General features: G+C 37.8%; 1 long non-coding RNA gene across 2 annotated transcripts; it reads right to left on the bottom strand.

Moving 5' to 3' along the window:
- Positions 1-10,318: 10,318 nt before the first annotated feature.
- On the bottom strand, positions 10,319-57,238 carry LOC126808581 (uncharacterized). Of its 2 annotated transcripts, none has more exons than XR_007674682.2 (4): positions 57,083-57,238; positions 28,179-28,303; positions 13,310-13,359; positions 10,319-11,429 (listed from the first exon to the last, which is right to left on the bottom strand). It is a non-coding gene; the product is annotated as an uncharacterized LOC126808581 (long non-coding RNA). The 2 variants fall into 2 exon arrangements; XR_007674681.2 differs by lacking the exon at positions 57,083-57,238 and adding an exon at positions 46,674-46,865.
- Positions 57,239-59,008: the final 1,770 nt, after the last annotated feature.

Raw genomic sequence — 59,008 nt, 5'->3', positions numbered from 1 at the left:
ATAATTCTTGCATTATTATAAACAACCATGAATCGGGACGACGAATTAGGATTAATTAAAAAAACATAGATTTGGCCCACGAAGAGAGAAATTTTACGATAAAAAAAATTAAAGAGTGTTGGATATTGAACTGGCAATGCAATTAATTGGATTTTCTGAAATGGTATTCTTAAATTAATTTCATGGGCGTCAACATCTTGTTTTAGGACTAGTTACCTCCCTTAGACTTTGTTTATGATAATGTAAAAGACCGGATAATCTAGCCAATGACCTATTATTCTCAAATGTTGACAATGCATCCAGGCTAATATTCGTAGAATGTTTTTCTAGATGATAGAGACTAATTGGTCATATACATTCAAATTTGGGTATAACTTTATTTTTCATACGTTTAAAACTAAAGAAGCTATATATCTTTCAAATCAATATATATATTTATTTTTCTGTATTTCAATATCAATTGACTTCATTAAATCAATATTGTAGCACAAATCAGAAATTTCCTGGGTTCTGTTGGTCGAAAAGTGTGGTCGAATGGACAGTAAACCCCCTCTAAATTATCAAGGCAAATTACTGCGTATAAATATAGCTATCATGTCTCATGTTCTAATGATTCAAGCATGGTTAAATGGACAATAAACCCCTCTAAATTCAAAACAGAACATGTTTATACCTACCGGTAGTAGACCCAAATCAGTTCATGTAGCTGTGAAAAACTATTTGCATAATTTTGTGAACGCTACACAAAGGGAGTTAAAATTAATTCTGTTTCAGATTTGGAGATAACCGGGTAAGTAGAATGAGATTAATACAGAAAATAAATTTGAGAATTTAACGTATTCTATTTTTTTATTTTAAGATTTCGGAATAGGTAGTAATATTTTCCCGAAAGGTAAAATTCAGAACCCGGAAGTGAAATCGAACTTGAGGCATCCTGGCCGTTCTTTCTGTGACGAGATACAATATACAGGCCATACACAAGCCTATACCAGACGACAGTTAGACTGGGAGAGATGTCTATGTTAGTATATACCTTCTAAACAATATGATTAAAACACAGATCCTATTTCCTTTCATTTTTTATAGTTCAAAATTTCGTTTTACTTGTCTTTACTACACTAGGATCTGAAAGAGTTGTTATATAGACCGCAATCTGGATGATGTGAGGGATTAGCTATTGTTATGGCAAGTTTTTGGTGTGCTATGCACAAAACTGTGGATATCCTACTAGAAACATCCACACTGATTGGTCAATTAAATGTCTGATGTCATAGGGTCATACGTCCCTGTGACATGACCTTCCACTACAACCAGTCAGATCTTAATGTAGTGTAGCCATCGAAAGTATAAAAAACGAAACGAAACGAAATATAGATGTGTTTTATTCAGATTGGAGATATGTCAATGGTAACTTTTTTAACATAGCCAAAATTATGTTATTACACTGACTGGGCAACCATAGTAACATATGAGTAGTGTATGAGCTAGGATAGCAATATCAGATTCACTGGTTGGCATTCTCTAACAGTTATAACAGTTATTTGTTGCTTAGTCAATGATATCAAGGGAGCCACGGTGGCTAGGTGGTTAAGAAGCTGGCTCGCTAGCCTGGAGGTTGGGTGTTCGATCCCTGCATTGGCCGAGAAAGTTCATCCAGATTTTCCGACATGGTTTCCCCTTGTCAGTAGTGCAGAACGGAGGGCCTGACAAGGACAGCTGTCTAGTCCTTCGGATGAGACGAAAAACCAAGGTCCCGTGTATACATTGGAATGCATGTAAAAGATCCCTTGGCAGTTGGAATTCGATATAAGAGTAGACGATAGTGCCGCTGCCCGGGCAAAATTTCCCTCATAGCACACTGTATGGCGTATGCCCGTCTTCATTAGCCCAGTATTGGAGCCGAACAGTAGGACGTTAAACTCCATTTCATTTAATTTCATTTCATTTCAATGATATCAACATTACAGTGAATTGACAAAACAAAACAATGTATTAGAAAGTTGGTTCTTTTGATGGTAGTTTTTATCTTGTGAATTATATGATTCCAGTGAAACCAGATGATACAGAATTCTTCGCAAATCCACAACAACTTAGAATTCTTCTACAGCTTAATTATCATACAGAATTTTCCAATGTTTTAACAGTTTTTATAACGGTGAAGGATCCCGGGATTACTCAGAACTGTATAGCTTATATTGGTAAACATCCAAACGTAAGTTATTATACTGTGTCTGCTATTTATACATCACTCGCAAGCGCCTACCACACACCTGAGTGTCGACCAAGGAGAGGTTTGTCTTCCTCACCTTAAAATTGAAAATCGCTCTCCTTATTTGTAAATCAGTCCCGGAATGACCTAGTTTGTTTCAAGTGGATGTTAAACCCTCTCCCTCTCCCTCTCTCTCTCCCTGCTTTAGATCACTAGGTCTGTAAAGTGTCCTGGTTTCAAGCAAAGGAGTAGGGCTTTACATGTACCTTGTGGACTTTCTTAGAGTCCTCCAGTACCCTTCCACTATTAAAGAATGAAGAAAATTACTGAGCTAAAGGTATGTCGAATGGATATTAAATTCTCTCTTTTTTTGTACCTGTACCTGAATTGTCATTTCAGACTATCTCTTTGATGGGAGATCCGACTGAAGTAACCTGTGATGGAACTTATAGAAAAACAAAAAATACACTTCAGGATATTCAAAAAATAAAGGTAATTGTTTTGTTATTTCATTTCTTTTTGTAACTAGTTGTAGTTCCCTACCATTATTCTATAACTTGTAGGAATAATTCATATTTCTTTAATTAAACCTACATTATGCAAGAGCTAAATCTGCCTATTGCAGGTCTTCCTTTAGGTCTGAAATGTTATCTAAATTATTAATTAGACATTTGTTAACTTATCAAGACCATAATCAACTCTAAATGTCATCGCTAACCTGCGATATTTACTGGATTTGAATCCGATCTGCTCAACGCTCATTGATGATTAAATCCAAAAATGGATAATCGAGACTTATGTTTTTTTTAATTGTACCGACTTTAGTAATGATGATCGAGGCTAGGCCGGAAATACAATCGCTAATATCTCAGTTCAGAGTGGATCAATTTGACAGATATTTTCAGCATATTCCCTTTACATTATCTAGTTTTTAACTATTATAGTGAGAACTGTCAGCAGGGCTCTATAAAAGTTGAGTGTGCCTGCGCACACTTGAAAATGAGCCTGCAGGGTCATACTCAAAAGGAGAGTATGCAATTGCCAGGTATATAGTATGATTGTGGGGGGGGGGGCTTACGAAAGCTTCTTGGGTTGTTGTTTGGGGTTGATATAAACATAGAATAGATGCCAACCGGCTTCAAACAAGTTCATTAAATCCCTTTGCACAGCCAGGTTGTCATTCGTTAAACTTAACTTCCGGTATAATTAGGATACTAACAAGAGTTGTTTCCCTTGACGATGACAAGATATTCATGCACCGTAACTAAAATAACTGTTGTTCTGATGAGGCCTAAATTATTTTCCAATATTCCACTTACAGTGTATTTAAATTAAAAACAAATATCTAATTTCCATTGATTTTAAACACGGTACTGGTGTTTAGGGTTCGCCGAGGTCACAGGTGATAGTTCATACGTCGCGTGCTATTCTTTTAATCATCGACTGGCATTCTACTAGAATTGTCACTAAAAAAAGCAGAGGTCACAGGTGATAGGTCATAAGTCACAGGTGGAATCGCTATCGTCGTGTGCTGATGTTTTTATCATCGACTAGCTTATTCTAGTAAATTATTATACGTAATCAAAGTAAACAAAAAAACAAACAAAAAAACAACAATAAAAAAAAATAGTATTCTTTATTTAACATGATTTACGTGACAGTTATAATTTTTAAAAATGTGCCTGCAAAAAAGTTTTTTAAAGCAAATGTGCCTGCGCACACCATGCGCATGTGCGCGGAAATATCGATGCCTGACTGTCAGCTCTTATATCTAATCGCCAATAATGTATCTTTAATGAAATATATAGGTACATTTAGTAAACAATGAATTACTGTACAGTTTTGTTAATTGGTGTAAAGATCATTATGTAGACAAACATGTTTGTTAATTTTAAAAATTTCTTTAATTAGATATGTTAAAATATTACAATCTCACAACCTAGCCAAAATTCCTTTTGAAACATTCTAGGAATTTATCAATCAAATTGTAACGATTACTGATAATCATCCTATAAAACAATCGACGCTGTGGCAATATAAATTGTTGCCTAGCAACCTCAATTTTCGGATGCACCGTCTAAGAAACCCAGAATTCATATAAAAATCCATATCTGTCCCATTTTTTTGGTTTTTTTCTTGATTTTGTTTTTTTTTACAAATGTGGATGTTTTGTTTTTTCAGGATAAGCTTGTTATTACAATATATATCAAATATTCCCTGGATGGTAAAAACTACCAATCAGAGGACACATTGGTAAACTTGGATTATCCTCTCGTTGCTGTGTTACAACTGTGGAGAGATGTGAAAATACCATGTAGACGTGAACCAACAGAGCAGGAAGATAAATAATTATACATAAATATTAGGCTACATTATAAAAAATAATACCTTTCTCCTCGGTCATTTTGCTAATAATATACACCCACATTGTCATCATCTTCGGTGAGAGTTGGATGGCTGACTGGTTAACGCGTGCGCGTTGGACCATAAGGTCTGTCATTGAGTCAACTGGTGTGGTTTCAATTCCCCAGTTGTAGGTGACACAAGGAGTTGGGTCGCCTGTCCAACCTTGTGGGTTTTCTCCAGGTCCTCTGGTTTCCTCCCACTGCTAAAGACCCCTACACGCAAGCGAATTATTGTGGAATGGAGTTTAAACTCTCTCTCTCTCTCTCACTCTCTCTCTCTCTCTCTCTCACTCTCACTCACTCTCTTCTCTCTCATCTCTTTTGTCTGAGAACAGGCCAGAGGTCAGAGATTAAATTTACAGGGATAGTTCATTTGGGGGATACTCAATTCAACCTTCCGGGATAGAATTCTCTTAATCCCAACAATAAAGATATGTGTTTTTGTTACATCTAACAGAGATTCCAAAATTTGCAACTTTTTCGCTGAATAGACCAAAAAATTGATTTTGGTGAGGACACTGATGAAACCATAACATAGATCTAGAGAGAAATGGGGTTTAGCGTCCACTCAACACAAACTAAGTCATTTCCGGACTAACACATGGTTTAATTTTATTTCAATAATTCGCTTGCGTGTAGGGGCCTTTAGCAGTGGGAGGAAACCGGAGGACCCGGAGAAAACCCATGAGGTTGGACAAGCAACCCTACTCAATGACAGACCTTATGATACAGTGCGCACATGCTAACCATTCGGCCATCCAACCCCCCACATGAATAATGAAATATCTGCTTCCCAAACTTTGAATGTGAATACATTTTTAAGAGATCGACAACACTGATGAGAATGATATTATTTTTTTGTATGTAGTCTAACATTAAACAAATTATTGTTCAGCTGCTAAAACGTATGTTTTTATATTGTCTCCCACCGAGACTCAGTGCCGCTGACTATATCTGTATATAAGTCCGAACATAGCGTGGTTCAATTAAGCTTTAAATCTCAACAAAATAGTCAAATACCAGTGCAAATTTTTATGATGTATTTAAATAACATTTAGAAGTAAAAAGGACAATGAATGACATATTTAAATAAAAGTAATCGAGAAAATGAACAATAGTTTAGAGGTTAATTTATTATTTTGTTAATTAGTAAAGTTTACTATGTAAATAAAAGATATGTTTTATTCAAAAACAAACTGTGTAAACTTGTCATCACATTAAGACAGAGAATGTGTGTCTTTTGTATTTTAGAAAAACAGACATCTTCGGAAATTATTTATTAATAAAACTGAGGGGAGATTTGGTTTAAAGTTTGACACACCTTAACTTCTTGGGGTTTTTTCTAAACAATATTTATCACAGAAGCTGGATTTGAGAACAGGTAGAAGCCTATAGACCCCCTCTCCATAAAAGTGCAAACTTAAATATATATTCTTTTGGTTTGTGGTATGATTTTATTTATATGAGTAGTATATACAAAGGTTGAATGATTGAATGTATATAAAAGGTCAAAGAGAAGTATTTTTAACCAACATCAGTGATAATTATCCGAGGTCCTGTCTGTTTTTCATAAAGAAATTAGTCTATATTTATATAATATTATCAGTCGGTTACCAACTCCTAATTTTGTGAATTTTTACTGATTTTGTGTACCATTGCTGATATTTTTTCCTGATTTTCTGTACATTTTCTGAATTTTTTCCTGATTTTGTACATTTGCTGATTTTTTTTTCTCGATTTCAACAGAAAAGACTGTCTATATATGTTCCAGAATTTCAACTTTTGTTATGATAAATAGTGCATGATACATGTATATATTTAATTGTTTAGTCGTATATATCAGTACATTTCTTTTTATTAGAATTATTTATGCTAAGTAAATATATGAAGAAATAAATAAAAGAAGATAAGGTAGTTTACCAACAGGTTAAGATAAATAATGTTAAATTTTATTATAATTGTATGTTAAAATTATTTTATTTTTTAATCAAATAACAATAAAAATACATCTTATTTCACAATTTTTGGGGTAATTATAAGCGCTCGTATGGAGCGAAACCAGTAATACTTCATGTCGTTACAGCAAAATCCAATCTGATTAAAACACAGATCCTATTTCGCTTTGTTTTTTATAGTTCAAAATTTTGTTTTATTTGTCTGTACTACACTAGGATCCGGAAGAGTTGTTATATAACCTGCGTTCTGGATGGCGTGAGGGATTAGCCAATGAAACGGGGACTTCTTGGCGTGTGATGCAAGGAACTGTGGGTAAAACACTAGAAACATCAACGCTGATTGGTTAATTAATCTCTGACATCATAGGGTCAAAAGCCGCTCGTACGACCCCTGATGTTACCTTCCAGTACAACTTGTCAGATCTTCATGTAGTGTAGGCCATCGAAAGTATAAAAAAAAAAACGAAACGAAATATAGATTTGTATGTGAATCAGATTGAGCATAATCCGAATCGGTCCCACCCATGTGACTTACCTATGAAATCTACCGTGGATCAGAAGCTGAACTTGAAGAAGGCCAAGGGAAAGTGAAATGAAATGAAATGGGGTTTAACATCCTACTATTCTGCTCCAACTGGGCTAATGTCTACAAGGTAAAGTGACCCCCCCTCTTGTTGCAAACTAGTCTCCACACCAACAAGGCTGCATATATTATTTTCCAATTTCCAACACAGAATCCAACCTCGTGGCTTTTCTCTGGGTCCTCCCGTTTCCTCGCACTGCTAAAGACCCCTACGTGTAAGCGAATTATTGAAATAAAATTGAACCATATGTAAGTCCCAAAATGACCTAGTTTGTGTCAAGTGAACAGAGAGAGAGAGAAATGGGGTTTAACGTCCACTTGACACAAACTAGGTCATTTTGGGACTAACATGGTTCAATTTTAATGTATGATTAAAAAAAGACATGAACATTAAAGAACTTTTTTATTTGAACTCCTGTTACATCTAACAATAACACAATTAAAAAATAAAAATGTTACCATATAAACTGGATTTAACAATTAAAATGACACATAAATTCTTTCTGTGCTAAGGCATTATGTCAAAAAAGCAAACAAATGGTAAACATCTATTTGTGTTGGTGAAATTTTTCAAATTCTAATTTCAACTAAATTCTTCCATTTGGTTTGATTTCATTTCCTCTTACAGACCAAACTCATCTCTAAGACTAGTTCAGCTCTAAACGTAGGTATCATCACAATCACAATATAGTGAGACCTTAGTTTCACAGCTGAACTAATCTTAGACGTGCTCTTTGTAATCTTAAATACAGAAAGAATTTATTGTACAGGATTTAAAACCATTAAAATATATAAACATAAATAAATTTATATCGATAAATAAATAAACAAATAAATTAACTATATATAATCATATCACAGTTTGGTGGTTTTACTAAAAAAAAAAAAAAAAAATAATTGCAGGGTATTTTAAGAGGTTGAGATAAAGTGACGCATTTATTTAAAGATTGCACTCATGGCGTCTCTAGCGGAATCATAACTAGCGAGAGAGACGACAGAAATGCCATGGGGTTTAACGTCCACTCTACACAAATTAGGTCATTTTGGGACTAACATATGGTTCTATTTTATTTCAATAATTCGCTTGCGCGTAGGGGTCTTTAGCAGTGGAGAAAACCAGAGGACCTAGAGAAAACCCACGAGGTTGGACAGGCGACCCAACTCCTTGTCACGTACAACCGGGGAATGGAAACCACGGAAGTTGACTCAATGACAGACCGCATGATACAGCGCACACACGCTAACCATTCGGCCATCCGCCCCCCCCCCCCCCAACATAACTAGCAATTGTCATTTGGGTTCTTTAGTGAAGGGTACCGTGGTGGGGGTTTTTTTTCAAAAATTAAACTCAGCTGTATTCATCTTTAGTTGGAATATAAAAACAAATGGGGAACCTTCGTTAAAGATACATTATGGGAGATTTGGTAACGAGTTGGCAGTTCTCGCTATAACAGTTAAAAACTAGATAAGGTAGAAGGCAATTTAGTGGAAATTTCATTCAAATTGATCCACTATGAACCGAGAACTAAGCGACTGAAATTCCCATAAGCCTCGGTCATCATTACTAAAGTCAGTACGATAAACAGCATAGTCTCGATTATCCATTTAATCGTTTAATGAGAGTTGATTATGGCCTGGATAGGTTAATTAATGTCTAATTAATAATTTAGATAACATTTCAGGCCTAAAGAAAGACCTGAAATAGGCAGATTTAGCTCTTGCATAATGTATGTTTAAATAAGGTTTTCTGATTTATTTCCTCGTTATTTCATAGTTTATGGTGGCTTTAATCCGAATTATTGTTTGATTTGGTTTCGCTCTAGCCCCTTTATCGAACATCATCCATTATTTCCATATTCGCGAAAAAACATTGCGCGACATAAGTTATTAAAAATCCTGATTGCGATTTGTTTTCGACACAGGCTGGATTCTCAGTTTTAAATGAACTGATGCAGTATCATTTATTTTGCAATTTATTTTCTATTAATTTTGTAGGGTAGGATATACAACCTTTATACATGTATAAACCCTTTAAAATTTTGAAAGGTATATTTTTTAAAGATGGTAACGTTATCTCAACCTACCTCAATAATAATTTGACCAGTCACGCCCTTTTTATAGGGAGCTTGTCATTGTCACAGCACATTTACATAGAATTCTTCAATAACAGAAATCTTCTACTAACATTTAGTGGTTTTCAGAAAAGGTGGCACGGAACATTCTGGCGCCTCATACAAGATATTTTCAGACATTCGCTATCTAGCCAAAATGATGAATAAATATAGGTAAATAAATGCATAAAGGACGTAGATTTAAAAAAAATACGATCTGACACAGTACTACTAACAATTAAAAATAATAGTTTAAGACACGTTGACCTTTTTATATATTAAAACAATGTGTGGGTGGGGTTATTTTTTTACAATTTGTGTACCCACCAACACCAACCCTTGACGTTAACAATCAACAATAATATATTTGTCATATTGGCTGGTTTTGAAATTTTTCGGGTGAATACCGATAAATCAAGGACGGTAATTCCACATGAAAAGAATATTTAAAAAAATTATGGACAAAATTTCTATCAAAAAAATTTTTTATGAAAAATTATGGACGGTATTTCTATCAAAAAGAACTTTAAGCAACATACATAAATATCATAATGTATATCCACAATCCAAACATTATAATAATATTAATATTTTTCGATATAGATCATTCAGCAGTAGATGATCAAAGGGGCACAAACACTCCAGTCAAACGTATAAATTTATAATAATTTGTCCAAGAAAATTCAGCAGTCCTCGAGTTCTGTAGACGACACCGCAACGTAACGTTAGCTACTGCATGCCGTCACAAATCAAAGTTTAGTAACGTAATCTATCAATACAAGCGTCAGAATGTCCTATCTCGGCTGGCGAATACAAACATGAACGCAAGCCTGGTATTGCCCCCCCCCCCCCCCCAATATTTTAAGGCTCCTAGTCCCAATCGACAAATAGTTTTAATTTAATATTTAAATCATATCACTTCTAAACGTAAATATTTGTATTTTTTTTATAAATTTTCACCACCAGAATATGGGTTGGTGTTTATATATATACTGCCATCGCATAGTCCCCCCCCCCCCTCTCCCTCACCCCCACCCCCCACCCCCTTCCAAAACAAAAGAAGTGTTTAACTCTCTTCATGTTTGAGCCCCTTTCAAAACATTTGTGAAAATCGACCAGTTATCGTTCCTACACTTCACCAATGATATGCCTACATCAAAGTTTCATGATTTTCAATCGTCGTAATAATTTCAACGATAAATGGTCGATTTCAATTATCTATAAATTAAGCCTAACTAACAATAAATTCACAATTAAAAACAAAATTCATTCTCTCATTCCTCGCTTTCTATTGAGAACGCGGTCGACAAGTGAACAGTTATTTATTCATCCCGTCATAATATCATGTCCGTGTGCTTCTTCGCGTTCACATTAGACGACTCTCTAACATTTAAACTCTAGGCGGTCAAATTTACGAAAAACACGCGTCCATTAAAATGTATGGTAACTTTCAAAAGATGGTAAGCCATGGTAACCATGGTGGAGTTCAGAATCTCAGAAAATGAAATTGGATATTCAAATTCGACCTTAAATTCGTCTAGGTTTAGATAATTACAAATGGTTTGGAATTTTAAAAATAATCATTCCGATTGTTATTTTTCTTGAACATGTAAACTAGGTACCGATGTTTGCTTGGTATCTAAATGTAAACCAATGGTAACCAATGGTATCCAGTGGTAATCAATGGTATCCAATGGTAATCATTGGTAACCAATGGTAATCAGTGGTATCGTAATCATTGGTATCCAATGGTAATCAGTGGTATCCAGTGGTAAAAAGGTAATCAGTTTTAACCAATGGTACCAAATGGTAACCAATCACAACGATCTCAAGTGCTTGAAGTTTTTAATAAATATGGCCGCCGTATCCTACAAGTGTAATACTGTGAATTAGAATATTTAAATATTGGTTTCTTTAAAAACAAAAACAATTTACATCTTCTCTTCATAAATTTTAAATTAAGATATTATGATATATTCGTATCGAGGCAACAGTTGGTGTAAGTCTGTAGATTTTCTGTTATCATTTACCAGGAACAATTCCACCGTCAATCGTCAAGGCAAACGTCATCCCTTCATCCCGGCTACTTCCGGCAGTCGTCTTTATCCTGGCTTTGTGTCCATTTAGAGCGAAATCAATGATGGCGCCATCATCACAAAATTCGTTCTGAAACAAAAAACACGCGCATTTAAACACCCACTTCCGCTATTCCCAAACGTTGACATCCTCCCTACACAATACAGATCAGACTATTACAGGACTAACATATAATATATCTTAATTCACGTAGGGTCTTATTCTTAAGCAGTGGGAGGAAAACGACGGATCCGGAGAAATACTACGAGGTTAAACTCGCGACCTTACTCGAAACCACACCACATGACTTTGTGAGAGGCCACTCGTGCACCCGCCCCACCCCCTTGACTAGGACCATGCAGTGTTCCTGTAGGTGGTGTGGTGTGGTGTGGTGGGAGGGCGAGCTTTCGAGAACTTTTGGTCTTCATTGCACAGTTAAATTGTTAAGTTCCTTCTTGTCTCGTGATTCCGATTAATCATCTATTGAAGGGTGGGGTGGGGGTGGCCGAATGGTGTGCATGTGCCCGCTGTATCATAAGGTCTGTCATTGAGTCAACTGGTGTGGTTTTGATTCCCTGGTTGTACGTGTAAAGGATTAGGGTCGCCTGTCCAATCTCGTGAGTTTTCTCCGGGTCCTCCGGTTTCCTCCCACTACTGAAGACCCCTACGCGCAAGCGAATTATTAAAATAACATTGAACAATGCGTAAGTCCCAAAATGACCTAGTTTGTGTCGAGTGGACATTAAGCCCCATTTCTCCCCCTCCCCTCTCTCTCTCTCTCTCTCTCTCTCACTCGTCTATTGAATTTGATAAACCAATGAAAACAATCCACCATAATTACGTCAGATGTAGTAATATTTAATGCTCATTACCGTTGCTTTAGGAAAATGACACCCGGGAAGACTTAAGACAGTCTGTCAGAGTAATATTTATAACCAGTAACAGAATTTGAGTATTCAGTCTATATCACCTGATTGACCACCACCTCACCAGCTTTTCGGAATGGCATCTAGTTTTCAAATAAACCCTCACAGTTCATTGGAACGAACGATTTTTTAGATGAAGACCAGGCCCTGGTTTCTCAAAACATTCTCAGACTTAAGTTAAGAATTTACACAACTTTCAATCACTGTTTATGAGAAATATCTTTGATCCAAAAACACAAAACTTTGCACATATGTTTCTTATTGGTGTATTTGATACATTAAAACAAAACAAAAAATTTAACGGGCTATTTTAGATAAAATAAGGTGAACAATTTTGAGTAAATTCTTAAAATACATCTGAAAAAGAGATCAATTGTGTGTCGTTCAGAGAGAGAGAGAGAGAGAGAGGGGAGAGGAGGGAGAGAGAGAGAGGGGGAGAGAGAGAGAGAGGAGAGAGAGAGGGGGAGAGAGAGAGAGAGAGAGAGAGGAGGGAGAGAGAGAGAGAGGGGAGAGAGAGAGAGGGGAGAGAGAAGAGAGAGAGAGAGAGGGGAGAGAGATAGATAAGAGAGAGAGAGGGGAGGGAGAGAGGGGTGGAAGGAGAGAGAGAGAGGGGAGAGAGATAGATAAGAGAGAGAGAGGGGAGGGAGAGAGGGGTGGAAGGAGAGAGAGAGAGGGGAGAGAGATAGATAAGAGAGAGAGAGGGGAGGGAGAGAGGGGTGGAAGGAGAGAGAGAGAGGGGAGAGAGAAGAGAGAGAGAGAGAGAGAGGTCCACTTGAGACAAACCAGGTTATTTCGGGACTAACATATGGTTTAATTTTATTACAATAATTCGCTTGCGCGTTGGGGTCCTTAGCAGTGGGAGGAAACCGGAGGACCAGGAGAAAACCTACGAGGTTGGACAGGAGACTCTACTCCTTGTCACGTACAACCGTGGAATCGAAACCATGCCAGTTGACTCAATGACAAAACTTTCGGCCATCCAACACCCACTTCACCTTGTTCCTAGAGCACATTCAGAGCATTGGTTAATACTTTAATACTTACTAAGGTTTCGATCTCTTCGCCATTACAATACACATTAAGTGAATCTCGGTCTGAAAAATACAATTATTAAAATAAGATTGACTACCTAAAGAATAACTGACGACTACAAGTCGTAAACATATTTCACACAACCTTTCTAGGCCTGGATACTAACTGAAATCAAATAAAATAGGGTTTAACGTCCAACTGGGCCAGTGGTTCTCAACCTTTTTTTGCCAACGATACACCTTGGAACACATGAAAAAATAGCGGCACACCTGGCTAAATATATATGAAAAATATTTGAATTTTGCAAAATAAAAACATTGTAAGTCAGACGGAATACAACCGTAAACAGAGACTAGTCATAGACACATAGAATGACTCAAACTAAATCAGTCAGTGAATTCTCAATTGGGATCACGTGGTTTTTTACATTTTCTTAGTGTTCCTTTCAAAATTTCGTGGCACACATAGAAAGATCTCGCGGGACACTGGTTCAGAATCACTGGACTGGGCTACTCTTATATCGAATTCCAACTGCCAAGGGATATTTTACGTACATGCAAATGTATACACGGGACCTTGATTTTTCGTCCCATCCTAACGACTAGACAGCAGCTGTCCTTGTCGCCAGGCCCTCCGCCCTGCTGAATACTAACTAAACTCTGCTCTAAATGACGATTCTTCACCTCAATACCTCCGTTTTTTGTTTATGTCTTTTTTTATGGATTAATGTGTTGTGAATGTTGTAATTTTATATTAGTTGTATTTATGTAAAGCGCCCGAGATCAGCTCGCTGAGTTGAATAGTTGGCGCTATATAAATCAATTATTATTATCTATCTCTCTCTCTCTCTCTCTCTCTCTCTCTCTCCCTCTCTCTGGATGTATCAGTGCTATTGCAAGATAAAGATAAGAGAATACATAATTGTAATAATTATTTATTTAATAATTAATAATATGAAGTTAGAGTTGATGAGCCGATGTGGTAGATAACACCGTCGTTACTGAGTCAATATTTCAATTGATTTTTTTATACAATAGTAAACGTTATGAATGATGACTGGTACAAGAAAATGTCATAATGCGTCTAGATCGTATATGTGCTAAACATTCGGTGTTGAGTTGTTTTGTTAGACGATAAATTGAGAGAAGGGGAGAGAGAGAGGGAAAGAGAGAGGGGGTGGGGGGGGGGGCGGGGTAACGTCCACTCAACACAAACTAGGTATTTCGGGACTAACTAATGGTTCAATTTTATTCCAATAATTCGCTTGCGCGTAGGGGTCTTTAGTAGTGGGAGGAAACCGGACGACTCGGAGAAAACCCACGAGGTCGGACAGGCGACCTTACTCCGTGTCACGTACAACCGGGGAACCACACCAGTTGACTCAGTGACAGACCTTATGATACAACGCGCACCCCCCACCCCCCCACGATAAATTATTTTAAGTCTTTAGATCAATCTAATCTAATCTATATTTGTTCAACTGTTGACAAAGTCAGCTAGGTCAAAAAAACGGAAATTAAAATAAGTAAACCAACAGTATCAACAGAACAGGCAGCGGCAATATGGCTTACTCTTATATCGAATTCTAACTGCCGGGGGATCTTTAACGTGCATGCTAATACACGGGACCTTAGTTTTTCGTCCCACCCGAACGACTAGACAGCTGTCCTTATCAGACACTCCGTCCTGCACCACTGACAAGGGAAAACCACGCCAGAAATCAGCATGAACTTTCTCGGCCAATGCAAGGATCGAACACGCGACCTCCGGGCTAGCGAGCCAGCGTCTTACCCACTTAGCCAGCTTGGCTCCCTCTGATATAGAGAGTGCCGTAACTAACTCAGAGCAACGAGGGGGCTGGAAGTGTTCTCGGGAGTGCTTTAAAATTGACGGACAATGTACAACGTGTCAGAAAGGCCCATACATATCGGACCTAGATTGTTCCCCTTTCGAAATAAAGATATTATTATTATTATTATTTACGGTCGACAATTTTTTCACTGGGGAAGGGGGGGGGGGCGAAGCTAAGCCCCACCCCACCCCTTGTTAAGGCCTGGGTATTGATATAGATATTGTTATTATAACAATCGGTTACGTTGTAAATGTTCATATTTAAACCTACAATTATGTTATTAAAACTTCAAACACAAGTGTGTCATTGGTTATTTTTAGCAGGGCGTATCTTATTACACATTAATATGAATCGATCTTGATGACCTAGTAGTTCTCGACTTATTTAGATTTTAATAGATGGAGGAGATCAATTATTTGACGTCATCAAAGGTATCTCATTTCAGCCTCGTGTAACCAGGTCGTATCGGCCTAGAAATAAAGACATTCTGACGTTGGTCTCAGTGACGTCATTGTCTTCAGACTGGTTCAATAATCCTGTTCGTCTAATGGATATATTGGATGATTTCATCGACTTAAAGTATATTATAGAAAACTCTACGGCTATATATCCCAAGTTATTAATTATCCTTCAAAGAAGCGTTATTAAGCAGGGCCAGTAAGCTAATGGCTATTTTTATTTTCACTATAGTTTGTATGTGTTAGCTGTGGTTGCGTTTTACCAAATGTATCATTAAAGTGACCAAACCAAATCTGATTTAACACTACGGCACGGAGTTCTTTAAAGGACCAATCCCGATAATACTTTGGATAATAAAGCTGGTTAATTCTGTGTTAAAATCCCTTAAAATCCTCTACCTTAGGGCCGAGCAACTAACTCAGTATATTTGATACGTTTTCAAACAACTTAAATCTGTCAGTCTTAATCTGGAAGTGGGGACCGGTGCCCCAAGCTGTATTATGCGGTGTCTCGATAAAACCAGACTTTTATTTTATAAAAATAATGTGTAGGTGATATTTACCTTTCGTTATCAAATTCAGCACATGGGTCATTCACTGTATAAACCTCTGAAGGAAGGGGAGTCGATTATCAGGTCACCCAACGAAAGAATTGACCCAAAATCTTAAAAGGGTTACGTGTCCGGATAAGCAGTTTTGACGTTTACGTCCAAGTGACTCAATATTTTGAGCTGAAATTTTGAGGCAGGGTAAATACACCATTCCTCTATATTTTGGCGCTTAAATTTCGTACGTACCCGGACATTTATTTTTGAGACTCTGTTCAAATCGGGATAGTCCCTTTAAACCCCTTAACAGTGGATTAATGTAATACTATTGGGGTTATTTTAGTTCTAGGAAAGGTGCTCTGTTTAATATACAATGTATTGAAGTGATTAAACAAAATGGGTGACAAACGATAAATAGGCTTAGTAGTTATTTTGCAAGATTCAAGTTCCTTAGACTAACTCACAGACATTTTCTGCTACTATCAATTGCTGAAAGTAAGGTACTATCATCCAGTCATCTCATGCGCACATTACTCCAATTAAATAGAATAATGTTGACGTAAAACGGTGCCCATAAGAAACACTGTCCGTCCTAATAGCTGACATGTCTATACTTTCTATATATAAGAAATAGCGAGGTTAAATTTCCCCTCAAACATCATTCGGAGTTTTAAGGGGAACATCATACCCACAGCCTCCTCGACTTAAAGCCTAGGGTAAAGACATCATTTAGAGATCCTAGGGGAACATCATACCCACAGCCTCCCCCTCGACTTACATACAGGTCGAGGGAGTCATCTTGTAGACTTGGAAAAAAGAGCATAACGCCGCAAACCTAGCCCCAATGCTTACCCTAACCTACAATCTCGCCAACAATCACGTGCCCTAACCTTATTTACATCTCAACGACCTTGACAAAAGGGATCACGTGGCTAAGTTGGTAAGACGCTGGCTCGCTAGCCTGGAGGTGTTCGATCCCTGCATTGGCAGAGAAAGTTCATCCAGATTTTCCGGCCTGGTTTCCCCTTGTCAATGATGCAGGACGGAGGGCCTGACAAGGACAGCTGTCTAGTCGTTCGGATGGGACGAAAAACCGCGGTCCCGTTTACACATTGGCGTGCACGTAAAATATCCCTTGGCAGTTGGAATTCGATATAAGAGTAGGCCGTAGCGCCGCTGCCCATGCAAGATTCCCCTCATAGGACACTGTATGGCGTATGCCCGTCTTCATTAGTCCAGTCGGAGCAGAACAGTAGGACGTTAAACCCCATTTCATTTCTTTACCTTGACAAAAATTGAGCTGACCTTAACAAATAGATTTATCCAGAAATAATAACACACGTATTAACGTAGACATGTTCGGTATTTTTTTTAAAATTATACAATAGCGGAAATAAATTCCAAAGCGGATATTATAGGAAAGTTGAATTGAAAGATAAATCCCTGGGATTAAATAAGTCTATTCATTATACGATATCAATATAAATAATCTACAGAAATAAATAAGAGAAAATTATTTGACGTTCGATCTGAATTTAGTCGGGGGGGGGGGGGGGGGTAAAGACGCCCTCCACAGTTTGAATTGTATATGGGGCTGTTTTCACTCATGAATTTACGTCGTTGTTATGCACAAGCTAGAAATATCAGGATATACTCTAGAAAGCTCTATTTTCTCGAGACCGGAGAGACCCCACACCTCCACCCTTAGTCCGTCCCCGGTGTTGCCTTGACCAATCGTAGAGTGTCTAACGTATAGACAGTCATAAGTTAGACACACGCCCGTAATTGATATTTGAATATAATTTCGGCTTGTTTGTATCAAATTACTGCAATTAATATTTTATGGAAATAAATCATAGTACGCTATCACGTGACGTTGGTCATTTCCAAACGGTTCATTATTTTTGGTTAAATAGGCCACTTCTTTACAGTTTATTGCAGTGGTCCTCAACGGCACACCTAGGAACACCTGACAAAATAGCGGCGCACCTGGCTAAATATATATGAAAAATATTTGTTTAGCAAAATAAAAACATGGCAAGTCATAGACGAAATACAACCGTAGACCGAGACTAGTCATAGACACATAGAATGACTCAAACTAAATATAGAAAAACACAGCTATGAACTTACTTTATTTCAGTGTTTCGAATTTTATCAGTCAAATAGCTGGCTTCTTTATTTGAGGGGTCACGTGAAAACTGGGACCTCTCCTTTAATGTTTTTTTTTTTTTTTTTGGCATTATTAGATTTCTCCTTATTTTACAATATTCGATATAAAATATAAAATATATTGATAAATATCATTATTTTTGCTTGACAAACAGTCAATATATATTTGATTTTTTTTACTCTTGTTTTAGGGTTACATTTGGGATCTATTCATTTCACATGTTTATCGCTTTCTTTCTTACATGCCGTGTATAACGGCAGATCTGGCAAGCCACAGCGTATAGTCGTTCGGATGGGACAAAAAAAACCGAGGTCTCGTATACACAATGGCGTGCCCATAAAGGATCGATGGTTGTACGTGACCAAGAGTATGGTCGCCTGTCCAACCTCGTGGGTCTTCTCCGGGTCCACCGGTTTCCTCCCACTACTAAAGACCCCTACGCGCAAGCGAATTATTGAAATAAAATTGAACCATATGTTAGTGCCGAAATGACCTAGTTTGTGACCACTGGACGTTAAACCCCAGTTCTCTCTATAATTGGAATTCGCATAGTGCTGTCCGGGGAAAATTGCTTTCATAGCACAATGATGTATGGCGCATGTACGACTTTAATAGTCCAGTCAGCGCGGAACAGTATAACGTTGTTCTTATAAGTCAATCCAGTCTACATGAAAGTCTTTCTTATACAAAGATTTTCTTTTTTAAAAAAAAAATCATAATAACAGCAATCTTTAAATTAGAACAGTACACATTTTGGACTTTAGAAATAAGTGTTCTGTGTTTGTTTCTGGTGGGTTTGCTTGGCCAAAGATGTGGGCCTTTTCTCTTTATTAAATACAATCAAGTAATATTTCTGTGCACGACAAAAATCGCTTAAGACTTCATTAATTACCTGTAGAGAGTCGTATTTTTACCTGGCTTGTCACGAACAGCCATATTAATTGACGTAATTAGTATGAACATCTGACTGTCAAAATGATGTTAACAAACACTGATAACTTGAATAATGTAATTTCGCGTTCCTTTGCAAAAATAATATGGAATATACATTGTCTTAATTTAGAAATTACATGAATAGAAGTTTAAAATTACATGAGTAGAAGTTTAAAATTACATGAATAGAAGTTTAAAATTACATGAATAGAAGTTAGAAAGTAGACGATAGCACGACATTAACAAATTTATAACTTTGAATCTAATATACCGCCATATCAAAAAGCCAGCAGACCTAGAGCGTTTTTGTTTAAACACTGTGATGACGAAGCATAAAATTTTACCAATTTTTCAACCCATTAGATGTAAATAATTCAATTAAATTAACCTGTCATATTTATTGTATTAGATCGTAAATCTATATTAAACAACAACAACGAAGCATGACATACAAATATCGTGCTATGTCCTATCAGTAAAAAAACAACAGACAAAAGAACACACTGTTTTGATATTTTTGATGAAAGGATTCAGACCATTGAAGTGTACATTTAACAAGTTCCATAGAAAGGTTAGAGTTAAGTTAGGTTTATTAAAGGATTAAACAAGCTTTCGTTTCGCTGTTCCTCGACCTCATTATCTCTTGAAACACTATCAGACTTACTTCCCGAAACGGGATGGTGCAGCTTTATGATGGAGAGAGAGAGAGAGATGGGTTTTAACGCCCACTCGACACAAACTAGATCATTTCGGGACTAACATATGGTTCAATTATATTTCAATAATTCGCTTGCGCGTAGGGGTCTTTAGCAGTGGGCGGAAACCGGAGGGCACAGACAAAATCCACGAGGTTGGACAGGCGACCCTACTCCTTGTCACGTACAACCGGGGAATCACGTCAGTTGACTCAATGACAGACCTTATGATACAACGCACACGCACTAACCATTCGGTCATCCAACCCCCCGCTTTATGATGGAATACCCATAGCCTAAATAACAGGACCATATAATATCATAGAAGCTATAATGTCAAGAATTGCAGGCCTCTAGCTTTTTAGTTGACAGCATCGTGTACACTATAACAGTGTACTGTGTGCGAGCCTATGTATCGCGTGTGTACTACAATAGCGTTTTAATGTACATGTAATGTAAATAAGCCTAGGGGCGATTGAATCGACAAAATAACTTTCCAAAACATTGTTTACTTTGATTTTGACTTCAAACTTTAAGCCAAACAGAGGCTGAACAGAAGTGCAATGGTTATGGGCAGGTTGGGTGGCCGAATGGTTAACACGTGCGCGTTTCATCAATATTTTTGAACAGAACCATGGAGCCTTTGAACATTACTTTCATGCAGAGCAAGAGTACAATAAAATGGAAGAACAAGGAAGAGGGTGAGGAACTGTCTGAAACGTGATAGGAGAATAGCCGTGGGAGATTATTATCAGTAGATGGAGGAGCTCCGTCTGGATGATCGAGAGTCCTACATCAACGTCTTGAGAATCACCCCACCCCACTTCTTGAATCCATCACCCCTTCATAAAAAAAACAAGACACCAACTACAGGGAGGCTCTGGAACCACAAATGAAATGAAATGGCGTTTTTACTCTCTGGAACCAGAGATGAAGCTTGCCATCACACTGCGTTATCTCACAACAGGAGATTCCCATGCCTCCACGCAATATGATTTCCGGGTAGCAAGGAACACGATATGCTTGTTGGTGAAAGAAGTCTGCGATGCCTTGGTGATGGAGCTCAAATATGATGTCATCGTCTGCTCCGTCCCGTTGACAGAGACACATGGAAAGAAGCTGCGGAAGAATTGATGATGCCCCACATGCCTGTGGTTCCCTGGATGGGAAAAATATAAACATCAGAAAGTCTCCCAAGACTGGCTGGAAACATGTACAACAACTACAAAGGCTTGTCCTCAATAGTGTTAATGAACTTGATAGATGCAGATTACAAATTCATGTGGATAGATGGTGGTGGTTGTGGAAGTCAGTCTGATGCCCAGATCTACAACTAGTTAGAACTAAAAGTCTGCTTAACAGAAGATAGCTTCCTACACACCAATAATAAATTCAAATATGAAAGGTTTTATAGCATTAAAAATTAATTCATTATAAATTATGGATTTTTAAATTGTGCATAAGGGGGCTCGTCATATTCTTCATCAAATGAATTAATACCACAACCCTACAATTCCATTACTAATGATGTACAAGAAAAACTAAAAAAATAATCACACACATCCACGAAATAAAATAAAGTACTGCTTATTGATGCTCGGCCACATCACGTTGAAACACGTCCCTAGTAGGATCGACGTACGGTGTAATTCCGTTCATAGTACGGCAATTTTGTTCCTAGTACGTCAATCTCGTTTTAAGAACGTTGTCCCTTCGTCTAATGGCAGGACGGAGAACATTGTGAACAGGCTCAAAGTTTTAGAGAACCCCGCCAGTCTGAGCCCGTCCATAGAGTTCTTAAACAGATCGTAAACAGTTGCTACTACGTCTACTCCGCTCTCACACAGTTTCAGCCCGTTTGGCAATGTTTTCCAAAACGTAGTCAGAACTAGTTTGGCGGGATGGGAACCCAATAAGAACGTGACGAAGGCGAGTTGAACTGTCTCTAAACTGGGTTGCTACTATCTACTCCGCTCTCACACAGTTCAGCCCGTTTGGCAATGTTTTCCAAAACGTAGTCAGAACTAGTTTGGCGGGATGGGAACCCAATAAGAACGTGACGAAGGCGAGTTGAACTGTCTCTAAACTGGGTGGTCCGGTTACAAACTTGTTAGACTTATTTAGAACCAATTGCTGACGTATTGGGAACGGGGTAGAACTAGTTACCAATGAGTTAAACTTACTACGAACGGACTTATTGGACTGCAGCTAGAAATGGCAAATTTACTCGATCTGAACTTGATATGAACTAACTGTGGACGGGGTACAGACGAGATAGACGTATTGAGGAGAGAGTATGATAGACATTATTTACAGATTGTACCCCTATCACAAATCCTTTTCCAGAACATAGTGAAAATTAGTTTTGTGTGACAGGGGAATTAAGAGGGTTTTCCGCATTTCACCACGAACTCAGCACGCTCTATTTACTGCGTAGGATATCTCAAATTTGAAGGCCATTATTCCCTATAATATCACACAGTTTTGTTCTGGCTTTGATGGTGACGATAATATCATAATAGACATGAATGTTGTTAATGGAATCCTAGACTTTGTATAAGATTTTAATGATGAACAATTAGTTTAATCTGTTTTATCATTTTGAGGTGAAATTACGCAAATTAAGTTGTTGTTTTTTGGCTAGAAGTTACGCAAAAGATGGCCTAATCAATAACATTTCATGCGTTACCATGATTACTTTTCCATATTTCAACTATTATTTTAGTAAATTTTATTCCTATATTATCGTATTTCATGATGTTAAAGTAATAAAGGTTTTCTGGAACTTTGAAGTTTTTTTTCTTTTTTTGAATGGCTTCTATTTTCTATTGTCGGTGTTTTCTCAAAACTTCAAATTTGGGATTAAATCACATTTGCTTAACATCGTGTACAAGGGCCGGTTTTTCAAAGCGCCGTTAACTTTTAACGACTCGTTACCATAGAGTTAATGTATCGTTATCTTTAACGGAGAGAAGGTCTGTTGCTGGAAAACTTGTTAACTTTAACATGTCGCTAACTTGCCGTTATATTTAACGGAGGTGTTAGGCTCCGTTATCTATTTTGTGAACAGATTCCACAGTTGTTCCACTGTCTCCAGTTTCTTGTTAATACCAACTTCTATGAAGTTGCTATACATGTACTTGTATATTGAATTTAAAAAAAATAAAATTCAGCCAATGAATAAACAGTCTTCTATCGGATTAGTTTTAATCAGCCCGTTAGCTAACGGATAATGAAATTGACGACACGTTAGCAAGATAACGATCAGTTAAAGGGACTATCCCGAATTGAACAGAGTCTCAAAAATAAAAGTCTAAGTACATATGATATTTCAGCGCTAAAATATAGAGGAATGGTGTAATTACCTTGCCTCAAAGTTTCAGCTCAAAATATTAAGTCGTTTGGGCGTGAACGTCAAAACTGCTTATCCGGACACGTAACCCTTTTAAGATTTCGGGTCAATTTTTTTGTTGGATGACCTGATAATTGATTCCCGTTCCTTTAGAGGTCTATACAATGAATGACCCATGTGCTGTACTTCATAACGAAAGGTAAATTTTACCTACACATAATTTTTTTTATAAAATTAAAGCCTGGTTTTATCCAGACACCGCATAATACAGCTTGGGACACCAGTCTCCATTTCCAGATGAAGATTGACAGGTTTAAGTTGTTTGAAAATATATCACAGATATTGAGTTAGTTGCCCGGCCCTAAGGTAGGGGATTTTAAGGGATTTTAACACAAAATTAAGAAGTTTTATTCTCTAAAATATTATCGGGATTGGCCCTTTAAGAGTTTAACGGATCGTTAAAATAACTTAGTTTTGAGCAATCGGCCCAGGACGTTAAACCCAAACTTATGTCGAAATACTGACTTTATCTATAGGCTTAAAATAGAAAATCAAACCAAATAGACGTTGACCAATATTTAGAGTGTCATGGCGGCGAAAAGGCAACTTGATATGAGGGGACGTATTTTTATACGTGTTTTGTCGCTCATACTGACTCTAGCGAGGTAAGCAAGGTCTTATTTTCTCACTAAGATGTTCTTTTATATTGTACAAGCGTTCACACGGATTGACACTCCAACGTTCGCAGTAAAAAAAAGTTGCCCAGTAAAATTGACTGGGGGACGATTCTTTTTCGACAAGAATTCAACAGGAGGGTTCCTGAACGTACAGAGCTGAACTACGGTAGCAGTACACTTTATTTCTATGAGAAGAGATCGTTCGGTATTAAATTAATCGATTCGTAAACGGTTCCAAATCGTACTGCATTCCAACTGTCCATGTTAAACACAACGAAAATAAGCAGCAATTAAAAATTGAAAGTTTTTCTATTGTTTTATGAAGATGTAAACGACTGTTTAATTGTTTTGAACTACAGTAAGCGGTGCCTTATCATCGATTATTTTATACCTGATAATTAAATGGCTCGTTTGTCTCATCAACAACTGTCTTTTTGTCTATAATTTCTTTCTATTGCAACAAAAATCGATATTTATATGGTAAAATATTTTACAGAGTTTTTTCACTTTTTTTTGTTTATTAAAGGCATATGTTGCTGTATTGTTCACGTTCATTTTAAATGTGGAAAATTTGTATTAATCTACTGTTGTTGTTATTTGATTAAGCACATTTTAGTTTTTATAAAAGTCCAAAAGACCAAAAGAATGGGCTAGCCTATGCCAAATAGATGGTACAATTATTAATATACTTGTTTAAGAGAAGTATATGTGGTCGTGTGGAGATGAGGTGGGGGGGGGGGGGCTTGACCCTCGGCTGTCTTGCTAACTACACAGACAAGACCAACAGAATGGGCTAGCCTATGCGAAATAGATGGCACACTTATTATTGTCTAAGAGTAGTAAAAGGTGGTCGTATGGAGATGGGATGGGGGGGGGAGGAGGGGGCTTGGCCCTCAGCTGTCTTGCTGACTACACAGCCAATAACCAATTCTGAAATATGTGCACCCCCACATCTATACTTTAGCTGTCTACGGCACGAATCAAAAGTAATGTAGACATCAGATGGATCAAATTTAATAATTTTCACGGATTCATAGGTAGAGAAAGTATAATTCCATCACTGATGGAAAATTCCACATCGTAAATAATTCGTGTCAGAATGCTAATAGACATTTATTCAAATACATTAATGTCGATTTTCAAAGCAGAATAACGTTAATTAGACAAGAAAATCAATTAATATATTGTTTATTACGTGGAACAGGATACCCCAAACTCGATAAAAAATATATAGACATGAATTTTATACGATCAGTTATGATCGATTTTGGGGATAAAAAGCAAAAAATACCGCATTAAACCTACTTGAAGGTAGATGGTTGACGGTGATTGAATTTATATTCCGTACAGAACATTCATTCTTTGTTATCGTCATGTTCTAGTTATATATAGGTCAATATTACGTATTGAGTTGGGGTGATGCGACTTATTCCAAGCTGAATAAAACACAGATCCTATTTCGTTTCGTATTTCTTTTTTTTTTTTTTATAGTTCAAAATTTCGTTTTACTTGTCTTTACTACACTAGGATCTGGAATATTTGTTATATAACCCGCGTTCTGGTTGATGTGAGGGATTAGCCAATGAAACGGTGTGTTACGACGAGTTCTTGGCGGGCGGTGCACAGAACTGTCGGTAAAGCACTAGAAACGTCAACGCTGATTGATTAATCAATGTCTGACGTCATAGATCTGTATTTTAATGAGATTGAGAGAGAGGGAGAATGGGGTTTAACGTCCACTCGACACAAACTAGGTCATTTCGGGACTAACATATGGTTTAATTTTATTTACATAATTCGCTTGCGCGTAGGGGTCTTTAGCAGTGGGAGGAAACCGGAGGACCCGGAGAAAACCCACGAGGTTGGACAGGCGACCCTACTCCTTGTCACGTACAATCGGGGATTCGAAACCAATTTGTCAAAATGACCCATAATTTTGACATGGGAAGTGATTATTACAATATGTAATTTAAAACTTACTAATTATATAGTAGACCTGCTGATTTTATAAAATTCAAAGGTAATCCACCGAACCACGCGGCAAACTTGACATTGTCTTCAGCCCGGACACTCCCCAGCTTAAATTCTCGAACACACCACTGAATAGGTCTTTTTCAATGACACTTATTTTCTGATTAATAGGATTTACTATTTAATCGATTTTTATTTCTTTTCTTAATGATGATAGTTATTTTGTCACTAGAGGGTTGGGGTGGGGGGTCTTGTGTTAAACTTACTGTGACTGATGTCATACATTTAAATCAACATTCTATTTTAACCTGATAGATGTCTATACGCCTATAATACAGGAAGTTCATTAGTTAGTTCAATACGTGCGATGTTATGAAAAAATAATTAGTTAATTATCAATAATGGATGGAGTTCTAATAATTGGTGATAACAAAGTTAATTGATCAGTTATTTTACACTGTAAAAAATAAACTCGCGCGGTATCATTAACAGTATTTGTGAGGTCGAGAACAAACTTGTGGATTTTCAAGTCCGGTCAAGGCTTGTCGAGGATGGAGCCCGCAGAACAGACAAGGAGAGTGGGAGTCTAAAGACAAGACCAGCCACAATCCATAAATTAAGATCTAGACATGAACAAAAAGCCATTTATATGAAGGGATGGGAACCGAGTCCCGCGACTCTCACTCGAGTCCCACTTACGTCGCATCAAACACCCTAATCGACAATCTACTCGACTAGGCCTTGACAGTCGTAAAACTCGCGACTTGAAAAACATAAGGACGTAAGTCGAGGTGAGGGGACATATCTCTAATTTGCCTTACTGACTCATTTGATCAATTGGCGACCTGAATGGTACTTGGGCTTTGTTAAGACTTCGGACTCGACTAAACTCCCTACTAAAGTCGCAACTTGGGTGTCGATTTGGGACTCGAGGTGCAGCGATTTGTTCCCACCTTTGTTTGCTTGTAGCAGAAGATAAATGGTTATTGTAACAATGAAAGTCTAATACCAATGACAACTGGGCTAGACTTGCCGGCCAAACACAAAAAACACACGGAATGTGTTGAAATAATTCTTTAATTTTTATAGCGTATGTATGTACCGAATTGAACTCCAAGACTGATACTGTGGCATGGTGACAAAATAATTATAGATACTTCCTGTTCTGTGACCGTATCCATTAATTACAGTTCTCCCAAACCTTAATTGCTATAAATTGTTAGAGATATTAAAAAATCCATTAATCTACCTGAGATATCTTGGCCTAGTGACCGCGTCCATTAAACTACTAGCTGTGTATTTTGATTTTTATAAATTGTACCCCGTAACCACCAAAACCTCATAAAAAAGGAAGAAGACATTGACCCCTTCCAGAAGCGTAATGACAGGCTTTTTTGATTCAGTTGGCTGTCATTTCAAGTATGCCTTTTAGAGGAATTATTAGATTAATAAGCGGATTATTAAAGGACAACATTGGTGTCAGTCGTTATCACATATGTGATAGAACTGGTTAAGGACGTTCCAAATATAATTTTAACACAGAGATCATTGCTACGATAGTTACGTAATACAGGTTTCCTGGATCGGAAGTGACGAACGCAAAAGGAAAACACAAGTTATCCTTCTATATAACTGACTGAAGTGACGAGTGATAAAAGATACACGGGCGAATTTCTGCTCACTAACAATTCCTTCGAAGATCAACAGTTGTTATGTGAGACTGTGAGAGGATATCTGACATTTCAAAAAAGTAATTGAATATCACTAGAGAGGGGGGGGGGGGGTAACATCCACTCGACACAAACTAGGTCATTTTAGGATTAACACATGGTTCAATTTTATTTCAATGATTCGCTTGCGTCTAGGAGTCTTTAGCAGTGGGAGGAAACCGAAGGACCCGGAGAAAACCAACGAGGTTGGACATGCGACCCTACTCCTTGTCACGTACAAACGGGGAGTCGGAACCACGCCAGTTGCCTCAATGACAGACCTTATGATGCAGTTCGCACGCCCCCTATTAGATTATTACTATCCCGAGAAATAGAATATCAAAGTAATTCTAACAATATTTCGATCAGGCTTTTCTCATACTGGTACGAAATGGACTTATTAACTGTATTAATAAATCTTAAACACCGGTACAAATATGCTGACAGGAAAATGGACGAAACTTTTATTATTGATTTCAACGTTTTCCAATATACAGAAATATACAAACTTACATAAAACGATACTGAATGGTTCACCTTCCATTAAAAACGTCCAGACTTTGGATGCATCACTTTCTGGTGGTATGTGACCTAGTTTATCAACCAGAGCATCCCATCTGGCTTGACGTTTCTCCGCCCTGTAAAACAAATATAACTCTTCAATGTAATGTATGTTACAATTGTATGGTATACAATTACTGGCTTATTACCGAGTGATGTTTCCACTAGGCTTCTCTCACAGAACACAGTTTTTATGGGATACAATCACTGGTTTATTCTAAAAGCACGACGTTTCGACAAGTATCCTCTTATCGTTATCGTCATTTTGTGCTTGATAACGATAAGAGGATACTTGTCGAAACGTCGTGCTTTTAGAATAAACCAGTGATTGTATCCCATAAAAACTGTGTTCTGTTAATGTGTTCCCCGATCGCTAAATGCCACTTAAAGAATAGGCTTCTCTAGTCATTATCAAGCAATGATAAAATATGAAAATATAACAAGACAATATATACATGTACACAACAATACTTAGTTAATTCTGACCAACCAGAGATACCCCTTATTTACATGTACCTAAAGGGAATTTAATTTAATTAAGGATTATAAAGTTTAATGCTAATAACAACATTACAGTAAGACCAATTTACCTGAAAATTAACACAAATTGATCAATTGATTAATGGATAAGTTGTTACGGAGTATATACAATGATTTATTAGGTTTCAATAATGACAAACTATCAAAGAAGATGAAATTTGATAAAATGTTATCCGCGACCACTTTATCTGACATAAACAGAATTGTTTAATTAATAGCTTGTTGTGGAGTATTAACAATGATTTGATCAGGTTTTAATAATCATAACACCCTAAAAAGATGAGATTTGATTGGTATTATAACGGCTAAATCTATTTGTTAAGGCCAACTCAGTTTTTGTCAAGGTCGTTGATATGTAAATAAGGTTAGGGCACGTGATTGTTGGAGAGATTGTAGGTTAGGGTTAGGGTAAGCATTGGGGCTAGGTCCAGGGTTAGGGTTAGAGTTGGGATTATCGCTAGCCATGTTTACATCTCGTGACGACAAATTGACCTTAGGGCACGTGATTGTTGGTGAGATTGTGGGTTAGGTTTAAGAATTTGGGGGAGAGGTTGGGGATTTGCTCTAGTCCTGTTTACATCTCGTGAACTATGACGAACAATTGAGCAGGTCTTATCATTTAGCACTAACCGGTGAAAACGTATCTATATGATTCCCTGTCTTTATAACAACCTGGAATTCATTTATCATTTTGTTTGATTTCGTTTTGTAATCGTCTGTTAGGGAACCACCTTTCAACAACTGTTATTATCAGTATAAATGAGACCGACTGATATACGAGTGACGCATCCACGAGCCGAACACCTCAGTTGCTAGCTTTCTAGTAGGGTCTCGAGTCCCTGGAATGCCATTTCCTGTACTTTGGGAGAATATTTTGCAGAATTCTGATGGCGCGAAAACACTTATAAGATGAGTAAATGTTTATTAAGAATCTATCACCGTTTATGAAAGTGTTAATAATTACATCATTTACTTGGGGTATAGTTTCATCACATCAATACCTTGACTAAGTTCGATAAGCTCAGGGTAAGCAGAACGATAAGCAATTTGATTGGTCGAGACTTTGGAGCCCGACAACTTTGATTCTAATTGAGTGATTGTGCTGAAACCTCGTGTATAGTTTCATTGCACCAATACCGTAACAAAGTTCGATGCTGAGCATTTTCTGCGTACGCAAACTAGGTACCTCAAAACATTGACTGAGTTTGATAGTGAACATTTTATGCTTAGACTAAGAATAGATAATCAATTTGATTGCTCGATACCTTTGAAAAAGATAAATGTGCAATTAATTAATATGTGTCATCTATTTATTTTGGGATTTCAGCGAGGGACATCAGCCTCACTGGAGCAACGACTGTGAGATTTACAACATCTATACTTTGCTACACTACTTGGCAATTCCGGAACTTATAGCTACGTTATCTCCCTTCACCACAAACACGTGAACAGCAGCCTCCAATCAAATGTTGTGACACAAACTCACTCAAATCAAACATGGCGACCTCCAACGAAACCTTGACATTGAACGAACCTTGAACTTTGCAAGTCAATTATCAAAGGTAGACATTTTAGCTAAAAAGTGTGAGACTTTGCATTCCTTATGGTCGAGGAATCTGATAGACTCTCAAGCTGGGCCAGTGCCCAATCTAAATTATTGCCGAAATATGCGGGGTATTGCGTGAAGGGCTTGATAAGATATACGGAGTTAAAGGCTCAATACCACTCTTGTTGTAACTGAATAATATGTCCCAATCTTTATTCTGTTCAACAAATTGTACTATTTTACAATATTCCAATTAATTGATGATACAAATTTCATCTTAACACACCTAATTTAAAAAAATGGAAAAATTCAACTCAATGATTTGAAAAGCCTGACGTAAAGCTTTTCAAATATGACTTGGATTTAAAAATATTTTTGAACCCTCTGAACAAGTAAAATAGGATTTAATGGATAATTTACACAACAGGCAGGACACTGACACATCTAGTACTTAGAACAAGGCTATTTTTTATTTTCTGGAGCTGTCAAGCCAGCAAGATCAAGCCTTCTAATGAAGATGCCTCACTGTTAACTTGTGTTAACAATGTATCGTGTAGTTATATCGTATTGTCTACTGAATATACGATAGATCTTATAATATAGTGTATGAAATCAAACACATAAAGATAAAACGAAATAAAAATATTATTTTGAGATTGTTAGATCCTTGCAACAATACGAAACGGACAAAGACATGTTGTGTGAATCAGTTCGAATCGCCAGAAGAGTAATATAGATCCATTCACCAAAGCATTAAATGTTGCCTTACATATAACGTCACATTAACGATGTCAGGTCGGCTATTCGAACTTTAAAATTAAAACTGATTCCTAACCAAATAAGCTTATTTAAATTCTGGTTATGTAAATCATGTTGCGTGGCATGAATTCAAAGTGAACTGAAAACGCCCTTAAGCATTAATTCACATACGTTATGTGCGTTTCAAACAGATATAAAATGGTGTCGATTTATTTCATCCGTTAGGACAAATATAATCCATTTATCCTTTTTACGGTGCGTTTAAATTTTACATGAATCAATTAAAGTCTTATAGTATTGTTTGATAAATTACAGTAATTCAATTAAGAGAAGTCTAAAGGCTAATGCGTGTCATTACATATTTACAATTAATCATGTAAATGCAGACCATTTATACTAATTCACTCGAGACATTATTCAATTAATGTAGACTAAGAGGATTTCAATGTATAGAGCTGAAATAGGATTAAGCAATGTCGCTTAGGGGGGCCTCTCGAGAATAGGGCCCCCGAGGCATCGACCTCGTTAATTTCATAGTACACTCGAGTGCAATATTTTATAAGAATTGCCTATTATAGTACATATGGAGAAGTCTGTGGGACTAACGACAATCAATATTTATTTCGATTCGATTACCACTGTCAATGATCACCTCTGTCAATGATTACGATCACCACTGTACGATCCCCACTATCAATGATAACAACTGTCAGTGATCACGATCCCCACTGTCTATGATCCTCACTGTCAATGATCACGATCACCACTGTCAATGATCACGATCCCCTCTGTCAATGATCACGATCACCTCTGTCAATGATCACGATCACCACTGTCAATGATCACCACTGTCAATGATCAGCATATTCGTTTTAAAAAAAAAATACCAATTTAATCGTTTGAAAACCATATTAAGTTTAGCGCGGGTCTAGGTTCGTGTACCTCGGTTTTGAGCGTCGGCAATGCAGATGTGACACATACACGGTGACGAGAGGAACGATGTGACCCATCCCACTAGAACTTACGAGAACTGGTCCGATTCCAATTCTCAATAACCGGTTGCTTTTAAAAAATGTGTTATTCCGGGTTTAAAGATACCATCCCGCGAACAAACTTGGCGATTTGCTGATATATTTGGACTTGGCGCATATTCAATCTAATTTATCCATCAAACATTAAAATTTGTGCTTTAAATCCCTCTCAAAACATTGTATTCGCGAGGAAATACCCCAACCTATAAAAAATCTATTAAAAGAAGACATGTGTGTGGTGACTTGGTTGTCACGGTACCTAGCAACGGGTGCGAAGCCGGAGGAGAATTCAATGCATATAAAAGACGATGTTGTCTTTAATCGCTGTCCATTTATCATAAATTTCGAAGCCTAAGTAAATTCTCTGATTATCCCCTGCCCGTGTCTTTTTCCGTGGTTTTTATTTGGGAAACTTGTACGTTTACGTCTCTCACTTTTTCCAAGTCCGCTCACCGTCAAGTTTAATAACATATACATCAAGCGCTCCTTAACGCCAAGAGCTCAGACAATCTACGCGTGCAACCTTTGACGTCACTCGAGCCGATAGCCCTTAATCGTCAGGCTGACAATTAGTGACACCCCCTCTAATTGGTAATGATCTCGGATCCACTGTCGTGATCCAATCATTACGATCCATATGGCTCGGTTTGATTGCGTGTCAATTCTCGTTTACGCTTTCCAAGTCTTTTTTTTTGTGTACTAATCAGCACGCTGTAAAAGGAAATCAAGTAAAAAACAAGCCATTATTATTCTATAAATACCAAAATCACAGGGGAAATAGTTTACTTCTCTATCACAGTCAGTCATTTATAATGAAATAAAAATATTGATGAGCACGAAAAAGGCGGAACGGACTCTTATTGATAAAGACGAAAAGACATCAGTAACAACTATTTGTATTATGAGTTAATAGGGTTGAATTGACTGACGCTTTGAAAAAATCGAATTTTTCTCTAAGGTTGAACCTTGAGACTGAGTACATTTAAATATTCTTCGAAGAATGGAATAGCGAAGGGGAGGGTGGGTGGGGGGGGGTATCATTTACATAATAATAAAAATAGTATCGTTGATCCTTGAAGACATAACAATCAAACTGTCTGTACTTCCATAATTCAAAAAAGTGACGTATCTAAATAGTGACGTATCAAAATATCAAAATAGTGACGTATCAAAATAGTGACGTATCAAAGTAGGAGGTGCTTACATGGTGAAACATGTAAGGATATGGCGAAGAAGTGGCGCACAGAGAGGGGGCAGAGGGAGGCGATGACCCCAGGAATCCATTTCAAGGGGGCATATAATCCAAGAGAGAAATTAAATAAAATAAAAATGAAATATTTAACTTTGGAATAAAAAGTTTATTGCATCTGTTTGACATTTTAGAAAGCCTTCCTTTCCCACATTTCTGAATACTCTAGGTCCTTATTTGAGTGTTGGTGGAATACAATCTAATACTCTAGGCCCAATATATTTGAGTGTTGAGGGAATACAATCTAATACTCTAGGCCCTATATATTTGAGTGTTGAGGGAATATAATCTAATACTCTAGGCCCTATATATTTGAGTGTTGGGGGGATACAATCTGAATACTCTAGGCCCTATATATTTGAGTGTTGGGGGGATACAATCTGAATACTCTAGGCCGTATATATTTGAGTGTTGGGGGGATACAATCTGAATACTCTAGGCCGTATATATTTGAGTGTTGGGGGGATACAATCTGAATACTCTAGGCCGTATATATTTGAGTGTTAGGGGGATACAATCTGAATACTCTAGGCCCAATATATTTGAGTGTTGGGGGGATACAATCTGAATTGTATGAATGCAGCTTGCATAGATGCTTAGATTGTCAGTCATAATGCCTTATCTAGATGGGGGGGGGGGCGAGTGGACGTTAAACCCCTCTCTCTCTCTCTCTCCCTCTCCCTCTCTCTCTCTCTCTCTCTCTCTCTCTCTCATTAGTTCAGTTCGGAGCAGAACAGTAGGACGTTAAACCCCATTTCATTTCATTTTTTCATGTAAATGGAAAACATGTGAAAGCAACTCCCTTTGGCCTGCTAATTCCCCTTTAAGTTTTAATTATTTTTAAATTCTTATTCAAGATATTCGAGACACCAGTGACAGTCTTAGGTACATATACCAACTGTTCAGTTGTACACGGCCCGCATCCAGGAGTAGGGTGCCAGCTATAATTTAAATCGAAATTTCATAGAAATTTACGATCGACATCGTAAGCGATATTTTTCATTTTCGGTTAGGCCTTTCGATGTCCATTTTTCATTTTAGGTCGTGGAGAAAGGAAACGAAAAATCGGTAATTCTGATAGAATTGAAAACAATTTGACTTGTGTCATGGGAATGGAAGATACATTAACTAGATATTAGAGGTTTGTTATGCATTTTTTGTTTTTCATCAATTCCACTGAGGTGAAATAATAAAGTTGTTCAATTATCATTCTTTTTATATTCCACATTTTGTATTCAGAACCAAAAAGACGAAACGAAATAAAGATATAATCTAAATCAGGTTATCGGAAAATTAACGGATTTTAATATTTTGACGTTGAATGTGTTCAAGGTTTTATTGTTCAATTTCTACGCTGTAAACGTTCACGGAATATGTGTTAAGCATGAATCGATAAAGCAAGGTTGTTTGTTTTTATTCGTCAGTGTTAATGGTTTTTGTTTATCATCAATATAACTGGATTAAACAAACACCACCAGACAAGAAACATAACAAACAAACAATATGGTGGAATATATTTACGTAGTAACATGTTGGTTACTGGGTCCCGGTCAATCTTATTGCGATCCGTGTAAATGGGCGCTTTAACATAAATTATACCAGAACTAAATCTGCCTATTACAGGTGGCCTTTCTTTAAACTTCAGGTATTATAGAAATTACTAATTAGACCTTTATGTACATGACAAGCTCAAAATCAACTCTGTAGACCCCCGGGTGGCTTGGATTTAAACAGTCGTCTATTTAAAATTAAATCAATAAATGGTCAACCAAGCTAACGTTTACCGTTAGTCACTGACATCACTACCGGAGACAGCCGATGAAAGGCCTACCAAGAGAATGTTACTTGATAATCGAGAATATGTAGGTGGAGTTATTGTCTGCCAATCAAACGATTGGTGCCTATTTCTAGTCCAAACTTCCAACGGTGACAACTCCGTTCAGAATAAAGTAATTTGACTGAAATTTTCAATATTTTCGTTTTTTATCATCTTTTATTTTTTGAATTATTATAGGACGAATGGCCAACTCTTTATGAAAGTCTTAACCAATGTGTCTTTAATGATCTTCGAATAAATGGGTGGAGTGTCAACTGCCAACTGCCCAGCAGAAACCCAAAACAACAAAGATAATAACAATTTTGCCAGTGGGTCGTAAAGCCTCTCAACAGCAACCATTCAAGAAAACATTACCTGGGTGCATGAATGGTGATGGCTGATCGACCACTCGACATAATGCAGGCGTTGTGGGCATCTTTCATGAAAGTGTTGTGCACATTATCACCAACGCGTTGGGGATGACAAAAGTTTCTGCAAGATGGGTGCCAAAGCTCTTGACTGCGGATTAGATGTAACGCTTTTTGTAGAATTTGTGCTATTGAATTTATTGATGGCATTATATTGTATTAATTAATATCTTTGGCAAGTTATTAGATTCACATGTTATGTAGTATTTGTACTAAAATCAAGTTAGCGAATGAGTGATAGGTGGTTACATAAAAAAGAGTTATAATTTGGTAAACATTAGCTGGTTTTGTGGGAATAAGAATATCATGTATTACACATGATAGGAAATTAACGATTGCATCATTCAGTTTGTGTAACCAATCTCTATACCTATTTACATCATATCTGACCAATTAGATAATTGAAGGTCCAAAACCCAAAGCTACAAAACTATCATACTTGTGAGAAGTCGCTAGACAGCAGCTTGATTCCAAAAGGGAAAAGATGTAGCAATTTCTATTAGCTGGTTTTGTGGGAATAAGAATATCATGTATTACACATGATAGGAAATTAACGATTGCATCATTCAGTTTGTGTAACCAATCTCTATACCTATTTACATCATATCTGACCAATTAGATAATTGAAGGTCCAAAACCCAAAGCTACAAAACTATCATACTTGTGAGACGTCGCTAGACAGCAGCTTGATTCCAAAAGGGAAAAGATGTAGCAATTTCTATCAGTAGACTCGCCCAGCGAGTCTGGCTGGGTGGGGTTTTAGAGAATGACTTTATTCTATTATGCATTGTACCATATGTAAGCAGCTATGATATATAAAATGTAAAAACGAACTGTTGCATTGTTATTCCTGGAAAGACAAACGTCTTAAGAAAACAGTAAGAAGTAAATACACAATGTGAAGGGGAAGCAAAGACAGCTAGAGACAAATTCTAGACGATCACAAGGCTACTAAAATATGTAGTAAAAACAATGCATGGGTCGTACGTAGGATGTGGCGACCGGATTTGGGTCGGCTGCTCTTCACGTCTGACGAAAGACCCATGGTATTACACAGAACGTGTCAGATTTCTGACGCCCCGTGACAGTCTGCACCTTTTGAAGATCCTGATAAATTTCTGGTCAGATTTGTAACCGTGGATGAGACCCGTTTCCAAAAATGAAAAAGGAACCAGTCGGCGTCATTTTCCTAGTAATGATGACGTCATGTCAGCTGTGAACGACTTTTTTGGGCTGCCCGAAGAAAATTCCTTCCTGACCGGCACCCAGTGGAAGATGTAGAAAAATAAATGGAAACCATCGGCTTTGTATAGGTCTTTTGCAGATTGGCTCAGAACTTTTCAGCCAGTAGAAGTCCTAATATCTCTCTACATTCCCATTGATTCCAATACTGTAGAAGAAAAACTTGCTTGTTATCTTCAGAGACAGGAAGTCTTTGCATCTTAAAAATCGAAATAAGTAACTTTTTACAAATATAAAAATCGACATGACGTAGGCCTATATGTGAGATGCTTGGTACCGGTTTGATCCATGTGCATATTAAATAATAGTTACCATGGCATAGATTAGTATTGATTGTTTAATAGAATAACAATGTCTTATAAAGATTCGCCACGTTTACTTAGATGTTGCTTAATTTTGTCGAATGATTTCATTTGATTTTTATTTTACTCTCCTGTTTATGTAGGATCAGTGGTGTTTTCATTGCGTCATTGGTATTTTTTTTATAACGAAATGTGTTATTCGTAACCGCAGCAGTTTTAGGGTTAGGTTGGGGTTAGAGCGAGGAATGGGGTTTGACGTCCACTCGACACAAACTAGGCCATTTCGGGACTAACAAATGGTTCAATTTTATTTCAATAATTCGCTTGCTCGTAGGGGTATTTAGCAGTGGGAGGAAACCGGGGAACCCGGGGAAAACCAACGAGGTTGGGGTTAGGGTTAGAGTGTTCTTATATCATAAATATAGTATTTATGAGGTAATCTTTATTCAACTGTAATGTTATTATTGTCTTCGTAACAACGTGAACCCACTGAAATCACCAGAAATGGACAAAACTTACTGTAAGGCAGTCATCAAGTACCTGCAATGGAAAGGACTAACCCCAACACAGATACAAGTCAACATGGTCCCCACTTTAGAAGATGATACCCCTCCTTTTACACAGTAAAGCAGTTGTCTGCGGAATTTAAGCGTGGCAGAGAGAGTCTTGACGATGACCCGCGTCCTCTGAGGTCATCAACAGCAACCATTTAAGAAAACATTTCCCGGGCCGGGTTCATGGCATGGTGATGACTGACCACTCGACATATTCCCAGTCTCTAATGAGCCGGTTGAGCACATTATCACCAACGAGTTAGGAATGACAAAAGGTTTTGCAAGATGGGTGCTAAAACTCTTGACTGCGGATCAAAAACGTGTCAGATTCCTGACATTCCTGCGCCATTTTGAAGCAGGCTAGATTTGTAACCCTGAATGAGATCATGGATCCATCACTTTCAAACAGAATCCAAAATTCAGTCTAAACAATGGAAGCACCCGGAGTCGCTAGCTCAACAAAAAGACAAATCGGTTCTTTCTGCTGGAAAGGTGATGACTTCAATCTTTTTGGATTTCAAGGGTATTCTGCTGATTGACTATCTTGAAAAAGGCCAGACTATCAATGGAAGATATTGGGCTAACCGAGACAGTTGCTTGAAGCTATCAAAGCTAAGCTACAGGGAATCCTTACTAAAGGATGAAATGGACTTTAACGTGCTACTGGGCTAATGAAGACGGGGCTTACTAAAGGCATCCTGTTCCACCAAGACAATGTTCTGTTGATAAATCGATGATTGCTATGTCAGCAATCCATGATTGTGGCTTCGAACCCATTGACTATCCACCTTACTCACCCGATTTGACCCCGGTCGTCATTGTCCTGGTAATGATGACGTCATGCCAGTTGCAATCTGGTTAAACACAGATCCTATTTCGTTTCGTTTTTTATAGTTCAGTATTTCGTTTTACTTGTCTTTACTACACTAGGATCTGAAGAGTTCTAATCATTGACATGTTCTGAATGGTGTGAGAGATTAGCCGTGTTTTGTACGGAACTGTGGGTAATCCACTAGTAACATCAATGCTGATTGGTTAATCAAATGTCTGACGTCATGGGTCAAACGCCGCACTGACGCGACCTATCGCTACAACCGGTCAGATTTTCATGTATTGTAGGCCATTGAAAGTATAAAAAAACGAAACGAAATATAAACGAAATGTATTTTAATCCGATTGTGCCAGATTTACCTCTTGCATAATGCATCTTTAATTGAGTAGCTAGTTAAAGATGCATTATGTAAGATTTAGATAAAGGTTCCAAAATAGAACAAAATGAATATATTGAAAATCTCATTCGAATTACTTTATTCTGGGCGAAGTTATCAATGTTTGAAGATTAGCGTAGATCGTTTATCATTGTAGTAACGGTACTTGACACCCGAGACTATAGACTCGCTTATCCATTTTATCGTTAATTTTTCAAATCTTACGGATATTCAAATCTTACGACGGATATTTAAATCCATTTAAATGTCGGCCATTCTATGTACTGGGACAATTGATTATAGGGTTGTCATGGGAATAAATGTTTTAGAAAATAATTTATATAAGATTTGAAACCAGAAAAAAAGACCTGCAATAGACATATTTAGCTCTTACTTAATGCATATTTAATTGGGTAATCGGGTGGCGCTTACTTTGCAGGTCGATTAAGGAGTCGTATGTGGAATTCTTGCTTAATACAATTTGCAAGTTACTGCTGCGTTTTAATTACATCTTAGGAAATTCTAAAAAGCCCTTTTAATAAATGAAGTGTAAGGGGTGGTGATGGAGGTGGGTTTGGTGGTGGAATAACAACTGCCAAGGGTTCTTTTACCTGTACGCCAAAGTTCATACGGAACCTCCGCCTTGCACCACGGAAATTGGGAACCTTTCCGGAAAATCCCGAAGAACTTTGTTGGATCGAACATGGGACCTTCTGGTTAGTTACTCACTGAACCACCGCAACTCTCGATATCTAATAATAGAAGCAAATGAAATGGGGTTTAACGTCCTACTGTTCTGCTCCAAACTGGGCTAATGAAGACGGGCATACGCCATATAGTGTGCTATAAGGGAAATGTTGTCGGGGCAGCGGCACTACGGCCTATCTTATATCGAATTCCAACTGTCAGGGGATCTTTTACGTGCATGCCAATGTGTACACGTCACCTCGGTTTTTAGTACCATCCGAACAACTAGACAGCTGTCCTCGTTAGGCCCTCTGCCCTGCATCACTGACAAGGGGGGAACCACGCCGGAAAATCTGGACGAACATTTTCGGCCAATGCAGGGATCGAACACCCGACCTCCAGGACAGCGAGCCAGCGTCTTACCCACCCAGCCACCGTGGCCCCTAATAATTGAAGCAAGTTTCGTCTTAATGTAACTTGTTTCTAATAATAGAAGCAAATTACATTAAGAAGAAAATAAAATGATTTATACCGAGCCCTTGACTATAAACATATTGATCTGAAGTATATATATATATCATTCTGTACGTCATAGACAAAGATATATATATATATACATATTAGAATAGTTGATTAAAGCTGCTCTTTGGTAATATATAATTGAAATTAAAGATGGCAAAATAAAACTACATTTTTATACTAACGTTTTCACCGCGATATCGGCTCTTCAGGCATTAATATATACCCTTCAAAAAAACAAACGCACGGCCCATTTTTCAACATTTTTTTTATTTGAACGAGGTCACCAAGACACATGAGTTCAACAACTTCGCGAACTTTTCGCATGGAACCTAAATCTAAGGTCTTTAAAATCCTAGGGTTCTCGGTTTCAAAATCAGTTCAACATGTAATCACTCAACGAGCCAAGTGATGCCACATCTGAACGAGGACCAATGCAACAATGATATTGGTCGGTTACAAGCAGGTTAATCCCAGACAGATGTAGCCAGACTGCTGAATGTTACCCAGAGAACCATTTCTCGCCTTTCGGATAGTTACCGACAGCGAAGTTCAACACGTGGCCACCCAAGCTCAGGCCAAACACGAGTAACCCCCATCTGCCCTGGATCGTCACATCCGGTTATGTCATTTGCGAAAACGGTTCTAAACAGCGACATCTACGCCAGCAGCAATTCCTGGGCGGCATAGAATCTCAGACCAGACAGTCCGTTAAACGCCTACGTGAAACCGGATTACGAGCCAGACGCCCCGTTAGAGCTGCTGTTTTGGATTACGCTGACACCGTGAAATCCGACTTAAATGGGTTCAGACACAGAGGGTATGGCCACAGCAAGATTGGAGAACAGTTTGTTTCCTGTTACAACGAGTATACCGATGACGAAATGTCACATCGCGTTTCTTTTTTTAAAGAGTATATGTATATAATTTAATAACATTTTAACATTTTAAAACAAGAAGGACGAAATGTAATTTAAAATGTTATTAAACCAGTGTTTAAATCACTTTTATCTTTTTCATCGCAGGGCCGGCGGAAGCAATTCTTGATTGGGGGGGCTTCCATCCTAGGTCCTTATAGGCAAGGGTCCAATTTGTGTTCGGTTAATATCTGTCACGTGCCAGCTATCACGTGATGTAAACAATTAGCCATGTGGCTTAAATTGTGTCACAGTGTCCAGTTTAGAAACTTAATTTACACAAACGCGTTGTATATTATACCTTCAAAACACCGTAAGTTCTTGTTCTTAATATCCTAATAAAGATTACCTTTCATCAGATTTTTTGCCAAACGGCGAAACGATCACAAAATACAGCGCTAAACTTGCTCCAAATTTGTATGTTTACTATAGTGACCAGTGAGCGTGTCGAACCAACTACGTCACTTCCGGTATTGATAAAAATTAATTTCTCGCTTGCAAATTATTTTTTGCATATGTTATAGGAGGGATTATTTCTAAATATATATTTATTATTTATGGAAACCTTATTGAAAATCGTTGGTCTTCCCCTTTAATACTCATGATTTTATCTCTATTTTTATAGATTATAACATGGACAAATTTATTTTAAAGTTTATTGATGAATCATAGTATATTGATCATACTGATTGTAATATTTAAAGATACATTATGGAAGATTAGATAAAGAGCTAGTAGTTCTCACTATAATAGTTAAAGGCTCAATACCACTCTTGTTGTAACTGAATAATATGTCCCAATCTTTATTCTGGTCAACAAATTGTACTATTTTAGAATATTTCAATTAATTGATGATACAATTTTCATCTTAACACACCTTATTTAAAAATTTTGAAAAATTCAACATAATGGTTTGAAACGTCTAACGTAAACCTTTTCAAATGAAACTTCGATTTAAAAATATTTTCGAACCCTCTGGACAAGTAAAATAGGATGTAATGGATAATTTACGCAACAGGTAGGACACTGACACATCTAGTACTTAGATAGAGATATTATTTATTTTCTGGAGCTTTCAAGCCAGCAAGAGTGTTATTGTCCCTTTAAAAATAAACAATGTAAAGGCAATTTGTGAAAATTTCAGTTACATTGCTCACTCTGAGCCGAGATATTAGCATTTGAATTTTAGGCCTAGCCTTGATCATGATTACTAAAGTCGGTACGATAAAAAAAAATCATAGTCTTGATTATTCATTTTTGGATTTAATCGTCAATGAGTGTTGAGCAGCAGATCGGATTCAAATCCAGTGAAAATCTAACACAGAATATGTCATCGAGAGTTGATTATGGTCTTGTCATGTTAATAAATGTCTAATTAAAAATTTAGATAACATTTCAGGCCTAAAGAAAGACCTTCAATAGGCAGATGTAGCTCTTGCATAATGTATGTTTAAAGAATGCTTTAAATGCTTACTGTGTCATTCTCTTTACACCATTAGAAAATTGACATCTAACGAATGTCAAGCCAACACGGTCGTAGTAAATAAACTTAACGAAAAATGTTATTCGTGAAATGGCTCATTCGGTTTACTGCTTATAGTAATTAACAAAACTCAACAACTCGGTCATCAACATCACGAGACAACTAATCTAAATTTTATTTCAACTACTGCAATACGGTTCATAAAGATATCTTGAACGGATTTTCCGTCTTTATTAGCCCATTATGAGAGATGTATGAAATTAAAATAAGAACGGAAAGACGGGCGGACGAACGGACGGGGCCCCATTTCAATATCCCTCTCGTAACTGCGTTCGATACGGGATAACAACAGTGAACGAATACAGCACTGACAATCTGAAATGTCAAACTGAATCGAGGTGCTAGCTTCAATAAACCGCTCACATATGACGTCACGGTCAGGTGATATCAGGTGTTCCGGAAATAGACACCCCGCGAAAATGTCAATTCGACAAGGATGCAAAACTTTACAATGACCCAAAGCAATAACAAACCTAGAAAGAAAAATAGGTCTACTTCAACAGCCATGATGTACATGTAGGTACACCAGTACAAGACATTCTTGTAAAACCAACCTCTATAAAGACACTGAAGCCTACTTGAGAAAGAACGTTTGTATTTTGATAAGGAAATGTCATACTTGGCATAAAAAAATCTTTTAGTTATATTGAAGAGATTTTAAATGCTAAAGTTTATTTGAACAAAAATCAATTTAAACATTGACGACGACACGATGTAAATTATTGTATAGGAGTCTGTATAGAGAGAGATTGTCTGTCTACCGGATGATCATTGTTCCCGAGTTCACAGGGTACCAGATGATACAAGTGGCTTCATATAAGCAAATGAAACTTTAAATTGTAGAGGATCATTAAGAAATTAATACTGCTAACCTGTACACGGTGTTGAGCGATGGGAATATTATTGTAATGGGCTTTGGTTCTAGACCATCAAAACCGCACTGATGATTTTTAGTAAATATTTAGTTATTTTTTCATCTCGGGTACCTGAGAATTTTACGAACAGTACTAAACAACTTGTAGCAGAGAATAATACTGAACATCTTCCGTAAGACTGTAAAATCATCTATAAGAGCTAGGTCAGCACTGAAGACCATCTGCAAGACCACCTGCACGATTACAATCCATTGGATAACAGTACTAAACAACGGAGATCAATGATGATATCTTCCATATGGTGACAGCACTGAACGTCTTCCATTAAAGAGAGAGGGGAGAGAAAAATAAATAGGGTTTAACGTCCACTCGACACAAACTAGGTCATTTCGGGACTAACATATGGTTCAATTTTATTTCAATAATTCGCTTGGGCGTAGAGGTCTTTAGCAGTGGGACGTAACTGTAGGACCCAGAGAAAACCCACAAGGTTGGGCAGGCGACTCTACTCCTTGTCACGTACAACCGGGGAATCGAAACCAGTTGACTAAATGACAGATCTTCTGATGCAACGCGCACGAGCTAACCACTCGGCCATCCAACCCCACGTCTTCCTTTAGTGTAGCACTTTCGTCCTTAAGACATTATTGGGTCTTTGAAAAATTGTTGCTTCACTCTTTCTATAGAGTCAAATCACACGTACTTTATGAACGTGAATGATATATTCATATATAAAAAAACAGTGATATTTTGGTAAAATCATAGCCATTGTCACAATACCCATCAAATTCTGTCTGTTTATTAACGTATGGTTGGTAGACCAAATAAGGTAATGTTCACCCCCCCCCCCCCCACACACACACACGGTCTTGAGAAATGGAGAGGTTTATTCCATATTTCGGATGGAAATCTAATACGTGCGGAAATAAGGGGGTTATAAAGGAGGGTGATGAGCGAGACTGGTCAGAGCTCACCCAGGTCTTCCGAGCAGCTATTCTTTGTTGGGAACGATGGACCTTCGATGCCATTCCAGCTTAACAATAGGAACCATTTAACCTGTAGTGTTATATATTACAATCACGAAGAAAACAAACACATTAAGGAAGGACGTCCGATAGTACTACATTAGAGAACGCCAACAAACATCTTGTTACAGAGAATAGTACTGAACATCTTCTGTAAGAGCGCAAAACTGAACATCTTCCACATGGTGACATCACTAAATGTCTTCCATTAGAGAACAGAGCTGAACATCTTATGTAAAAGGATAACATCTTCTATTAGATGACAACAATGAAAAGTACTAAACGTAGTATAACAGAGAACAGTACTGAACATCTTATGTAGAATGATAACATCTTCTAAAAGATGACAACAATGGAGTTCTTCCATTAGGAGATCAGTACTAAACGTCGTCTATAAGATGACATCACTGGACCTCTTCCATTAGGAGAACAGCACTAAACGTCGTCTATAAGATGACAACACTGGACTTCTCCCATTAGGAGAACTGTACTAAACATCTTCTAAAAGATGATAACACTTAACTTCTCCCACTAGGAGAACAATACTAAACATCTTCTAAAAGATGACAACAATGGAGTTCTTCCATTAGGAGAACTGTAGTAAACGTCGACTATAAGATGACAACACTGGACTTCTCCCATTAGGAGAACAGTACTAAACATCTTCTAAAAGATGACAACACTGTAGTTCTTCCATTAGGAGAACTGTACTAAACGTTGTCTATAAGATGACAACACTGGACTTAGGAAAAAGGTGGCAATATTGAATGTTTTTTATCAGAGAAAACTAAATTCAAAATCATTTTATAATAGCGAGCCGTATTGTAATTTCTAATCAATTATGTTCGTTGAAATACGAAGTAGTTTGTGGCTGCCAAGTTCATTCTACATGGTTTTTTTTTCAACATTTTTTTGTCGTTTGTGAATCAATCACTTTTAATTAGTTCCAAATTGACCTATGAGGTGTATTTGTCTTTGTACATTACCACTGGAGCTCGAAACCCTCAGAAGACCTGGAGAAAATCCATAAGGTTGGACAGGCGACCCTACTCCTTGTCACGTACAACCAGGGAATCGAAACCACGCCAATTGGCTCATTGATAGACCTTATGATACAGCGCGTACGCGCTAACCATTCGACCCCCCTGCTGAGGAAAGAGGGAGGGTACTGACTGTCAGCCATGTGGTGTAGGTGGATGGGTGTGGCGGGGGTCTTCCATTCACTGATACATCTACCCCTTCTTTGATTGCAGACGGATGAAGTCAAAGTTCGTAACAATTTTTATATTTTCATTAAAGAAGTCGCTAAAATTAAAAGACTCCAGTTTGTTAGGAGACTGTATGGCAACTGCTCAATAGGTATACATGTTCAAGTGTCACTCTCGTCTGTGTTGTGTAGTGTTCTTGTAAGTGATACTATTTTGGTATCAGTCCAAAATACAATAATAAAACAACATTTGTTAGACAATAACTCCTAGATTGTGACGAGTTGCTGTCGTCGAGCCCATGAAGCTGCTGTGTGGATGTAAATGTGGTACATACTAGACGAAGACTTTGGTTGATACAGTAGGAAGAAGTAAAAGACTGAAAGCGTCATTTGATATCATAGTCTTAGACATACTTCCTAACAAATTTAAAATTACTTTAGATTCTTGATTCAAGCTACCACCTATCCCATCCTTTAATTTACCACTGGATCCTTATTAAAACTAAAACCAGTAGGCCTTGATTCAAGCTACCCCCTACCCATCCTCTAATTTATCACTGGGCCCTCATTAAAACTAAAAGGAATAGGCCTTGATTTAAGCTATCTCCTATCCCATCCTCTAATTTACCACTGGGTCGCCATTAAAACTAAAACAAATAGGCCTTCGATGGAAACATACCGGATTCGCCATTTTGAATATGGTCATAACAGAAACATTTAAACTCAATCGTCTTTCATTGACAATCATTCAAATACTTTCTGATAAGAATAACAACCAGACAGTCAATCAGTCTCAATATCAATTCTATTGATGAAGCTGTTAACAAGGCAAGGTGAGCTAGACCTAAATCAAGTTCATAATATAGGCCCAGGTAAATCTTTAATACGCCATCTTTGTCTATCGTGTTAGTGTGATGCGTGGAGATTTTCTCTATTGTCAGCGTAAATCTATTCAAATCGTCCATTTAAAATTAAGAGTATTTCATCAAAATGACTTACTTCCTTTCCATACGTTTCTTCAGTGCACGTTCTAACGCTCGTTTGCCATTCACAGCATCCTTACACGCTGTTAGCATTACCGACATTTTGTCTTTTATATTTTCGGTATTCTCTAGACGGACGTGTATCTGGTCACCCTATGTGTTTATCTATCTATCTATTCCCTCAATAGACTTCCACATCAACAACCAACCGCTAATCTTTGTTCAATACGGCCTACAATAGTCTAGCAAACGTTGCTACGCTACCACGCTCTCTGGAACCAACTACAGATCAATAGCGCGGTAATGGCTAGTTTACGATCGTGAACCACTACTTCATTTATATACAATCAATTGCATTAAATGTTAAAGCAAATTTCTCCTTCCGATAACTGTTGCATGTTTTGCAATAAAAACACGAAAAGTCTTGACTCGTCTGCTGAAAAGAATATTTGACGGCCATTTTGTCTGGGGCTCTCTCTGTCTTTTGTCATGGAAGTCTGACAATACAGTTTTTATTTATTATTTCCTCTTAGCACGCTATTTGCTCATTAAATGTGACATTGATACAATGAATGACAAAGCTGTCAATAAATAAGAATAGAATTTCTTGTTTACACGAAAGAAAACAAAGAAAATGGCGAGTTATACCTTGTTCTGTTTATTTGACCGGGATTAAATTATTAGAACCGCGGAAAATGGTCATATCAATTAACATGACGATAGAAATGGCAGAGCTAATATGCTCAATAATGAATGCACCTACATCATAGGGTGGGATCGCTAGTAACTCTGCTGGTGGTCTTTATCCCGGGGGTTGCCGTTTACCAATTGCCTTCGAACTCTGCAATCCAAGTCCAAGCCATGACGATAGAAATGAGCTAATATGCTCAATAGTGAATGCACCTACATAATCTAGTCGGATATCTAGAATTTCAATTTCGCTAGTGACTCTGCTGGTGGCCTTTATCCCGAGGTGGGGGGGGGGGTACCAGTTACGGTTGTGGTGCACTAATCATTACCGGGTAGGGTATGCTTACTGTTTTTCATCTTACTTGGAAAGTCAGCCTAGCAATGGGGGTTAAAGTCCTCGATCTATGCATATTCCGGGCTGATGAAGGCGGAAGTGTATCAATAGGCCAATGGTAACAGGAATAACCAGAAGCCATGGCAGTGGCTACTTCTATTTGAATTTGAGTTGTTGATCAATTTAATATGGAATAGATCATTTTTTCTGTAGAACATCCCAACGAACTTATTGTAGAGGCGACGGTCTAAACTAATACAGCCTACTTACTCTTACAGATTGTCTTAAGTGCAGACATCCCTGAATTCTGTTGAATAAACAATAAGCTTAAGTGACAAAAGAATTGTACTTCATTTCCCCTGCCATTAAAGCCCGCATTTCTTTCACTTTATATGAAACAAAATGCCAATATACACATTGCAGTTGTCAAGGATATTGCGCTGATGTGTGGTTTTGGTGTAAGTAGCTACAGTAATACATTTCTTTAACAGACATGATTCAAACAGAACGACTGATTGATTAGGTATGGTTCAGTACAATCTATTCAATCAGTCGTATTGTCGGTTGGTCGAGCCCGGCTGAGTCTAAAAGAAAACAATGACTTGGAAGATTGTGTTGGTAACTTAAGACACTGGAGAGAGAGAGGGGGGGAGGAGAAATGGGTTTCACGTCCACTCGACACAAACTAGGTCATTTCGGGACTAACACATGGTTTATTTTTATTTCAACAATTCGCTTGTACGTAGGGGTTTTTAGCGGTGGGAGGAAACCGGAGGAAGATGGAGAAAATCCACGAGGTTGGACAGGCGGTCCTACTCCTTGTCACGTACAACCGGGGAATGGAAACCACGCCAGTTGACTCAATGACAGACCTTATGATACAGCGCGCGCGTGCTAACCATTCGACCATCCAACGCCCTAGACACTGTAGGATAACTGCACATCCAAATATAGTACTATCAGCTACTAATTGACAGAGAAATGAAATGAAATGGGGTTTAACGTCCTACTGTTCTGTCCCGACTGGGCTAATGAAGACGGGCCTACGCCATACAGTGTGCTATGAGGGAAAAATTTTCGCGCGCAGAGGCACTATGGCCTACTCTTATATCGAATTCCAACTGCAGAGGGATCTTTTACGTGCACTCCAATGTGTACACGGGACCACGGTTTTTCATATCATCCGAACGACTAGACAACTGTCCTTGTCAGGCTCTCCGTCCTGCGCCTCTAACAAGTGGAAACCACGCCGGAAAATCCCGATCAACTTCCTCGGCCAATGCAGGGATCGAACACGTGACCTCCAGACTAGCGACCCACTCAGCCACAGTGGCTCCGTAATTGCCAGAGAAGATATAAAGATGTCCAAAGATGATGCAAAAGGGTTTATTATTGTTCTGTGAATAGAAGACGACGATTCGGTACATTTCTCTGATAAAAGACGATTTATTGCCTTTATCCGTAAGAATCCAGGAAGACAGCTGCGTTCATATCTTCCATATAAGACATTTAAAAACTTTTCTATGATAGCAGATGACCCAGTACGTTTCACAAAAAGGAAACGGCGAAGTGCTGAAATACAAGATGATTCATTTCACAAAAGACAGATCAGTATATACTATTCAATATACCCTTTTCGAAGACCTTTGCATTTTACTGAAAGTCGTACAGTACCCCTTTCTTTCATATGAGATTCAATACCTCCCTTTCACTGATAGAAGATGTCCCAGTGCCATTCTGGGTACCTTTCTCTGATAGAAGATGTCCCAGTACCATTCGTCTCGCCACCTTTCTTTGATAGAAGATGCCCCAGTACCATTCTCAGTACCTTTCACTGATAGAAGATGTTCCAGTACCATTATCAGTATCTTTCACTGATAGAAGATGTTCCAGTACCATTATCAGTACCTTTCACTGATAGAAGATGTTCCAGTACCATTATCGGTACCTTTCACTGATAGAAGATGTTCCAGTACCATTATCGGTACTTTTCACTGATAGAAGATGTTCCAGTACCATTATCAGTACCTGTCTCTGACGGAAGATGTTCCAGTACCATTATCGGTACATTTCACTGATAGAAGATGTTCCAGTACCATTATCGGTACCTTTCACTGATAGAAGATGTTCCAGTACCATTCTCGGTTCCTTTCTCTGATAGAAGATACCCCAGTACCATTATCGGTACCTTTCTCTGATAGAAGATACCTCAGTACCATTATCGGTTCCTTTCTCTGATAGAAGATACCCCAGTACCATTATCGGTTCCTTTCTCTGATAGAAGATGTTCCAGTACCATTCTCGGTACCTTTCTCTGATAGAAGATACCCCAGTACCATTATCGGTACCTTTCTCTGATAGAAGATACCTCAGTACCATTATCGGTACCTTTCTCAGATAGAAGATGCTCCAGTACCATTATCGGTTCCTTTCTCTGATAGAAGATACCCCAGTACCATTATCGGTTCCTTTCTCTGATAGAAGATACCTCAGTACCATTATCGGTACCTTTCTCAGATAGAAGATGCCCCAGTACCATTATCGGTACCTTCCTCTGATAGAAGATGTTTTAGTACCATTATCTAATAAATGGTGCTTCATATCAGTGTCATACTGGATGCCTACCTCCCACAGAAGGCGTTTTGTACCCCTTACCTCTAGAAGTACGGGGTTTTTTTAATAGAAACACGCCTGTATCTGTCTCTAACAGAAGATGGTTCATTACTTTTCACTGAGAGAAGACGGATCAGGACAAAGGTACAACAAATCTCAACTAAAAGATTTACATTTAAAGAGAGTATATCACACGAAGGTAATCATGTGGTTAAGTTACAGGACTAATTTTTTCATGGTAGATTCACTGCTGGGTCTAGCAAACAATCTTCAGAATTTGTTGTCCTAGTTCTTACTTAGAAATACCATCTCTGCTATGACGATGATAGGGTAAAATATATATGACTAGGTGATCATTTGGGTTTAATCTCACACAGTATAATAATTATGAACATGTCCTGTCTAATTGTATAGTCAAACAAATGAGAGAGAGAGAGAGATGGGGTTTACCGTCCACTCGACACAAACTAGATCATTTTGGAACTAACACACAGTTCAATTTTATTTCAATCATTCGCTTGCGCGTAGGGGTCTTTAGCAGTGGGAGCAAACCGGAGGACCTGGAGAAAACCCACGAAGTTGGTCAACACAAATGAATTAGAAGATAGTCGTCTTACTGGTTAATGGCGATAGCCAGCCAAACTAAAAATGCCTCTTTAAATTGAGCTTAAGTGGCTAAAACAATGGCGTTCTAAAACTAGCAATTCAAAATGACTACCAATATCTGGCTGTTTACTTAAACGAAATAATGTGTCGACAATGGACATCCGGTAATAGATTTATGTTTCAATATATTTTTTTAATATTTAATATATCTTCAATATTTAATAGATGTAGTATACAAAGTAGAATAATATTTATACAGGATTTGGATCCTTCGTTTTATTTGTGGACGACAGTTGTGAAATGAAATGAATTGGGGTTTTACGACCTACTTTTCAGCTCCTATCGGGCTAATGAAAACGTACAGATAAATGATAATAGCTCTTTTTCATTAGGGTGGGTTTTAAATGAACACAATGCCAAATTTCAATTGCGAAAGATTTTCCTTTTTTATAAACATGTCCATTTCGATGTCATAGCCTGCAAGTAAATAGTCGTCTGCTTTCTGTAACACGAGAGAGAGAGGGGGAGAGAGAGAGAGGGAGAGAGAGAGAGAGAGAGAGAGAGAGGGAGAGGGAGAGAGGGAGAGAGAGGGAGAGAGAGAGAGAGGGAGAGAGAGAGAGAGATATTAACGCCCACCCGACGCAAACTATGTCATTTCGGGACTAAAATATGGTTCAATTTTGTTTCAATAATTAGCTTGCGCGGAGGGCCTTTAGCATTGGGAGGAAACCGGAGGAGCCGGAGAAAACCCAGGAGGATGGACAGGCGACCCTACTCCTTGTCAGAGAGAGAGAGAGAGAGAGAGAGAGAGAGAGAGAAATGGGGTTTAACGTCCACTCGACACAAACTAGGTCATTTCGGGTCTAACATATGGTTTAATTTTATTTACATAATTCGCTTGCGCGTAGGGGTCTTTAGCAGTGGGAGTAAACCGGAGGACCCGGAGAAAACCCACGAGGTTGGACAGGCGACCCTACTCCTTGCCACGTTCAACCGGGAATTCGAAACCACGCCAGTCTCGACTCACTGACAGACTTTATGATACAGCGCGCGCACGCTAACCATTCAGCCATCCAACCCCCCCCCCCCACCCTACTCCTTGTCAACTACAACCGGAAAATCCAAACCATTTGGCTAACCATTTGGCCATCCAACCCTACGATTACCAGACAGAGTGAATGCAACTTATCTGTCAAGATTGAGCTAGAAGTATTAGCTCAATCTTGACAGATAAGTTGCATTCACTCTGTCAATGCAGGGATCGAACACGCGACAGCGTCTTACCCACTTAGCCACCTCGGTAAAAGTTCAATAAATTTCACCATCCGATGTATAACTTATTAACAGAAGATATCCTTCATACATTGATCAAAATGTTACTGATTTATGCGTCAATTTCAAGCTGATTGGCGGTAAATTATTAAGAAAAAATATATTGGAAGTATATCTGGACAAAAACATTTCCTATTTAATATAAATGGGTATATAAAATAGTACGCGATGGCGTAAAATGAGTAAAAGGCATCAATTCTGTCAGGATCAATTTGTGTTACTACGACCGATGTAAAGAACGCACATGTAGACCTACAATACACTTGAACTTTAAAGGTCAGTCATCTTCTGCAGAGATAAAAGAAGCCTTCCGCATGACACCCTGGGGCCTGTTTCACGAAATTTTAACTAAGATAAAATCCAAATTTTAGTAATTTGATTGGATAATATTAGATTGATTTTAGTGCTTAGCCAATCAAAATTGAAGTATCTACTAAAATTTGGATTTTTTCTTTAGTTAAAGGAGCTAAGTCTCTAACTCAATATTATCCAAAATCTTCAACATTGAAAACACGATTTATTTGTCAAATTAAATCAACATTCATGTTGTGATCTTACCGGAAAAAGATGGGCTTTTGATATCCAATATTTAAGACAAAATAAACATTTTACCATTGGTACACGAATCGTGTACCATAATGCGCTTCAGCCCCAGATGTATCAAGAGACTCGAGGGACGAGGCTAGACACGTTGCACCAAATCAAACGGCGTATGTAGACTGGAATAACCAGACGCTAGAAATTTGCACTCGCTTAAGACTGTTGGCTTATTTCGCCAAACTCAACTGATTTGAAATTGGAGTAAAAACGGAAACCATTGAATGTAAATCAGTTTATATACATTCATATTACAGTATTATATGAGTTGCGACCCACTTTTGTCAATTTCTAGGTCCCAAATGTTAGCGATTTAGCTCCTTTAAGATTTCGAGAAACAGGGCCCAGACCATTTTGTAAGGTTTTGCAACTGCGGGGTTAGTGCGGGGTCTGGGATTCTTCCACGCGAAAATTTAGAAATCTTGACCCTCTAAATACCAATCATGCCCCCGCACTTTGAAGATTTTAGCTTTACTAGGCGGGGGGGGGGGCAAACATTTTCAGTCGATTTTCCATGGTATACGGTATTTGGGTAGAATGTCAATTTGTTTCACATTCTTATTTTGCTTAGAAATGTTGAATTTGGACGCAAGAGACAAACTCAGTAATGCTTTATCAAATGTTTTTAATCGAAACAAAACTTAGTCATACTTTTAGTGTGTATACTTTCTTTCGGACATCAGTATAAATTATGTTCCATTACTCCGCTATTTGTGGTAGTCAAGCTTAAGGGGGGGTAACTCTGTTTCTCAATCTGATTAAATACAGATCCCATTTCGTTTCGTTTTTTATAGTTTAAAATTTCGGCGAGTTTTTGGCGTGAGGTTCACGGAACTGTGGGTGAACCACTGGAAACATTAACGATGATTGGTTAATCGAATGTCTGACGTCTTGGATCAAAAGCTGATCGTATGACTTCTGACGCCGCCTTCTAATACAACCGGTCAGATCAGGCCATCAAAAAATATAGATCTGACTTTTTAATCAGATTGTCTGTTGCTGTGCTTTGGAATCACACACGAAATTCTCTCGTGTCGTTATTACCGATAATATTTGATGGCATTGACCTCTAATTGTTTTGGATATTTTTCTTCAAAATCCGCTGACCGTATAGATATAAAGAGTCAAAACAATTCGTCAATTATATGATAAATATACAAGAAAAAGGTTAACAATCTGGATTTTTTCCACATAAAAAATCATAGGAACCTATAGGTTAAGACGCCATTTTACGCATTCGTTTACCGCCTAATCTACCCGCCTAAAAATCCCGAATATTCAACAAAACCTGACAACAAATGCAAATTCAACTCCTTACCCTCGTTTTAAAACAAACCGTTAATAACATATCACCCCCCCCCCCCCCAGTCCCGTAAACAAATCCAAAAAATATGTGGGCCTCCCTTTGCTCGTCAGAATGTTTCACATTTAAGTTTTGGCGGTTGGGTGGACGAATGGTTAGCGCGTCATTGAGTCAACTCGCGTGGTTTCGATCCCCCGGTTGTATGTGACAAGGAATAGGGTCGCCTGTCCTACCGGGTCCTCCGGGTTCCTCCCACGGCTAAAGACCCCTACGCCCAAGCGAATTATTGAAATAAAATTGAACCCTATGTTAGACCCGAAATGACCTAGTTTGTGTCGAGAGGTCGTTAACCCCCATCACTTCTACGAATCTGATTGTACGTTCAGATTGATTTGTAACAATAACATGCACTCAATCCCACTGGAAACAAATTAATAAATTATGACGAAAACCAATCAAGGATAGAATAATAATATACAGAAAACCCTACACCATGAATTATAGCATATATAGAATATACTGGTGTGTTTGGCACAACACTAAGTACATAGTTACACACAAGTTGTGCTAGGTAATTTTACAAAATAATTCAGAAATGTTATGAGGTGTTTATTCTGAATCTGCCTGACTTCCTTTTTTTTCCGTCAGCCAAGAAGAAATAGGTTGTGGATAAGATATGGTAAATGTTCGTCGAGATTAAAATATATAAAAAAAATAGCCACAAAAGTCACCCATATACATGTACAGGATAATATGCAACAGTTTTGCTCTATGTGACGTAATATGGCGCCCACTTTCGGTTTCATAATATGCAACTGTTTTGCTATATGTGGCGTAACATTTGCTATAGTTTTAAGTAGTATCGGGTGTTCTAAAAGGGTACGCGCGTTTTAACTCTGTCATTATATCATATTGAAGGATACATCACGATCAGAAATGAAATGGGGTTTAACGTCCTACTGTTCTGTTTCGAGCTGGGCTAATGAAGACGGGCAGACGCCATACAGTGTGCTATGAGGGAAATTTTGCCCGGACAGCGCCACTACGGCCTGCTCTTATATCGAATTCCAACTGTCAAGGGATCTTTTACGTGCATGACAATGTATACACGGTTTTTCGTCCCGTCCGAACGACTAGACAGCTGCCCTTGTCGGGCCCTCCGTCCTGCATCACTGACAAGGGGGAATCACGTCGGAAAATCCCGATGAACTGTCTGGGCCAATGCAGGGATCGAACACGCGACCTCCAGACTAGCGAGCCAGCGTCTTACCCACTTAGCCTCCGTGGGTCCCAGGATCAGGTAAAAAAAGAATGCTAAATTATGTTGGGAGTATGTCTGGATAAAAATATTTCCTAATTTGTTTAAATGGGTATATAAAATAGTACGCAAAGACGTAAAATGAAATGAAATGAAATGAAATGATGTTTAATGGCACGTCAGCTCCCACCGGGCTATATTGCACCAAACATATGGTGAATCTAACGAGACAAATTATAACGATATCACATTTAAATGAATTTATATATGTAAATAAAAACAAATATCGCAGAAAATATATTAATTAAAAATAAATATATCAATTCCTTTACATATATAAATATTTAAAACGATATACATGATTAAATATATACAATTAAAATTGAGAATAAAAGTTTGTCTCTTTTAAAAATGTTAGCACTTTATCATATAGCTCCGGTTGAGCAAATAGCTGACGTACTGACTGGCAACGGTAGTATTTAGATCTAATATACTTGAGATGTTTGCACTCAATCAAGATGTGTTTCACTGTCGACGTAAAATGAGTAAAAGGCACCAATTCTGCCCGAACAAATTTGTCCGATGTAAACAATGCTCGTGTTATCGACGCCGTATATGATGTGACGTAACACGTAGACCCATACTGCACGTGAACTTAAGGGCCAGTTAAAAGAAAGTTTTCGTATTACCGCTATGAAACAGATTGGTGTAATATATTTAAACGTGTTTGTAGTGTTGTACTATAGTGTAAAACCCATCCCAATGTAGTATACCGGTTAGTTCCTTTACGAACCGGGGGGGGGGGGCGAATGGTTAACACGTGCGCGCTGTATCATAAGGCCTGTCATTGAGTCAACTGCCTTGGTTTTGAATCCCCGGTTGTACGTGACAAGGAGTAGGGTCGCCTGTCCAACCTCGTGGGTTTTCTCCGGGTCCTCCGGTTTCCTCCCACTGCTAAAGACCCCTACGCGCAAGCGAATTATTGAAATAAAATTAAACCATATGTTAGTCCCGAAATGACATACTCTCTCTCTCTCTCTCTCTCTCTCCTTTTCGAGCGGTCTCTGATCCGTCGATGTCATCTCATCGTTCCTGTTCGTCTCTATTAAGCTGCAATATGAAAATACCGCTCTACCACCTACCACAGTTCTAAGGCTATTCTTTTTTTTTTTTTTTTTTTTTTTTTGGAATCCTTACCTTCTATTTCTTACCGTGATTCATCTGACACAAATTTATAATAATTCAACACGATTTTAAAGTAGAATGGATTAAGCAGGCGTAAACAGTTGTCGTTCAATTGCAACGTTACGTATTTTACTGAACATAACTGATTAGAAATTACAATATATTTTTTTCAAAAATTGAATCTTAATTCATTTACATACATTCATATTACATTAATATATGCTTTTAGAACTATTTCAAGCTTTAAGAAATAGAGCCATACGCCCGTTAACTTAGTTTTCTGTATACAAATCTAAAAAGAAGACTTTTTATGAGAGGGGTAGCGGATTAATTTATGGGAGGGGGAGAGGGGTATTTTTGGTGTTTTTAGATATATTTCTGTAATTTTCGAGCATGATTACTGGCGGATAAATTACGATTCTGTGATATTTAACTTTTTTATCCCCTCGATTTGCTTTAAATTCGCAGTGTGAAACAATTTAAGAAAAACAAAAAACAATATCTTACTTAGCTTCAGCTTTCTTTTTCAGCGCTCGTTGTATGGAATTCTTCTTGGAAGATCTACAAGCTGATAATATTACCGACATCGTAAAGCCGGACTTTATGATAATCCAAAGTTTAAAAAAAAACTGACAGAAATTTTACATAGGTGTGGTCGTTAGCACAGAAGTAAGAAGTCTAGTAACAGCGCGCAGCAGGAGCGCGAGGAAAGAACAACAGAACGACCGCGACGCCAGTTCAATACCACCGCGTGGATATCTTTCATGATTAAAATTGAGTAAACATTCCAACAATACGATAATCGATTCCCTCTCTTTACTGCTTAATATAGAGAGCTACAGTGTAATCATATCAACCTATTTATTTTAACTTCAGTATATGAAAAAATAAGCAAATAATCTTTTATCCTTTTGTATATTCAGATTACTAATATTAGAGCCGTTTCTCGAGTAGGTGAAAAACAAAATGCAAAAAGACAATCAGTCACACGACTCTGTTAGATCATCTCCTTCCATAACTTACAATAATATTATTCTGGGTCTTTTTACTTTACTTTATCGACGTATTTCAGACTTGTTCAAATTAACTTTAGTCTTTAAAATAGATGAATACCATTTTGATAGCCATATTTTCTAAACAATAAAAGTTTGTATTAGATTTAAAATGATCTAATTCTATGTAGACATAGACATTGAATAGGGCGCTTTTTTAAAAATCGAATTGTCAAACAATGGTTAAGATATACGGAGTTAAAGCGAGATCAAGTCTTCTATTGAAGATGCCTAAGACTTTGATGTTTGAATTGCGAAATTGCTATATACCCTGATGTCAGAATTGAGGTATCGGTAACACCCAATCGACCCGAATGGTTAGTGCGTGTGCATTGTATCATAAGGTCTGTCAATGAGTAAATTGGCATGGTTTCGATTCCCTGGTTGTAGTTTATGTCGAGTGAAGTTTAAACTCCCCCTCTCTCTCTCTCTCTCTCTCTCTCCGGCTTACATTTCCTTATACATCGAAACGTCGGAACGGCTAAATCTATTTGTTAAGGCCAGCTCAATTTTTGTCATGGTCGCTGAGATGTAAATAATCAAGGTTAGGGCACGTGATTTTTTAGCGAGGTTGGGTAGCTAGCCAGCTGTTTACATCTCGTGACCTATGACGAAAAATTGAGCTGGAACTTATGCCACATTTCTAAATAACTTTTTCCCGGTCAATCGGGGGTAGACTTTATTGTGGAGAATTTATTAGTCGGTTCCTGTGCATTATGAACAGAATCTGTGCCTGTGATTAAGAAGTATGTCTTCGATAATGGCACTAGGCTTGAGTTACACCACCTCCAAAATTTACATGAACCCCAATCTGATTAAAACACAGATCCTACTTCGTTTCGTTTTTTATAGTTCAAAATTTCCTTTTACTTGTCTTTACTACACTAGGATCTGGAAGAGTTGTTATATTACCTGTGTTCTGGATGACATGAGGGATTAGTCAATGGAACGGTCTGTTACGCGGAGTTCTTGGCGGGCTCTGCACGGAACTGTGAGTAAACCACTAGAAAAGTCAACGCTGATTGATTAATCAATGTCTGACGTATGACCTCTGACGCCCCCCCCCCCCCGCAATACAACTGGTCAGATCTTCATGTAGTGTAGGCCATCGAAAGTATTAATAAAAAACGAAACGAAATAAAGATCTGCATTGTAATCAGATTGCTTGAACCCATACAGTACTCTCCGAATGGCCACGCCACTGAACAAAACAATCATTTTCTGTAAAGTTGGGAAATGTGTGCACTGCCTTAAGATACTTGTGACTTTCCTGGTCGAACTGAGCTTCATCGTTTTCCTTATAATGCTTGTCACAAAGAAATAATTTCCGATAAGAAATAAAGATTGGATTCTTTATTCATTTGACAATAAAACGGTTCAA

This window comes from Patella vulgata, chromosome 1 (assembly GCF_932274485.2).
Source record: "Patella vulgata chromosome 1, xgPatVulg1.2, whole genome shotgun sequence".
Taxonomy (NCBI): Eukaryota; Metazoa; Mollusca; class Gastropoda; family Patellidae; genus Patella; species Patella vulgata.
Note: the sequence above shows the minus strand (reverse complement) of the source record. Positions and strands in the feature narration are given on the sequence as shown.